Source organism: Diadema antillarum, unplaced genomic scaffold (assembly GCF_040938485.1).
Source record: "Diadema antillarum isolate AM-2024a unplaced genomic scaffold, OU_Dant_1.0 scf00000050, whole genome shotgun sequence".
Lineage (NCBI taxonomy): Eukaryota > Metazoa > Echinodermata > Echinoidea > Diadematoida > Diadematidae > Diadema > Diadema antillarum.
The window spans coordinates 380,387-441,334 of record NW_027270939.1 but is presented as its reverse complement, the minus strand read 5'-3'; the positions used below and the strand labels follow the sequence as shown (position 1 = coordinate 441,334).

Here is a 60,948-nt window from a genome sequence, read left to right as displayed (position 1 = left end):
GCCCGCCTCGGGCCACCAAAATCTTTTAAAAGTATGTCAATAAATTCGTAACTTTTTGCGCCGGAAATTAGCAGTTAAATTTGTTTAAAGGATGGATGAAAAGGACTGAATGAATGCCTGAAAGTGAGTGTTGCAAGTTTGTTGAAGTTTATTTATGAGTAGATATGTACAATTTCTAATTCTTACTCTCATAAAACTTAAATATTTGACTCATTAAAAAAAACAGGACTTTTAATGTTTTTATTGGGGTTTTTTTCCCATCGGGCCACCAAACAAAAAAGTTAGTGTCGAGCCATGTATAATGTCAGTTACTGCCTGCTCAATATATCCCCATATATGTACCTGGTGGTGTCATACAAATTCTGAGAAAGCACGGACATCATGGCTTTATAAATGTGTTTAATTCATCCCTGAAAAGATATTTTCTAGCCATTCACTGGCTATCTACGGCACTGATTGCATGAATAACCTGTACGCCTTTAATAGGCAGCACAGATTGCACGCATGCAACACACTGCTTTCGTCAACACAGACGTCTATATTTTTGCATGCTAGAAACGTAACAAGAGTATTCATTATAAACAGAGAAATGAACCTTCTTACTGGCCAGCTTGTAACAGGGAGCCAGCAGCTCCCTTGAAATAGGAATAAAGAAAGTATTCACAGCGACATAACTGTCCAGATGTTATATTTTGTTTCTTTGTTTTGTTTCATTTTTTTCTTCTTTCATTGGGGCATTGTAGGTGGATTTCACTTGTTTACAATATCACTGCTGACAGTATTTCTGTACATATTTTCATGTCTCGCAAAAATATTTGCATGTTTTTATTTGCACACTGGTTCAGTAGAGCGCAAAAATATCAACACTTCAAAGTATTCCACATTAACAGTATATTCTTCCTAGCTACATCCATAATGTTGGCATACACGACTGACCTGTTTCTTGGCAGCCAGTGACGTCAGAGAAGATATTGTGACAAGGTGTCTGAATACTGTTAAAATTTGAACAAGATTTGGTTAATATTACTTCCCTTTCACTATACAAAGCACTGCTATTTTTCAAAACTATTTCAGCTCCAATTGGAAATACTGAATTTACTGTTGAGAAGAGATAACAAAAAAAACTTACTTCATTACTTGATGTTGAACCATGTTTTTTTAATATAAATGCATAACATATGCATGCTTTTGAATTGTCCAAAAATGTTGCAGCCATACAAATTTGTGCATGCATACATGCATGCGCATGTCTGTCTGTCTGCGTGTGCACATGCTTATACATGAATGTTTAATCGCGTACACTGAGCATCATTGCAAGGTCACAGAACTGCTCAAACTGTATCATCATCGATTCTTGAGCAGTGGAAAAACTAGGATTGAAGCTTGTGCTGTGCATGAATCGTGTAGTTTTGTGTGTACAAAACTACGTGTGAGTATGTGGTTGGTTGGTTGTAATTGCAGGTGGTATGGGATTATAGCCTTCTCTTTTTCTATTGTGAATGCACGTAAAACCCTGACACTAAGCAACACACGACTTCTCAGCTGTGCACATCATGTTGTTTTCATACCATCAACTGTAGGGTGACATTTTATAACTCTGCAGACTCCACAACAAAAAGATGATGAAAATTGACAAAAAACTGATATTAGTAAAATATGTATGTGTGCAGTGTAATACCCACTCTGTAACATGCTCCTTCACAAAGATTTCACAAAGCCTACCACAGTATCCGGCACTATTCAAAATAAACATGGGAGAAACGGAGCTTGAATATTGTGTTGCAATGATAGTTCACTGTGTGCAGTTATCACACATAAGCCGGCTAATCTTTCTATATCTCCCCAAATCCAGTTACAATATTTGATGCTTATGCCTTATCTACTCATTTGTTTGTTCAACTGCCCTACACAAGGCTTTTTGTATTTCAAATTCAATAGACCTTATACAATAGTAGCTGCGTATTATTCATTGCAGAATATTAACCACAGACTTCACTACACCTACTATTCAGTGCATGTAGCAAGTATCTTGATCATCAGTTGTCTTTGGCGGGGATTTCTCCGGCGTGGCACATGAAAAGATTACCTGGATGGGCTCTGGCTAAGTTTAGTTTGTGCATATGATCTTTGTACATTAGTTTGTGGACAATCATACATCCATCTGTTGAGGCAAGTTCCATACACACATACGATTTGGACACCAGAATGCAAATGCAGCGATCTTTGCCGTAGGGTGCACAACAACTATGCATTTTTTTTTTTCTCTGCATTTGTTGCCATCATTTGTCACATGAAACGGACAGCTTTCAAAAAAAAAAAAAGAGACAAAAACGAGAACAAACAGAGGCATAAAAGACAATTTGCAGCCTATCTAACTAATGCCATGCACATCGCAGGTGCATTCACATGATGAAAACTTTCTCCAGTTCATCAAAGGAATACGTCTTCTTGGTCTTTGGACAGGTGACTTTGCCGTCGTTTTCAGCAGCTAGAGCCAGTAGAGACTGCCAAGGGGGAATAAAAACAGAGAGAGAGAGAGAGAGACAGCAGACATAAGAACAGTGACTGCTCCAATTAATCATACAAATGCATAGCAGTCTTGTCTAACAATAGGCCCATTTACACTTGCATGGAAAAATCGCGATTTTTCTAAAATCGCGACATTTGGGTGTAAGTTGCTAAGCAACTACACCCAAACGCCCTCGAAACATCGCCAGAAAAATCGCCAGCCGGAGTGCGATTTTTTGAAACATCGCGAAGTTTGAGGCGAAGTTAGCGAGTGTAAACCCAAGCTGCAAAAATATCGCGATTTTTCATCACGTGACTCTCGGTATCGGATTGCACTGGGAGTTTACGCGCGCTCCCGATCCCTCTTTGGAACGTGTAGAGAGCACGTCGGTCACTGGCCAGCAGGAGAGTACTGTACTAGTACACGGGAAAGACAGCTGTGTACAGCCACAGGTCTAAACGGCCGATTCTCGGTCGGCTCGTGGTCTCTCACCTCCCCCTCCCTGATGAAACTAGTACACTGTACGTGAAAACTACTACTGGTAGCAAACCTGAAGTTCTCCAAACACGTATCATCACCCCATGACAACTAAACAAAATAATGTTCTCCCAGAAATGCGTTGATTCAGATTGTGGGAGTGCCCGTACTGCTCTCGATATATATACGTTGTTTGTGGAATACAGGACTCAGGAGTACGTAACAAGTGTAAGTTCTTGCTGTCGCCTGATAAAATACCAGTCCTAACTTCCAAGTCTTACTTCCCACTTTCGTCATATCGGCGAAATTTCATGATCCTCCTGAATGCTGCTGTAGAAGAAGTTTTACACACCTACTACGTACGTGATCTAATATAGCAAGCTACATAGTTTTACCGTAAGTAAACAGTCTCGAGAAGCACAAATTTATGTGTGCATTGTACTGATGTGATAAAAAGCCCTGGCTCAACGTTCCAACCAGCCAGCTGTGATCAAAATATACTGCACTGCAGTGAAAACGAACAGAATAGCGCGCGCTTCCAATCAGCTACCGTGTTGAAAACAGGTAAATTACGCATGCGCACTACCGACCAAAAAATCGCGATGTTTCGTGAAGCTAAAACTTCGCGTGCTTTTGCGCAAGTGTAAACGGTGGACCAAAATATCGCGATTTTAAAAATCGCGATGTTAGTAAGTGTAAATGCGGCTATTGTCATTTTCATGTTGCACTAGCAAAAATCATACAGTGATAATCTCCATAAATCATTCTGACTGTTAGTCATCAATTTTGACTGAATTTCACTGGGTCTCTCTCACGTAAATTACCAAAACAGTTCACTTTCAGACGTTTAGTTTATCACTAATTTCTAACAGTTTTATATAAGGAGATCCATGTTGGATTTTATATGCTAAAGATGATGATGACGATGATGATGATGATGATGATGATGATGATGAAATAGCATTTATATAGCTGAGCCACTTATCTGTACAAACATTCCACAATGTGTCACTAATCATGATCATTCACAAAGTAGCTGGAAAACGGGTCTTCAGTTCAGATTTGAAGGTATTGAGGTTGTTACAATTCAGATGTAGGATTGGTAGAGAAGTCCACAGATGTGGTGCAACAGAAGGGAATAAATAGAAGATAGAAGTTAATGAATCAGATGAAGAAATTTGCAGTAGCAACAGCCAATCAGCTTTCAGGATTCTTGTTTATTGCCATTGTAGATTGTATTGTTGTCAGTTTATGCTATGGTTAGTCCTATCACAAGAACTTGTTGACCCCAATTTGATGAATTTCATGTAATGTCTCTTGAGATATTGGGTGAAGTGTGATATTCCATACTTTCTTAGAGTGCTGACCTTGAACCATTGACCTTTAAAGACAGCCAATCCCTTTTGCATGCAAATCTTTGACAAAATTGGTGAGAACACTTAGGTATTGAAGAAAACACTATTTGGAAACCTCCTGTATATTTTGAACTCAAGAGGGTCTTTATTTGTTTAGTTAAATTGACCGTTAAGATTTGAATAATTTTTGCGAACTTCGCAAAAATTGCAAATATAAATACTAGTCTAGTTTTACAGACCTGTGTGATGCACTGAGTTGTACATGTAGTTCATGTAAGTGGTGTGTTGTTATTTGCCATTGATAACAAAGTAAGAGAAGCTAGTGAATTCTTCTTTTCTGACAGCTTTAACGTGCATATCTGTTGTTCGAAGTATAAGTTTCATATTACAACCACAGGAGGATTAATGTATGCAGCTGTGCCTAGTACACAGAATACGTTACGATGAGCGTTTGGTGCATTATTTGAATTTTAACAGCTAAAAACCTTCAAATATCACAGAAATGTTATAGATTTACAATAGTCTTGTCATTCTGGTGGAATATATCATGTTCTGTGCTATTCGGGAAGGAATCCAAAAGGGAAGGGCCATCTTTAAATTCCCCCCACTCCAATAAGTTCATAAACTGAGATAGCACTGTTCCCACTTACTTTTTCTCCATAAACATAACCATTGGGTAACATCATCGGTGGGTTGTGTTCATTCATGACGTGCCCTGCAAAGGAAATATTAAAAGGGTTAGGACTATTGAAACTCATGTGCAACAAGAAATATTGTGAGGTTCATGATGGTGACCAAAATATAAATTTGTTGCCTGCAGTTGCGGCACAAACTGTAGACAGAGCAGGGTCCTTTCTAATTCAAGTGAACTCATATAACACACATGAAAGCACTGTATTTACTCCTTATGCACCACAGCGTAAGCCCCTGTGTGCCACACATTTCTGAGACTGCCACATAGGCATGCTTTGGGAAAACATTATGTTTTCAGGTCCAAGTAACTTTGTATAGATTTTTGTCACACTGGACATGCAATGAGTAAAGTTGTAGACAAAATTTGCTATGATGTATAAAATTTTATGACAAATCTATGGTTATTTCTCTTTCAAATGATCAGTAGCTACTATATTGTCCTTAAGCATGACTTTTGTACACAAAAACAGTGGCAGAAACTTTGAATTTATTTGCAAATCCAATTGGGAACACAGCCTGATATTAAAGGTGCTGTTTACCTTTGGGAACAGTGATTTAAAAATTTTTCAAGATATGACATTTAATGCACATGTGTAGGTCTGTTGTACCACAAAAAATCCTATCATACAAAATTTTCGCAATAAAGCCTAAAATAAAAGGAGATATCTGTATTTTTCTCTATAAACCGTAACTGTAGACGGTTAAGTCTGGAAAAATTTTTATTAAACTATTGTTCACATTTTGTATATTCAACAATACCTAACATCGATTTTACCGATTCAAATTTTTACAGTGGTTGTTTCTATCCCTTTCTCACATTTTAGAACTATTTTAAAGCACTAATGCTGGGTTTTTGTTTCATCTGCAAATGGTAAATTATGCCTTTAAATCACCACATAATGCAAGCTACATGTGACAGGAATGCCATCACGAGTAAAGCTTTCATTGTACTGCATCATTTGGTGATTTATCGATCAGTTTGGGTGGGCTTGTGCATGGGAGCAAAATATGTAAACTTGGCACACGCCATTGACTGAGTCGTCGTGTGTGTGAACATGGCACATAAAGAGTTAACTGATTTCAATGTATAACGCCCACTCACACATAAAGCCAATGGTGAAGGTGAGCCGGTGTTCAAACATGGCAGAGAACCTTGTATCTAAAAAGTGAAGACTGAACTGCAGTCCAAATATCAATACTTCTTGCCAAAAACCAGACAAGCAAATAGAGCAACTTATTTGTTGAGGTTGAGATTGCTAGTCGCTGCCTGTCACACAAGAATGCATGTCCACTGACCTGACCATGACCCCCCCCCCTGCTCAAGTGTGTGGAAAAAATTTATACACATGTGTGCGCTGTGGCAATGCATGATGGGGTGGGATTTAAAAAAAAAAAAATTAATGTTGTGACTCCATTTGGTGCTCACACAACAGCTTACTGCTAATCAGCATAATTCCATCCAAAAAAAAAAGCAAATTCATATACTTGCTCCTATTTTATGTGAGATTTGGATCAATATCGAATTCTCACTGCTGAACATGATTTTTTTTTTGGTTCACACATTTCACACATGTATGACATCTGTGTGAAAGATCACAATCAAACTCTCAGATTTTGAGGAGAGGTTGATTAGGCTTGCTGTCTACTTTCCACACCCACCTGATATAGAGCAGACTAGCCTAGACTGGGCGCAGTGGGCGAAGGGTAGTGTCTTGGCTAGCTCATTCAGATTTTTGCTGCATACTGGGCAATCGGCATTCTTGGCGTGATCGGCGTAGCATTGTCTGAACATTACAAGTGTGTGGGTGGCATGGTCAAGAAAAAATATGCACTCATAATCATATAAGACTTTACAAACCTGATAAATCTCTACATTTATCATCGAGTGCAGGATAGTGACCTCTCACTCAAGGTATTTCAAGTTTTCTTGCACACCTAGATATAGGTGTGGATGTTTCTGAGGTCTGTAAACAGTTAATGTAATCATGCTTCTCGCTTCTTTCTTCACAAAATTAACTGATTTATGGTGTTTGAAATCACTTTGTTAGGAAACGGTTCAATCTATATCTTGACTAGTCCCACATATGGCTTTTCTACTGATCATCAAACGTTCCCTGTACTCCATAACAATTAACCAAGACTGGAACAAACAATGAGCAGATGATAACAATAACCACAAAGGATACGGAGTCTTCATGGCGGCCAGACCAGCCTCTAGCGTCAGTGTTAGTACTGGGGTCGTGTTGAACTGGAAGAGCTTGTAGTTCTCCTCGCGAAATTGACTCACTAGTTTGTGCCATCGTAAATCGTCCAGCAGGTCCTGTCATCAAGAGTGAGTCAAAGGGGATGATAAATTAACCCGTTGGGGACGGACTGATTTTGCTACAACACACATTTCCCATAGACACTTGCCCGAGTGTACTAGGGACTCGTCCTCAACGGGTTAATGGCGGCAAAAAGATTTAACGTCGGTCTATCATATTAAGCATGCAACTTCCTATTTCTAAAACAAATCACAATTTTGTGCAAGTATATTCAGAAATCAATGATCGATTGTGCATGAAGTTCACTGAAAGATAATTTGTTAATGGCTGAAGTCACATCACATTATTGACACAAGTTGTACTGATTAGCTCAGTATCAGTCACGAATCATAAACTGCATGCATCATATAATATTTCGCAGTGTTGTTATTTTTCAGTGAATTTTGGGAGTTGAATAATGAAAATATCAAGAACATGTGAGAATACTGCCTCCTGTAACACAATACAATATCTATCACATCCAAGGTGACAAATTGTTTAACTTTCAGCATGAAAAGGGATGATGCATATATGTCTTAATTCCATCGCTCTGTTTTTCTATTGTGAAATCAACCATTCACAAAATTGTCTTACAAGTCCCGATTCACAAATATTTAGCATTGTTACATATAGGTATATAAACAAACATATTCAATGATTAGGTGAGTAGAAAACAATATTTTAAACAAAACACTCTTTGCTAATATAGACTAATGACAGCAGAAAATAAATGAATGAATGAATGAATGAATGAATGAATGAATGAATGAATCAATCAATCAATCAACTGATATGAAGTGCAGCTTCAAACTTAGCTTACTTTGTATGACTGAATGTCTGTGCTGGATGGGAATGCTAGAAGGCCCATAATCTTCTGGACCTCGGCAAACTGTTCTCCATCAAGGGACCCAAAGTACCTCCTGGCGTGCCTGACTGCCTCAAGGCGATGCTCCGACCTGATCATCTCTATGAACTCCTGTGTCCTCAGGTTGAATTCTAGCGTGCTCTGAACAAGAGATTGATGACGGGGAGACAAGGTACTGACTTCTGAGAGGATACAATAATTTACATCTCTGCCACCAAGTCAATAATCTTGAACTCACTTAATATTCAAACTATTGGTAAATATCAGAAATTTGTTGTTGACATTTGCTTTGATACTTATAAAAATACACTCTTTTTTTTTACTGAAGAAGTGTCTGTATCAATGTTGGAATCAACAAATAGGCACAACAAAGGCATATCACTTATCAAGAATCAAGTTTTAACAACATCTTCATCACCATGTCCATAATTGCTGTGTTCATATTTGTCTCTTGGTCCAGAAGGCAGTGCAGGAGAAGCTCTTATTTTTTTCCACAGCCACCTGTTATAATACTTTCACCCCTCTCTCCCCCACAGGTAGGGGGGACAGTTCACTCATGACTGTTGGACCAGGGAGGTGTCAACGAGTTGGACTGTCAGTCTATAATACAGAACAAAATGGTAGTTTACATTGGGTCTACTGGGGAAGTAACAGGTACTTCTCGCCTCCCTATTGCGTGCTAGTGCACATGTGGTATTCATTGCCTAAGGCGTCACTCTCTTTTCAGATTTTTCCCCAAACCACACAAGTCTGGCACGAACAGGGGAGGCTTTTTGGCCTCTTGCATGATCACATGAGAATTCACAAGAAAACACCCCTCCTTGTAAAGTTGTCTTCCTGACTCAGATGTGAGTTTGAATGCATGGACAGTTCCCAATCTATTTCTGACACTTACTGGTATATCCAAATAAAAGTTAGGGCTGGAAAATGACATAAGCACTTAAATTTTGGTGACCTTTGACCGTTCAACACTCTCAGTTATGGCAATTAATTATGTATTACTTTCTATCCTTCTTATTACCACATACTGGCCATTCCTAGTAATGACTAAAATTACGGCTGGACAATAGCATTCTTAACCAAAGTACATTATGACACTTGACCTAGACCTTTGAACTATAACCACTATCATGTTCAGGCTAGTAATTGTGCATTTTTTTTACCCATTCCTTCCCAGATCACAGTCTGAGTAGGACAGACAAACGGACAACCCACAGACATCACGCCTTCAGCAACCTTTTGGGCAGAGACATAAACCATTTCCTGAAAGCCTTGCATTGAAGGACATCACTTCACACATCAATGCTGGTATGTTCCATAAAGGAGTCTTAATCATGGTTGAATGTACTTTAATCTTGCTTTGTTTTATTTTACTCTCGACAACATAAGAGATAAAGTGTATCAGGGTCTACTGTCCATGCCCAGTGAATGGCACAGGGTGTAACTAAAATTGTACAATATCAGAGGAGCACTCACAGCTACTGGTATGTGTAATCCCCACCCACGAAGTTTGCTACAAAAGAATTCCCTGTAGCCAGAGAAAATATTCTGATGAATTGTTGAAGTTATTAGATCAGTCATTGTTGTTGCTGCTGTTACATATCCCTTTCTTCCTCTCTCCTGCATTTCTCTGTGTCCTTTTTTTTTTCTCAGTGAGGGTCAGGGAGAGATGACCAATTAGCAATCAAAGGCCAGAGTGGAAGGTCACAATCTTGTCATTTGCTTAATAATTACCTTCAATGATGAAAGTGCCATGTGATAGCAGCAGCATGAGGCAACATGGTTATTACGTACAGTGTACATGGACAACTTTTCCTTCCTTTTTTTCTGGTCGAAAAACTGGGTCACTGATACCTTCTAGGTAATTAACACATTTCTCCCCCATGGACCCGCTTACTATCGATTCAGTATTAAAGTTGGTTTTTCTACCATGCATCGTCAAATTTAAGGCTACTTTCCTTATTTTCCCCCTGAGGATATGGCAACACACTGTTTCATACACCCTCACATAAGCCAGTGGTGGATCTGCAGGGTGGTGCACCGGGCGTGCATTCCCCTTTAATTTTTCTTAAAATAAAAGAAAACAAAATTGAAAGGTGGCGCATGTGCCCCCCTCCCTTTAATTTTTCATTGCAGTGGCACCAAAAATTGCTCTGAAGCCCTTTTTTTTTTTGCTTGTCTGCTGATCAAACCCAGAAGTGGCCCCAGAAATAATTTTTGCCCCTCCCCCCCTTCACAGAATTCTTGGATCCGCCCCTGTAAGCTGCATTTTCATTTTCACTTTGTTTTGTTTCTCTAATCATAGTAATGAAATCATTATGACAATCACCAACATTCACATAAAAATACAAATATCATACTTCAGTACTTAGAAGAAATGATTACATGAATACAGGAACATACATTTAATCATGTCTTAAGGTACAGGTGGATGAGACTGTTATCGATTAGCAGTTTGCTTGACTGGGATAACTGCCTCTTGTGATAAGGTATCTTGTAATTCTCTCTTATTTTTAACTGAAGGAACAAAACACACAGACACAAAGTAAATAACTCGAACCTTGAATTCTTTCAATAGTATTTAGCCGAGGATGACAACACATTGGGAATGTCAGAAAAGAGCGATAAATATGAGAGGGCATAGATGGGGGAAACACCATACCTGAATGATACTGTAAAACACTATATATTCGCGAATTGGAGCCGACAGCCTTTTTAGCGGCATGAAATTTTTGCGAATTGCCACTGGCATTCAATGCATATAGTGTAGACAAGAACTTTCGTGTGCATTTTAATTTCGCGAATTTTGGCGCTCACAAAATTAAAATGTACGCGAACATTCCGCGTTTTAGAGTAGACAGACATTGAGAGAAGAGAAGAGATTGTAACTACAGCGTTAAGAAGTTTGAAGCAATATACATAATGATTACATCATTACAAAAAAATGACTTAAACCTAGGAATTTGAGTTTCAAGCTTATAAAAGCAAGGAATTATCCAGTAGGCAAATAGTCATGATTAGTAATATGAGAGAAAGAGTGAGCAAGATAACTTTAATTTGAATGAAACAGTGCACTAACATTTTTATACGATGATTTATAGCATGGAAGGGAAGGAGTGTGTCTAAGATCAGCAGACAATGAGTTCCACATATCAGGTCCATGGTGTCTTATAGATTTTTGTGCTAAAGTTCAGGATTTTCTTTTATGATAGTCTGTTACGTGACAGGTAGGATATAAATGGATGCTAAAGTCTGAAATGAAAGTATCTTTGAACATTACATGTTACAATTATTGCAATGAAATACGGAAGAACACATACAGAGTACACATTAACAGATTATATATGCTTTAAAAATGAGCTTTACGTATAATAATAGTCATTTTATTTGTTCAAGTTCACCACTCTTTGTGCAAATTTGGGCGTTTGCAATTTTTGATCTTGTCAAATTGAATGTTGTTGTTTGTTTTTTTATGTTTAAATATTATCAAAATCTGATGCCTGAAGTATTCAACAATATTTTTCAGATGAATTCCTCATTCCACTCATATCCCATCCAGGAATGCTATAATTTTCGCAAACCTTTGACATATTCAACTCTAAGATTGCAATCTATTCATTTCACTGGAGTCAAGGGATGGAATTCTATTGATGGTGACCTTAAATCTAGCAGCACACTTTCCAGGTTTAAAGTTCTATACAAACAGCATATTTAGACAGATGGTATCCATGACTGACTAGACTTCCTTTCTTCCTCTACAGTGCCGACCGCGGGAAACGTCACGAAAACCCCTAGGGCAAATGCGGGAAGCCCTTTCGTCCGGGCGTACTAGGTAATACGCGGGCGTTTGGACGCGTACAGACGAGGGAAGTCGCCCGCACTTTCACGCTCGTCTAAACACCCGCATTTGCCCGAGCGCTCCAGCGCGGAATTAATGATATGAAAATCAAACTCTCCCGTCAACCATCGGCTACATGAAGGAAATTAGCTGAAATCGATCCGCGAAAATCTTTTGAAAAGTATCAGTAATTTGCCGGATGTTTGCTTTTACGTTCGAAAGTAAAATAATAACCATAACATTCAGCTCCCGAATATGCTAAAGCAAATGTCGAATGATCCCTTTGACGTTTGGAAATGAATAACAATAATACTCCGTACGATGATTAAATAAATGTCGGATGTTTGCTTTTACTTTCGGAAGTAAATAGCAATAACATTCATCTCCGGAAGATGCTAAAATAAATGTCGGATCTTTGCTTTGACGTTCGGAAATGAATAACAATAATATTCAACTCTGTACGATGATAAAAATAAATGCCGGATGTTTGCTTTTACGTTCAAAAGTAAATAACAATAACATTCAGCTCCGGAAGATGCTAAAATAAATGTCGGATCTTTGCTTTGACGTTCGGAAATGAATAACAATAATATTCAACTCTGTACGATGATAAAAATAAATGCCGGATGTTTGCTTTTACGTTCAAAAGTAAATAACAATAACATTCAGCTCCGGAAGATGCTAAAATAAATGTCGGATCTTTGCTTTGACGTTCGGAAATGAATAACAATAATATTCAACTCTGTACGATGATAAAAATAAATGCCGGATGTTTGCTTTTACGTTCAAAAGTAAATAACAATAACATTCAGCTCCGGAAGATGCTAAAATAAATGTCGAATGATCCCTTTGATGTTCGGAAATTAATAACACTAATATTCAACTCCGTATGATGATTAAACAGATGTCGGGTGTTTGCTTTTACTTTCGAAAGTAAATAGCAATAACATTTGGCTCCGGAAGATGCCCAGAAAATGGCAGATGATTGCTTTTTACGTCTGGAGGTGAATAGCAGTAACAGTCTGCTCCATATAATAAAATAAATGTCGGATATTTGCTATTACATTTCGAAATGAAGAACAGTAACATACAGCTGCGTTTGATGGTAAAGTAAATGTCTGATGTCTGCCTTGACGTTCAAAATGAAAAAACAGTAACATTCGGCTCCGTACGATGCTAAAATGATTGTCGGATGTTTGCTTTTAAATTTGGAAATGAATAACGGTAATGTTCTGCTCCGAACGATGCTAAAATAAATAACAGATTGTTGCTTTTACATTTGGAACTGATTAACGGTATCAATCGGCTCAGTTAGATGCTAAAATAAATAGCGGATGTTTGCTTTCACGTTTGGAAATGAAAAAGGATAACATTCAGCTCCGTAAGATGCTAAAATGAATGTCGGTTGTTTGCTTTAACATTTGAAAATGATTAACGGTAACATTCGGCTCCGTAAGGTGTCAAAATACTAGTAAATGTTGGATGATTGCTTTTGCGATCAGAAATGAATAACGGTAACTTTAGCCTCTTTACAATGCTAAAACAAATGTCGGATAAATCAGATAATTTTGCTTAACATTCGACGTCGTGCGATACCAAGTTGATTGCATAAACCTTCGACACTTCGTTGCTGCTCAATTTTATTTGATCTCGACATTATGGACGCTATACCTATTTGATTTAATTGTCCTTATTTTATCAACTTTCGACATCAGCCGCTACTTTATAGTTTTCTCGATCACTAACGTCGGACGGTATGACCTAATCAACTTTGGACATTGGTCGCTATTTAATAATTTCATCAACCTTACACATCGGTAGCTATTATTCCGATGTTCGTTATTCCGAAGGCTCTCTAGTCCGAAGATTCGTTATTCAGAAGGTATATTGTTCCGTTAATTTCATTTTCGGATTCATGAATCTTCAGAATAACGAACCTTCGGAATAACGCCACAAACGTTCGAATTAACGAACCTGTAGGTTTAGGGAATTTGTGTGTTTCGAATTTAACGACCCTTCGGAATTACGAACCTTCGGAATATTACGAACAGCACCCATCCGATTATCAACCTTCGACATCGATCGCTGCTTACTGATTTTATCAACCTTCGACGTCGACCGTAAATAACGTATTTGATTGACACTTTCGACGTCGATCGCTGCACATTAGATTGGCAAACCGTCGAAGTGTCGATCGCTGCCTATTTATTTACTGGTTCCCCAATTTCTGACTTAGTTACTGATTTAATCTACCTTCAACATCGGTCGGTCATTATATTGTAAGTGGCCACTTATTGTCTCGAGCTTGATATTTCCCAATGGCGTCCACGTCTACACACACACACATAAAAAGAAAGAAAAAGATCTGAGTCTTAAAGGTCTAACGAGGCGTGAAAGTCCTTGTGTGATGCTTTTAATTGTGTCATTCACAATAGTGTCACGGTCCCTAAGATGGATGAAAGAGGCGCAGATCTTAAGAAGCCACTTGAGTTGAAGTTTAACACCGTCTGTCTATTCTTAAAGTACACGATTTGTAGGGGGAAAAAAAGACAAAGAGAGGGAGAAAACAAAGAAAACGTAGGAGAGAGAGAAGGGTATGGCGAAACCACCAGAGTGGCATTATGTAATCAACAAAGCTGCGTTTAACTTCACTCGAGTCCCCGAGAAGTGGTACTACACGTGCATGCATAATGTTTATCTTGGATACATGTACTGTAGGTACCCTTCTCTCCTTTCATGATAAATTGTTTATACGTATCACATAACTATGTCAATGCATGTTTACGTCGCAATTTGTCCAATCGGGGTTTTCCCTCTTTAAGGAGTGCTTGCTTTCCAAGAAAAAAAAAGAAGGATGAAATTAATGATTATGAGCAAAACTGAATGCATTTAAGCAGCGGAATCGCGCTACATCAATAGCACTCCAAAATCTTCGAGTGATCCCGGAGGTCACTCCGAGTGAAAATGAACATTTTCACTCAAAATTCACTCCAATTTCACTCTAAATTGACTCCGTTTTAAATGTATCCACCCCTTCAAGTGTGAATGTTTTCATTTTTTTTTTTTTTTTTTAGAAAGAGAGAGAGAGAGAGAGAGTAGGCCTACTGTGCATTGGAATACGAATCTCTGCTGTGCAGCGATATTATGATCGCTATAAAAACGATCAGTTCGATGAGCAAAGCACGTGCTTGCCCTGCCAGCAGTGAGTGCGCCATGTGGTTCCAACATACTCATCTTGTGTGCCCAGCGTGTTTTTATCACAGAACTCTTGTGTGTAGAGTTCTGTCGTTTTTACGTTATGGTCAATTCATGACGTGTGAGTGCTTCGACTTGACGCCTGTGAGATTGACAGGTGCCGTTTACGAGAATAAAAACTGTCAGTAGTGACTATCAATCCCAAAATCAGTTGCTATATAATAATCAGACTAATTACTTAAATGTAGAGTTACATGTAGTTACATGTATTTCGAATGACAATGCGCACATCCCCTTTATCATCACACTTTTGATACGGCGGACAGAAGGCCGTTAAATTTCATTTCAATGATTCGATACAATCATAGCTTTTAAAAGGTCCAATTAAACAAATTGGATATGAAATCACGGTTACAGCTCGTTATTCCGAAGGTTCGTTAGTAAGGTTCTTTAGTCCGAAGGTTTGTTAATCCGAAAATGAAATAAGGTTCGTTATTCCGAAGGTTCGTTAATCCGAAAATGAAACAAAGCTCGACTTACTTCGAAGGTTCGTTACGGACCCTATATCATTTCGGATCCTATATCATTTCGGATCAACGAACCTTCGAGATAACGAACCCTATTTCATTTTCGGATTAACGAACCTTCGGAATGACGAACCCTATGTCATTTTTGGATTAACGAACCTTCGAAATAACGCCGCAAATGTTCGAATTAACGAACCTTTTTTCGTTTTCGGATTAACGAACCTCTATGGTTTAGGGAATTTATGTGTTTCGGATAAACGAACCTTCGGAATAACGAACCTTCGGAATAACGAACAGCACCCGAAATCACAACGTCTTTATCTTGTTAAGATATAAGACAAAAAAAAAAAAGGTCCCTCAGTTCATGAACTTGCAATGTTTCTTTATTGCGTGTGTTTCTAGCTTGTATTTGGCACTCACGGAATGAATGCGCGTACAGTATATGGTAGGCTACATACTCGTGCTCTTGTTGTTGCTGAACATTTCCCCTTCACAGTGATTGTGTGGCATGATCGTTCAGTATGTTCAGATGGTGTTAGTGCGTTGATTAAAATGTTACCACAATAGATGCACGTGTGCTATAACAACGATCTGAGGTCTTTGCTACGCGCTGCTTTCTTGTTTACAAACATTGAATCTTGGTGAACTTAATTCACTATCGTCCCCATGCTAACATGCAAAAGAAGAAAACGCTTTTGTTCTTGTTTATGTGTACCATGCAGTGAACAGAAGGTAGACCTGTAAACTGTGCCGCTAGGCCCTAGCTGTAGTTTGCACTTTGACGGATTGTCACTGCTCGTCTACTATTCGAAGCGAAATGAAAATCAAACTAGAGATCTCGTGCTGTATACTTTCTCGTACTGTGTACTATATACCATATTTAAAATGCAATTTGTGGTAGTACTTGTCAACGCTGTGTTTTTGGCTCAAACTTTTCTCTCTCAAACTTACTTGGTTACGCAGGGGCGGATCCAGGGAGGACCGCAACCGGCGCCCGCCCCCCCCCCCCTTTATTTTTTTTTTGTTGTTGTTGTTGAAACAAAAGAAATGTAAAAAAAAAAAAAAATGGGGGAGGGGTGCGTGCGCCCCCCTTTAATTTTGTAAACGCGCCCCCACTTTACGGAATTCCTGGATCCGCCCCTGTTACGGGATAATACCTATCAGAATTGTGATTTTGGTGCAAGCTGCATGGCAGTATTGATTTTGAGACACTTCTATGGTCCGTCAGCACCTGATTCTCTTTATGTGACGATGTGCACGTGAAAAGCATTCAAACTTTCCCATGTTTTTGCTCTTGCGTTAAAGGCGTATTAATTCACCACGTACATGAAACAAAACCCCCATAGTTCTGAAATGTGAGTTATAGGGATAGAAACAACCGCTGGAAAAAAAAAAAAATTGAATCCGTATGATCGAAAATACAGTACACTATGTGAACGGTTACAGTTTGCTATTCCGAAGGTTCGTTAATCCGAAAATATGAGGTTTGTAACTTGTTATTCCAAAGGTTCATTTATCAAAAAATGAAATAAGGTTCGTTATGCCGAAGGTTCGTTAATCCGAAAATGAAACAAAGGTCCTAATTCCGAAGGTTCTTTACAATCTATAAGAGAAATACTGATATCTCCTTATATTCTAGGCTTTATTACAAAAAATTATGTAGGATGCTTTGCACAACGGACCTATTATGCATCACATGTGATATCTAAAACATCTTTTAAATCACTGCTCCCAAAGGTAAACATATGACCTTTGTGTATCTACTCGTTTGTGTGTATGTGTGTGCGTGTGTGTGTGTGGGGGGGGGGGGGGGAATAGTTTCCTCCTTCTTCTTCTTTTTTGTTAGAGTTTATCTTAGTTGATCTTGATACAGTGTACCTCTTTCGGTGCGCCCTTTCTCTTGTTATGTCACTTCATCTGTTTCTACATTTTGAAGCAAAGTAATTTGTTCAAGCATTGTGTATGTCCTCGTAACCGTAATGTGTCATTTTGCTGCGATGAGTTGGTTCTAGTAGGCCCTATTATCGCTGTGAGATGTAATTTTTGTAATAACGTGTTGAGAATAACAGATTTTTGTTTCTGAACGAAAGGAAAATGACGGAATTGTTTTGATAACCAATGTGGATGACGTGTTGAGAATTCTGATTCCTGTTTCTGAACGAAAGGAAAATGACGGAATTATTATTTTGATAACCAATGTGGATGACTACCTTCTATAAGTGATTTTGGTGTGAAAAGAGAGTTTGCTCAAAGAAACGCTTCTCATGAATGGTCAACGAAACAAAATACATCATACAATGCAACGTGACTCGCGTGCATTTAGCAAACGAAATGTCTAGACCTTTAAGTTCAAGTAAAATGCATAAAACACAGAATAAGAAAGCAGACAAACTAACAAATATGGAATTAATGACCGCAGACGTAACGTAGGAAAACCTGACACCTATGCTTGAAGAAATTCCCACAAAAGCAGAGCGCAAGATAAAAGAATACATGTGCGTAGTCCATACAGGTCGTGATGCGCTCGGTCGAAATGCGTATGTCGCAGTAAACGAAATTTTAGGCATGTCTACACATGTATATATAAATACTTGAATTCTACATACATTGTATAGTTTTATCTTTACAATAATATATAAAACAACCCCTTTCCGCATCCCTAGAAGTCATAAAAGAAAAAAAAAAAAAGAAAATCGCCCTTAAAGTTCAGGTTATGTTCAAGCTCACAACCCGTTCCCCCCCCCCCCCCCCCCATGATGCAACAGTCCTGCTTAGCGACGGCGTTAACGCTTCATCGCACACACATAAATGGCGACAGCTTGGGTGTGTGAGAAAATTCATTCTTAAATGGATGCACCCCCATGGCACTCAGGATTATCACTGACCCTCCTATGCCTTTTGTCTATCCACCCTCCTGCTTTAATCCCCCTCCCTTCACCTGTTGGCCTCCTTGCCCATGACCTCCCATCCTCTCCTTTTGTTTTCTTTGTTCCGTGTCCCTAGCCTGTCCCTGACTGTTCGTGTTGTGTGAACTTCTTTATAATGTGATTGCTTTCCCTGCCTGATTATCATTTTGCCTCTGACGAAGATTCTTCTGGAATCAAAAGCTCAGGCCCCTTTAGAGTATAGACTCCATTTTACTCCTTTGGCACGCCACTGATATTCGATAAGCAGTTTTCAGCATTTTTGTGTTTGTTTGTTTTGTTTTTGTTTTGTTTTGTTTTGTTTTGTTTTTGCTACAGATAATTAGCCAATCACAAGACAGATATAATTCGATTCTAACCAATACCAAAATACGGTTGCCTGAATGTAAACTTTGGTGTGTTTGTGTTGTGTGTCGGCTGCAGTGTAGTTTGAAACAACAGAAACAGAAAAAAAGAAAGAGGCACGCAATGTGTGCTATATACGAAAAGCCTCATTTACCGAGAAAGTTGATCGCTTCCATTCTCCTCCCATGGCATGTTGTTGTCAATGGAAGCTAAAGAGAATGCTTTTAGCAAGTATACCAGTACCTAAAGAGGACCTGAGGAACCCGTTGTTTTGAATGCTGTGCTCGGTACGAGTTCAAAACGCAGTCGAAGTTATCAGAATGCCATTATAATAGAACTGATAGCTCTATAGAAAACTTGTTTAGGTCAGTAAAGGTTGCTGTAATGCAATCTTTGTGGAATTGACTCATTACATCTGAGCATTTTGAAAAACGTGTAGAGTACTTTCGTTTTGCATATAAATGTTAAGAAATAGTTTGAACTATGAAAATAAAAAAGTATGGTTACTTCAACGATGTTGAATAGTTCGATTAGCCGTGATGCATAAAGTGAATTCATGAATTCATCTGACTAATCCTTACCGATTGATGATCACTTCTATAAGCCAACAGTTAAGCTGAACTGCTTTGGAGTGATAAGACAGGTAAACGATGAAAACTTGGTACATGTTGTATGCTATTATAATTATTATAAAATCCTGTAGCCAGAACTGATTTTACGATCATCTTTAACCTTTCAGAAAGTTCCAGTTTTCAACTTAAATAGTAGCGATAGCTTGTAAGAGTAAATTAGCATCCCTCTGACTATTTTTGGTCAATATGCATACTCTTAACCCTATTCTAACTGGGTGGGGGGGGGGGGGTCAAATGGGTCAAATTGACCCCCCCCCCCCACGTTTCGCGTCACGATTCTGCAACGCGCAAAGATTTTGCCGCGTCGTTTCACAACTTTTTTCATTGAAGTCTTCCGCATATTTTGAGACCAAATTTGCGACGTCTGAGTACACCGTTCTGAAGTTACGTAATGTTATGCAAATGCATGTCAACCGGAAAACAGCTCAAATTCATGATATCGTGTGCAAATTGAATGTAAATTGTGTTTTTGGGGTTAAATTGATATAAATTATAGTATTTCATCTTTGAACCATTGAAATTAATCAATTCTATATAGTGTAGATAAGCCTGAAAAAGTGCCTGCAACAAATTTTGAAAAACAACAGAAAACACAAGGTCGAACAATCAATAAAATACATAAGAAATTAACAAAACAATAAAAAACAAAAGAAATTGGTTTTGACTGTGCTTTATTTTTAAATGAAAATTGGTTTATATGTCTTGAGGAATTTTGACACAAAAATTTAGCAATACTTCAGTCTTTTTTATGGAGTTATAGGTGAAAATATGATTTCATGCACAACTTTGCATAATCAATTTATTAAAAATAGAAAGGCAATATTTTTCTATTGTATGACCATGTAATCTTGTAGTTGACATCCAGCTCTATCTTCAGGAAAAATTTCGCAGCGATCGCGCGATCGGTGGCCGAGATCTGGGCCGGCTTGTTCGGTTTCAGTGTTGTTTATTTCCCCCTTTTAAAAACGAAGGTTCCTTAGTCCAGCCATTGTTTTCGCTTCCTGCTCAAGACATTGAACAGTTCAGCAAAGCTGAAGTTTAGATCACTAAACGGCGACATGAACTCATGATGATAATAGGACTTAGATCACAGCCGAAAGTGCGCTCCTTCATTACTCTAGAATGAGAAAGAATACCCTGTCTGTGTTCAAAGTTGGGTTACGGACGATGAAAAAAAAAAAAAAGGTTTGAATCATGAATTGTCGGATGACGTCGGCAGATTGATGATATAAATATTAGCGTATCATGGGAAAGATTAAGTAATGATGAGCCCAATGATATCGCAGGGCTCCAAACTAATTTTTATTTTTGACCACCAAAATCATTGATTTCTATTTTTTTTTTTGGTGGCCAAAAAAATCAAGAAAAACATAGGAAAAACTAAATCGGTCCTACTAAAAACAATTATTAAGCATTACTGACGTGACAGGTACCCATGTCTAAAATAAATGAATACAAAAGTAGATCATCTCAATCACCATTATTCTGAATTCTAAGATTTAGCAAATAGGCTTATAGATAATTATAAAAGTTGATGCCTATGCTATTAGGTGGTCATAGCTTACTTTTGGGATGAGAAAGTGGGAGCATTTCCAGATTGTTTGTTTTAGCATTGTAAAGAGCCGAAAGTTACCGCTATTCATTTCTGATTGTAAAAGCAATCATCCAACATTTACTATAGTATGTTAGAACCTTACGGAGCCGAATATTACCGTTAATCATTTTCAAATACACTGTATAAAAGCAAACAACCGACATTCATTTTAGCATCTTATGGAGCTGAATGTTACCCTTATTGATTTCCGAATGTGAAGCAAACATCCTCTATTTATTTAAGCATCATACTGAGCCTATGTATACCATTAATCATTTTCAAATGTGAAAGCAATAATCTGTTATTTATGTTAGCATTGTACCAGAGCTGCCAACCGTTCCGAAAAATTCGTATACGAAAAATCGAAGGGAATACGACAATATGAAAACGTCCTTAGAAAGTACGAATGCACAGTGGGGCAAAATAATGGGTAAAAATATAGCAAACGCACGTCGCATGTGCCATGTTATCTGTATTCAGCTGGGATATCGATGCAACGCGTACGCACCGTATGTGGAAAGCGCTGAATAGAAAAATGTGCGCACACGCATATCGCTGCTTGCGTACTGTGTACACCGAACAGAACTTCGCGCGCGTGAATCCCTGTCGCCTACGGACCCTGGATGTTTACATGGATCGCCGTGGTATCCCAATTAGCCAGCTGCCACTACAGTACCGTATGAGGCGGGGTGAAAGCGTCCCGTTGTGCAATGTCTGCTTCTTTTTCTCTTCTTTTCATCCTCTTGTCCCTTGCCTCCCAAGTACGAAATGATTTTTAGAGTGTTGTCTGTTTTTTTTTTTATAACGCTATTGCATCATTTTCTGCGAGGAAGTTGTAGAGGTGAGTTTCTGTTCGTGTATTGATGACTGATGTGCACTGCCCTCTGCAGTATATGTGCAGGTGAAAAGCGTTCGAACTTTCTTTCCAGAGTATCGTGGAAACTCGATTATTTCTAGGCCTATTAAAGGAGATCTCATATAACAGAATACTTATAACAAACTATTTTCCCGTCAAAATGAATCAATTTCCTTTGTTTTGTATCGTTTATTGACTTGATCCCATAGGATCTCGTCGCAATACCGAGTTTTATATGTGTGTTTATTTTCGCGTAGCTTTCGGTGCTGCAAAACTTTTGCTAGGGCCTAAGCTTACTACTAAACTTCGTTTCATTTCCGTCGTTTCTCACACCTCGTTTAGTACGATTTCTTACATTTTATATCACTTTATCTGTTCCCTTTATACTTTGAAGTATTTAAACGTAATTCTCTTAGTGTCTCGCACTGTTATTTTCGTAACGGCGATTTCTCCGCTTCGCTGCAATCGAAGCGACGGAGTTTGATCCCAGTCGCTTCGATGTGCTATTTGCTGTCTTTTCTAAATGTTTGTGTTGTTGGGAGGTGTTGATACTTTGTATTTATTATTGAGTTTCCTAGGTATTTATCTCGAGGGGTTATGCGTGTTTCTTAATGTTGATCATAGGAAAAGGCTAAAATGATCTTGAGTGATGTCTGATAGTGATGATAACTATGCTGGTGACTGGTGTAAAAAGACGGCTTCCTGTGAATGCTCAGCGTACGTGACGTTTGTTTTATTTCCCTTTCCCTCTAGTCTTCTTTCCCCCTTACTCTTCTTTCCCCTCTCAAGAATGATTTAAAAAAAAGAAATTACGTACACCTCACAACAAAACGAACCATGTGCTATAGCAACTTTCGTAAAGTTAAATCTAAATGTTCAATATCAGCAAAGAATAAGGCGAAAACACGAATGACAATAAATAAAAGCGAAGAGATTGTGTATGCAGTCTCTTCGGCTCGAAGAAACTTGACACCCCACCCCTCTCCCTTGTGGAAATTTCCACAAAAGCAGGTGCCACACCCAGGTGCGTGCCAGACGAAAGAATGCGCGCATTGGAATAAACAGCGTGTAAGTATCCTGGAAATATCGATCGAAGAACCAGCTCATTAGTTGAATTAAAGGAAAAATTCCAAAGATATCATGGTTCTATGTCTATAGCCTTTCTTTTGGCGCATAGTAGGGAACATCGAAGAGTCGATTATAGTGTACTTGATCGAATATCTAATGTTCCCTGAACAATAACAAAAGGATTGATTATTTAGTCAATTAAAAATGCAATCACAGAAATACATGAAAGGTCTCGTATGCCCAGACAAATTCACTACGAGAAGGTCCAATGAGATGCAGTCATCACCTGGTTAGACAGCAAAATACAACGTGTAATGACAATTAATTTCAGTTCACGCGCATCAAAACTGCTTATTACTTTTCAAAGTTTTGGCTATCAACATTCGTTCGTGGGTGTATTTTGTTTGTTTGTTTGTTTGTTTTGTGTGTTTTTCCCTCGTGAAAGACGTAATGATTTCTTCATATCGAACGTTAACTGCATGTTTACCGTAAACAAGCCATTCAGCTCAGCTAAGCTATGGCGCATTCGATCCATCGAACTTGCAGTAACCTCTTATAGGCAGGAGCATATGGCGCATTCATTTAAACTTGAAAATGAAGCCACGTGTTTGCACCACATCGGCGCTTCCACACACAGCGCGGCATTTTGCGATCATCGTTATAGCAGACTTTCCGATTCCAGTCAGGGGAAAAGGAATTGGAATACTTCGAAAAATACTGATGTTTAAAATCCAATAAAATGAAAAAAGCCTGAAAACAACGCATGATTATGTTTTGATAGTACATAATTGGAAACACAGAACAGAGTTTTGCATCCGCTCACACAGAAGCTCTCTTGAGAAGATCAAGCATTCCCCGTCCCCTGCTAGAAAATGGAAGCTTCCATAATCAGCCCAGAAAGATTTTGGAGGTACAAACTTGCACTTGTACACATTGCGAGAAAGCAATCAATCAACGCTGAACATTGCGTAGTTTAGAATCTTTATCGTGCTGGTGACCAGCTGGATGCTTCGGCATGTGTCATAACGTTATGTTTAGAGCCTGTAGGCCTCATAGCAAAAAGAGGGAGATTGAAAAACTACGAATTCTGGTGGAAAATACGAATTTTGGAGCTGCTGAGTACTAATTTGTGCTTCGAAAGGTTGGCAGCTCTGTCGTATACGGAGCAGAATTTAACAGTTAGTCATTTCCAAATATAAAAGCAAACATCCGACATCTATTTTATCATCGTACGGAGCCGAATGTCACTGTTGTCCACTTGCGAAAGTGAAATGAGTCATCTGACAATTATTTCATCATATCGTACGGGGCCGAATTTTGAACGTCAAGGCAGACATCAGACAGTTTTGTGTGTGTGTGTGTGTTTTGTTTTGTTTTGTTTTGTTTTTTACCATCAAACGCAGCCAAATGTTACTATTCATTTCGAAATGTAATACACATGTAGCAAATATCCGACATTTATTTTAGCATAGTACGGAACAGAATGTAACTGCTATTCACTTCCAAACGTAAAAGCAATCATGTGACATTAATCATTTTGGCATCTTCCGGAGCCGAATGTTATTGCTATTTATTTGCCAAAGTACATAGCAATATAAATCATAAGCAAGCATCCGACATTTATTTAAACATCGTACGGAGTTGAATATTATTATCATTCATTTCCGAAAGTCGAAGGGAGCTGATTGTTATTGTTATATTTCGAACGTAAAACCGAATATCAGACATTTATTTTATCATCGTATATACGGAGTTATTTTGGTTATTCATTTCCGAACGTCACAACAAACATGCGTTATTTATTTTAGCATCTTCCGGAGCTGAATGTTATTGCTATTTACTCTTGAACATAAAAGCAAACATCAGACATTTATGTTATCATATACACGGAGTTGAATATCATTGTGTTCATTTCCGAACCATCGAACGCAGCTGAATGTATACTGTTATTCATTTCGAAATTTAAAAGCGAACATCCGACAGTTATTTTAGCATCGTATGGAGCAGAACATTACTGCTATTCACTTCCGAACGCAAAATCGTATATACGGAGTTGAATATTTTTGTTATTAATTTCCGAACGTCACAGCAAACATTCGACATTTATTTTAGCATCTTCCGGAGCTGAATGTTATTGCCATTTACTCTTGAACATAAAGGCAAACATCAGACATTTATGTTATCATCGTATACACGGAGTTGAATATTATTGTGTTCATTTCCGAACCATCGAACGCAGGTGAATGTTACTGTTATTCATTTCGAAATTTAAAAGCGAACATCCGACAGTTATTTTAGCATCGTATGGAGCAGAATATTACTGCTATTCACTTCCGAACGTAAAAGCAATCATCTGACATCTATTTTGTCATCTTCCGGAGCCGAATGCTATTGCTATTTACTTTCGAAAGTACAGGCAATCATCCGTCATTCATTTTATTATCGTAAGAAGTTGAATATTTTTGTTATTTATTTCCGAACGTCAAAGGGATCATTCGACATTTACTTTAGCATCTTCGGGAGCTGAATGTTATTGCTATTTACTTCCGAACGTAAAAGCAAACATCAGATATACATTGTATATTTTATAAACGTATATACGGAGTTGAATGTCATTGTTATTCATTTCCGAACATCAAAGCAATCATTGAACATTAATTTTACCACCGAACGCACCTGAATGTTACTGTTATTCATTTCGAAATCTAAAAGCAAACATCCAACAGTTATTTTAGCATCGTATGGAGCAGAATATTACTGCTATTCACTTCCGAACGTAAAAGCAATCATCTGACATTTATGTTAGCATTTTCCGAAGCCGAATGTTATTGCTATTTATTTTCGAAAGTAAAAGCAAATATCCGTCTTTTATTTTATCATCGTACGGAGTTGAATATTTTTGTTATTCATTTCCGAACGTCAAAGGGATCATTCGACATATAGCCTACTCAAGCATCTTCCGGAGCTGAATGTTATTGCTATTTACTTTCGAACGTAAGAGCAAACATCCGGCATTTATCTTATCGTCTTACGGAGTTGAATATTATCATTCACTTCCGAACGCCAAAGCAAACATTCGGTATTTATTCCAGTATCATACGGAGTCAAATGTCACCGTGATTCATTTCTAAAATCAAAAGTAAACATGCGACATTCATTTTTGCGTCTTACGGAGCCGACTGTTACCGCTGTTCATTTTCAAAAGTAAAGGCAAACATCCGACTTTTTTTGTAGCCCGATTGGGCCACCGAATTTTCAGCAATGAAATTTTGGTGGCGCAGGTCGTTAAAAGTCGTGAATAGCGAGATGATCGTAACCGATGTCGATATGTTCTAATAATTATTGATACTTGAGTGATGAACGCATGTGCACAACTTCCGCAGGTGTACTTCTTTAGAAAGTAGCGAACAATCAAGGCAGTGGACATCAGAGTGTGATTAAATCGAAAAGAAGCCCCTGAAATCGGAATTTGATGAAAATGGGCAAAGTCGGAACTCCATGAAATGTATTTTGATTGAGCGGTCAAAATAAAGCTTAACGGGAATGTGCCCTTGAATACCCTCGTCCACCCTCGTCCACCCTCGTCCAACCCGCGTCAATCGAGACGCAAATTCCCGAGGATGGATTATCCGTGCGGGCGGATGGACTCGTCCACTGAACGCGTATACCCGCGGGTACCCGCGGGGATACGCGTCAGTGGCCTCGTCCAGATCTCGGAAAAGCGTGACGTTTCCCGCGGTCGGCACTGTACCTTTCTTTCTCTCATCTCTTATTCAGTGTGTATTTAGAATGGATGTGTGAGTGAGCGTGTGTGTGTGCCAACTATTAAATTTAGGTATATTTTTGTTTTTGTCAACTGACGAATTATGTACAAGTATTCCTTATTTCAATTTGGACTAATTTCGCGTATGCTATGGTCCATGTCGTAACAGGTGATGGTTGAAATCTATTTTACCTTTTTCGTTTAAAGGCTCCAGCTACAAGTTCTTACATTGCTTCTTACAGTATGAGTTCTGGCCTTGTTATATTTGCTTCTCTGTTATGACCGGTATTTTGTTTTACACTTTGCCAAATAAATGAATGAATAAATAAATGTAAAAGCACAGGGTGCAACTTTTTGTTGGTTTGTGAGGCACGGTCACATATTACAAAAGGTAGTATGAGGCACATTGTAGTATGAGTACACACTTGGAATCCAGTTTGTACACATTTGTGTCAATGTCGGTTAAGTGTCAGACAAGTGTTCTGGTTGTCGGGGGAAAAACCTCAGTTTTAACATAAAAAATGAAATGAGATTATATCACATCAATTGATGAGTTTACTTATACATCAAATCTTAAGCATATTTCATTTACAGAGGAAGCTCCTGAACAGCAGAAAGCTTGCCCCGAGGCTTGAAGGACATGACAAAAACTAATGCATGCAACAACCTAAATGCATTCCTAGCAGAAGTTATGGCTGCAAAATGATATTGTTAGGCAAAGTGCAGTGACCTTCGACCTTGACTTCATATCACAACCTTACCCATGAAAATAATTGTCTATTCATTATGACCTGGAGGGATTTTGCCTAAAATCTAATCAGTGCATCTGCAGCTCATGTAAAGTACCAGGGCCAGGTACCAAGGAAATAAATTGCGCAGTTTTTCTTCAAATTGTGGCTATGAGCTGTAGGATGGATGGACGGACAAACCGAAAATGGGAATGCCTCTGGCGCCCTCATGGTAGTCTAGGCACAAACAAAAACATACACTGGGTCCCGACTTCCTCACTGTACACATACCACATCTCCCCTGTCAACTTTTTCACAAGCAGTTGCTATCCAAGGATGTCATTTAAAAACAGTTACCACTTCATATCTCAAACTCCATAAAATCTCAAGATATATTGTAATCTTCATAAAATGTAGAAAGTCTTAAATACGAGCCAACATTTTATTTACACAGGGTTTGATATCTTCTTTTTTTCTGGGGGGGGGGGGGGGGAAGGGGACAAAAGAAAAACAACAACTGAATAATGCCATGGTGTCAAAGGTCAATTCTGAAGTAATCATCATACTGTCTCACCTTTATTCTCCTCAGCTTTGTTTTGTTGTTATGACACCACTGTAAACAAAGACTGGTCTCTCTTCTGACGAGTGACTCCTCCACTTCTTTGGATACCAGGAAGAGGTCTATATTTGTCAGATCCTGGAAGGGAGCAGAGAAGGGGAATTCCACAGTGGGGTCTGACGTAACACAGAAACATTATAGCTTTTAACAGACAAGGGGTCGAGACTAAAAAAATCAAAGTAGTTAATATTAACATTCTGCTCCGTAGTCAAGGTTCGACTGTTAACGTCGAGTAAGGAATCTACAACAAACATGACCACTGTAATTATCTCAAGGGCAACTAGAAGATTTCTTCTTTCATCAGCAATATACTGAACATGCCAGTAATTCTGATAATAAAGGAGGGAATCGAGCGACACATTTTAGTAGCTTACAAGATGAACAGAAGCACACAACAATAAACTGACTGACAGAGGAAAAAATTATACTAAAATATAAATATTGGTAAAGTAGATTTTCTCCACCATGTCAGACATCAATTCTTTTCTGCTGTGTTGAAAAATTCTATCATGTAGTCTCTACAATAGTGATAAAGAAATGTTCTCATTACTGGTTCTTTAAATCGGCAGCATATAAAAGCTGTGAGGTTGTCAACATTTGTTATATGGCCTTGCGGTTGACATCTGCACTGCATGTAAAGCCATACACTGGTGTATGGAAAATGGTGGTGGCATACATGTAAAAACACAGGGTGTGTGACATCAGAATGTCCACACTTACACAATTTACCATGCCTTGGTGTCTCTTCCCACCTCCCTGATATTTCCAATAAAAGGAATACTATTGACTGGATGTGTTTCTCCCTCTCCAGTTTACACACACACACACACACACACACACACACAAACACACACAAAGTCTAAGGAATGTTTATGATATCTATAAATTCCTGAAGCATGACAAATTCTCAGCCTCGGACGAATGTCATATGTACGCCCAGATTATTGCTCCTGATATGAGGAATTTTGTTTTGTTTTACGACACTCCTGAATAAAGAAGAAAAAAATGGACTTAAATTGACCAAAGCTGATATCAACCCCAATAAAGACTTTCTATATGAACAAAAACTCTGCCTCAAGCCCTCCTGATTGTTTTTGCTTTCTTTCATTTTGTTTTTTTCTTCTTTTTTTGGTGGGGGGGGGGGGGGGATGTGATGTTTGGTTCCTCTTCTGTTGTCTTTCAGTGATCACTGGCATTACAGAATCTAAGTCAACAAAGCAATAAGTAGCTCAAAGGGGGGCACCCCTTTCCACAGGATGACAAGTGGCAGGAATTCAAGTACAGACACGACATGAAACTCACAATTCATAAATATACAAATGACGCACAGGTCTGAGTGCATCAGTCGGAATTGTGTGCATAAGGTAACTATGGAATGCTTAACCCACGAGGCGAAGCCGAGTGGGTTTAGGCTAAATTCCATAGTTACCGCATGCACACTATATTCCGACTGACGCACGAAAAGACATGTGCGTCATCTGATTTATAGAATGGGTAATTTTCTTGTCAAAAACCCATTTTTCTATCGTGTTACCCGATGACAAAATTACTGGATGCATTTCCTTTTGGCTTGCCGTAAACAAGCATGCATCAGTTTTTACTGGACGCACGGCCAGCCATGCATCAGTATTTACTGGACGCATGGCCAACCTGAGTGCGCGAACGCTTGCTTAGTGCGCAAACCTTTGTTACAAGTACGCGTACTCTTGCTACAAGTGCGCGATAACATGTTTACCACACGGTGACTCAGCGTACGTAGCGTGCGGCCAGTAAAAATCAACACATAACTCTCGACCAATCAGATCACAGGATTCTCGCTACCCATTCTATAAAATGAAACTAACAGCCTGAAGAATGACTAGGTATGTAAGATTACCGTGTCCCGACAATGAATGCCACGATGGATCCGCATACCGGACACATAATTGTATGGACCAATACTCATTGTGCCATGACTGACACACACCTAAACTAGAAGTATCACTAAAGGTGATTAATGCCCCCGCTCCCGCAGCCCACGTTCCTATGAAAAAGAATTGAACCTGGGTTTGATAAAAGGTTATGTGTGTGTGTGTGTGTGTGTGTGTGTGTCTGTCTGTCTGTGTGTATGTGTGTAGCACCTTGTGAGTACCTGCTTCACAATTATGGAAGTAGTTCACTCCACAAGATTTGAAGAAAATATGCAGTTACTATGACAACACATTGTCAGGTACAAACACAAAGAGTACCTTGCATAACTACACCTATAGATCATTACAGGCCCTACATACTGAATTTGAAATAAATTGCTTAAACACCGTGGAAGTAGTTTGCTCCACAAGGTTTGGGGGAAATAGTGATTACCATGGCAATGCTTTCTCCGACAAACACACACAAAAAAAAAAACATGTCTTGCACATCTACACCTAAATGTCATTATATACACCAAATTTGAGATAAATTGCTTTAAAATTGTGGAAGTAGTTCACATCACAAGATTTTCAAGAAAAAAATTGTTACCATGGCAACACCTTGTCGTGTACAAACACAAAGTGTGTCTTGCATATTACACCTATAGATCATTATACATAACAAATTTGAAATAAACTGCTTGAATACTGTGGAAGTAGGTCACTCCACAGGGTTTCGGAAAATTGTGGTTACCATGGCAATACTTTCTCCGACAAACATTAAAAACATGTCCTGCACATCTATACCTCTATATCATCAAGTACACCAAATTTGAGTTCAATTACTTCAAAATTGTGGAAGCAGTTCACTCCACAAGATATTCACAAAAATATGCCATTACCATGACAATGCCTTGTCAGGTACAATCACAAAGTGTGTCTTGCATAACTACACCTATATTATACATACGAAATCTGAATTTAAATTGCTTAAATACTGTGGAAGTAGTTCACTCCACAAGGTTTTGGGAAAATTGTGGTTACCATGGCAACGCTTTCTCTGACAAACACAGAAAACCTGTCTCGCACATCTACACCTCAATGTCATCACGTAACCCAAATTTCATCAAAATTGCTTCAAAACTGTAGGAGGAGTTTGCAATGCAAGATTTGCAACAAACCCAGAGACTCCAACCCAAAGATTCTTCTGATCTGGAGATTCTCCGGCCTGAAAGCCCTAGCAAACGGGAGACTCCAACTTGATGTGTGCGAAGTTCCTAGGGTTCGAGATGCTCTCTGGTGCTATCTAAGGCTTATTTTTTCAACATACGATAGAAATAAGTAAGAAATCCTTTCCAAACGGGAGACAAAGAGCCAGGGCGGGAGAAATTAAATCTCAAGCAGGAAACAGGAGATTTTGCGAAAATGGGTTTTCGGCGGTAGATCTCCTGTCGAAAACGGGAGAGTTGGAGTCTCTACAAACCGCCCGACCGCTCGACTACTAACACTACTGCTTAACCCTTTCTGTGCCAGGGACTTTGGACAGTGTGCACAATGCTATGGGGTTTTCTGTGCCGATCAGAACTCAAAGCACACATAAGGTTATATTAAGAGAATACGGGGGGGTTGAACATCCCTCTGTGCTGACAACCGGACATTTCTTGCCTCAAGGAACATGTATGAACAGGAGGCAAAATGAAAGGTATTATATTATGAGACCAAAAAAAAAAAAATTGCGGGGGGGGGGGGGGGGGAGCCTACATGGCATGAACTCATCAAAGGGTGATGTATAAACTGGACATAATCTTCATAAACATATCCCTTCGTTATGGTGGTTGTGTCCCTACACTAGTCACTTTATCCTCATTGCTTGGTCTTTAAAAGGGGACTTCAGTTTGCCTGCAGCTTTCTAAGCACCCATGCAAACAAAAAGTTTTAAAAAAATAAAAAATAGCAATTGCATAGGTGTTACACATTGTGCATTTTATGAAAATGAATATATCTATTTCTCTCTCCTCTCATACATAAAAACAAACACAAACACACACACACACACACACACACACAAACACAAATCAAACATAGTCAAATGTAAAGTATATTTCTCATTAATGAGTTGGGCAACATCAGAACAGTCTGGTAACATTGCATGAATATGTACATGGTATTAAACCACTGGGCCATAAAAAGGCCCATATGAGCTGGGCAGTAATACTTTCAAAAACATGAAAACTTTGGCTAGACACCGAGACGTTCCTACCTCGATCCGCGAGTGGCGCGCCAACTTCACCGCTGTCTCGTAGTAGCCCGCCCTCAGGAAGTACTCCACAAGCATGCGGTCTATCCTCTTCTTCTTCCACTGCAAGAGGGCGCTGCCCGACGTCGTGTCATATTCCTTGAGGTGATCCAGACGCCTTTTACACGCCTTGGCACTCTCCTCTTCAAGAGCAATGGCCTCTGCCGCCTAGAATTTTTAGAGACAGGAATTTCAACTTTCAAGCTGATTCTTCTCTGGTAAAACTACGAAAAGATTTCCTAATCTCTTTAAATGTAGTCGTTTTTTTTTTTCCCCCTCTGGAATCACCAGTGTTTGGCTATAATCTAAATTTTGTGTCTTTGTCTTCTACTCTCTTCATATAAGATGTAATCCTTTTGCATACTGATATTCTTCGTCTTCTTCTCGTATGGCACAATGTATACATGCCTGGTTGATACCATTTGTTGACAATTGCTAGTCACCTCTGGCAAACCACGAGGGTCGGCGTCATTCACCAATTTTTCTTGCGTGGGCAAGTAGGTGGACCAGGTCACCGGTTTGGCACCCTGCTCTGCGTGATGAATGAATTGAGTGGGTTCTTTTAAATGTGCGTGAGTTGTGAATAAAATTCTCACACATGGGACCTCCATTTTTAATGTCCTATCCGAGGACAGAGTGTTTTTTGCCTTTTACTAGAGGGGCCATTATGATTAAACACATCATTATTCAGCTAGACTTGGGAATCAAACCTAGGTCCTTGGGATCCAGAGGCAGACACGCTGCTGACTATTAAGTCAAATCACCGCCCTTAAGCATGATATTGATAATAAACTACAGGCTAGAAGTACTGCTGCTTACATAGAATAGAATGAACAACTACCAGGTATCTCGTCTCTCAACTTGTACCTTCCAGAATTGTCATTTGCACAAAATACTTTGCAGCAACCTTGTTTCATTTCTAATCTGAAGAAAAGAGAAATATTTAGTAATTTTTACCTTTCTCTTGAGTACCGTCAGCTTGTCAACGACAGAATCTAGGAATGTGACGACAGACCCCACCATTGGTTCCTGACTGTCTAAACATTTTTCCAGCTCATTGGTGGCCTGACAGAGGAGAAAACATGCAATGATTACATCAGCGAAGTCAAGATCTTAAAGCTCTTACATTTGTATGTGCTAAGCGATATTTCTATAGAGTGCATAGAACTGCTTGTAACATCTCTATGCACCAACAGAAGTCATGAGAAAGAAGAAACTTAACTCCTCCCTCCCTCCAGAATGTCTTCAGCTGCTTTGCAACAGCCATGTCCTTCATCTTCATCTTTACAGGATTTTTAGCTCTGATGTTTCCTGCACATTTAGATACCATATTTGCAAGGATCAGACATACAAACTGACATCAGAGGATTACACTTACCAATAAATCATTCATCGAGACATGAACATTGAGTATTTGCTTGTGTGTTCCCCGAAGACAAAGCATATAATATCAAAATTATGCACTGTAAATACTTTCTTTTTTTTCCAACAAAAACAGAACAACCTATATTCTAGAATTTGGAACACTTCAATTATAGGTAAAGTGCCAATAATCAATTTGTTGCAGATTAAAGAGCTAGGTAAAGATTGCAACTCCATACATAATTTGCGATTTCCTTGATGTTAACTGATTCTGAGTTACATCACCTGCATCACGTGGGCGACCTCACGGTCGATCACCTTCTGGCAGTTTCGGAAATTCTTGTTGAGGTTCTCATAGGGAACCTGTTGAAGAAGGGAGGAAAATGAAAAGTCATTAAAAAAACAGATCTGGGGAAGAAATTCAATTCCCTCATGGCATTGCTCTGGTAGCTATTGGAGCTGCTGTTTTCGGAAATACAGAGGTAATCACCAATTCTGCTGAAAGAGGAGAAACACTTGAACATAACAAACCATGAGCATGACTTTCTTTTCCATTTTATGCATAATATCATTTACTGTAAAAGTGGACATTTTGGCAAATTTGGTAAGACCAGAAACAAGTGCAAAAGCAAAAGCATGTGAATATTTCCACTTGTTATATGTTCCAGTAATTAATATCTTGATTCTGCTGAAATGAAAATATACAAAATTCAATTTTCCCACTCGGGTGCAAATTTCATTTTTTTCCAAGGTTACTTTGTTCATGTGAATTGAAATTAGGTTTATGTTCTGGGCATATATTGAATGGCATGCCTTCTTTTATTTTTGTTTCATCAACAGATTGACTGATTTTCATTTATTTATTTTTTAATGGGGGGGGGGGGAGGGAGGGGAAGCATTAAAGGTTGGGAGAGGTATAAGTTGAAACAATCCCTTGAGCATGTCTCTGCATATAACTGGAGGTGAGACATTACAAGAATTCTGCACTTATTACAGAGGTTTGGTTCAAAGAAGTGTCAATATTTCTGTTGTTGCTGATTGGTGGCTTATTATGTGCATTAAAGTCATAATATCATTTGCAGGATGAAGAAATTGTATCTTAGGGAGCAACCTTTCTTTTCACACTGTCAGTCATTGCTAGGACACACTATCCAAGGACATAAGGGCTGCATGGTGACATTACCAGGCATTACAAACTACTTTACTGGTGGGCTTCACTTATTCTATTTTTAGTGCAATAACTGGACAAATCTGGCTGTGGTCAGGTGTACCATTACAGAGACACAACGTTTCAACACTAACATATTAAACCACGGGCGAAGTATAAAAACAGGAGGTCTACACATACGTTATTGGGTTCGATTTCTCCAAGACTATTCTAACACACGAGCAGTCTACTGTCAGGAAAAAATCACAGCTAGAGACTATCATATTTTGGATCAAAAATCAATCCTCTAGTGATTGGCTAAAAGAGCATCACGTGATTATACAATGTATTTTCAACTATTTCTGAATATCAATATGTCTACAGATTGACAGTCTGTCATTTTGTCTCTGAAGAATATTCTGCTAGGATCAAAAGCTCAGGTTCATGCTCAGGCTCAATGATGTCACAAGAAAATTTTGATATCACAAAGCAATTCTCACATCACGCCCTGCTTCATATGATCACTGTAGCAATGTAGGATCCCTCCACAACAACATCACATCCACCGTACAACTTCTTGCCTCACATTTTCCCCTTCTTTTGTTTAAATTTTTTATCCCAAATATATAACAAACATACTTTTGAATTCCTGGTTAAAACTATGTGGGCCTCGGTATCTCCAAAAGCATTACCGAGGTATTCACCGAGGAGCTGTTCCCCCTCAAGCTCAGTGAAAGTTTCGTCACCTCTGCCAATAGTTTTATTAAGAAATTCTCAAGGCAAAGTATATATTTCGGCACAGCTTTTAAAAAGGCAGTCGATCAATGACTAGAATGCAACTAGTGCCTACTGCTAGCTCTATTGCCTTTAGATCTGACGTTAGATTGTTGTAGGCACAAAACCATGTTGTGACCCCCTCCACACACACATACACACCTAATGTTAACATGTTCTACTACGTACTACTACCCTTCACTGAAGCTCTGGATAATGTTGAAGAGATTCTAGTACTAAGTAGACCTCTACTTGTTGACATGGTCTCAGCAGTATATAAACTTACAGTGCAGTATCTAGGCCTAGTAGTAGACTAATAGTACCAGTACACAGTAGTAGACAAGATCTAAAACCTACTAGAATCTAGATCTAGACACTCTATTAACAATCATAATCATTAAAAATCATTACAAGAAAAAAATATAGGAACCTAGAATCTATACGGTGAACGCTAACTCCCTAATTATTGTTGTCAACAATATCACTCAGTCAGCATGGTCAGAAGATTGACCGGGTCTCTGCAGATCGACAGTCTCAACAAAATATCCAACTCTGAAAGTTGAAAAAAAAAATCGGAAATCACCTAGTCTAGTCTAATCTAGTGTCTATGATTATAATATTCAATCGACTGTCTACTCCTCATAGTCATAGTCTCTAAGTTGAGCATACAAGCCCGCAAAACTGCGTGGAACAACCTTGACACACAGCTGACAAGCTATCTATTCGTCTACTTGGGTCTTGTCTACGCAGCGATGTTTACGCTCGACATGACAGTTTCCAGCAGAGCTAAGTGAAGCCGTGTCAGCAGACGTACACTAGCTACGAGCTGCTAGCTGCGCTGCACTGCTCCGCGAAATGTAGGGGTCGATTCGGGTCGATCGATGGGTGTGTTGACACAATCACCACTTCCAACGGTCTAGTACTACAACGTAGGCGTATTTCGAATGCATAATTTCACAATACACAACCATCAAATCTTCGCTAGAATTTCACCCCAATGAGTTTAAGGGTCCATACACTCATTGCACCACTCTTATTGTTATTTTTCATGACATAATCCGACAATTTTACTATTTTTACCTTCAATGTTGCGTGCTCCAACGTACAAATGTCAGCCATTTTCCTATCAGTAATACACGCCCTCTCCGACCTAGACATTGTTCAATTTTATTCTTGTCGTCGCCCTACGAAAAATATTTTGTCCCTGACATGATAGAGAAACTATTCGAAATTTTGATTATTTGCCTCTTTGCATCCTACGGAGGTTATTCAAAATATATTTCAACTGCAGATGGCTGTGAATTTTCACTGAGATAAATTCTCTGATTTCATCTTTATTACTGTATTTCCATACTGATATTGCTATGTACTGGCGCTGCCTGAAACTCGGCAACCAAAGACGCTTCGCGTCCCCTCGGTCTCTCGCGAGTGGTAGGCTCTCGAATCCGCGCGTTATAAGCAGATAAGGAGAGGAAAAAGGAAATATGTTTTCATGTCAGAGATCGAATCCGAACGTGTTTTCAGACGCTAAACTCATTTTGAGAGAAAAGCTTCTGGGTACTGCAATTCGCAGGTATCTCGTTATCTCATATTATGATTTTGCTTGTATTTCAAAAGCATAAACATGATCTACATCATATTTTTCGTTAAAAAGAAAATGAATAAAAAACAAAATCTTAGCCGACAAACATACTTGTACCTATTGTTGAATACACTCCTGAATTTTGTGTGTGTGTGTGTGCGTGATGTGTGTGTGTATGTGTGTGTGTGCGTGTGTGAATGATCGACTTGAATTTCAAAGATGGTTCATCAAAATGAAACTGTAAGGCCATGTTTCTTCTTTCCAAGTCGATATGATGATATGATTATGAGTATTGATTGTCTGTTCAAATTTGTTTTTCACTGGTCTATACATATACATATATATATATATATATATTACTAGTATTCAAATTTATGCAATCCCACAAGCCTAGGTATACGTACATTTGTATTAACATGCGTGCATACGCACGTGCTTAACTTTCATGAATTCTATACATGCACAAGAGACAAATTTTCTGATGTCTCTCGAAGAAAAAGAATTTGGATAATTACTTTTTTTTCCTCTGGAAAAAGAACCTAAATATACCTTGTGTCTTTACAATTATCATCTGTCATTATTATGTATCACTTTTTGTTTAATTGGGTATCTTATTTTGGGGGGCGGGCGGGGAGGGACTTGGTGATAAGTGCATTAATTTTGTACTCTTTTCGATTTCATTCATGAAGATTTTCCATTTTATGGACTATGAATGAATGAAATGAAATGAAATTTACGCATTTGTAATGAGTGTCGATAATCAAGCTGTGGAGAACTAGTGTATTTTTATGGCGTCACAAAGAATGATCATGTGTCTTACACACTAAGAAAAAAAGGTTCAATAAGGGAGCTAGAAGGGTTCGAAGTCGCGAAAATGGGTGCAAACTACACGATTTGAGAAAATGGTGGAACTTTGCTTCTTATATGGTTCATTTTGGGTTCGATCTTGCCACGGTCATTGACGGTGCAATATTACGCCCCAAACTAGTCTCAAAACAAAGGCCATCCTATGGTGTTGCTCGGCACTAAAATGCAATATTACATATCCTTGTGCTGATATTATGAACATATATTTTTTGATATCAGGAAACTTAAATTTCTTTCATATTCTATAATCATTCATCGAGAGTATATTTTCAAATTAAGTTGAGTCCATGATGAAAGGGGTCTACTGAAAAAAACAAAAGTAGAATACCTGATTGCTTGTCTGGTATTGACCAATCACATTGTACACATAACCTAGGAGGTTTAACAGATGAAGTTCCAACTGGATGTAATTATTCAAATAGTCGTCAGATTTCTATTGCTGTACAAAACAATTCCACAGGTGCATTTGTGCCTTCGCTGATCGGGATTCGATGCCGCCGTCTCACTGAGCAATCTGAAGATTCATTGTGGACGTTTACGTAATTTTGGCTATATTTTGCTTCAAATGAAATCCTATACTTTAAGATAAAAACATATAAAACAAATGTCAATGCTGAACAGAAATATTATTGTGCAAAAGTGTTAATCAGAGCTGTTTCATGTGAAAGTGTTTAAACTGTACCCTGGATAGCCGGTTTATTTTATCACTTTTCCTCATGATTCTGACAAAGCAAACTGATATGAATCTTCAAATAGAATTCTCTATCAATAGAAACATCAGATTACTGCCCAGGCATGCCTATTAGAATACTGTTCGTTTTATTTCATTTTTTTTGGAGCAATTTCTATTCGTGTATCCCCGTGTCTTTAACATTCACCTAACCTATCTCTTATTGGTTGGGATGTCGAAACGTAATTACCATTACAAAGACATATCTTCCTGTTTGTGGTTCATTCTTGCTAAGGTGCAATATTGAGCCCATAACAAGTCTCAAAGAAAGACCCATATGGTGTTGATCGACACTTGAATACAATATTGCATACCGTCGTGGTGCTACTATGTACATGTTTTTTTTTTAAAGACATCATAAACCTTGATGTTCTCCCATAATTTCATAATCATTCATCGGAGCATTTTTAGATGAAGTTGAGTCTTTGATAAAAGGGTTTGCGAACAAGCTAACGAAGAATACTTGACTGCTCGTCTGGTATTGACCAATCGAAATGGAATATGTCACAGCATTCCCTGCATGCTTACTATGCGATGATGGAATCAAACCCTACTACACGCTAAAGATTTTCGTTGCGACTCGATCTCGGGACAGAAAAAAAAAGTCAATATTTTTTCAAGGCCCTCAAATCTGGAATTCCATCCACTCTGATGTGAAATGTAAGAAAACGGTACAAAGTTTTAAGGAAGCTTTAAAACGTATTTTACTTGAAAGGTTTTCTGGAAGTTACCAATATCATTTTTCGAATTTATAAGAGACTAGCAAGATAGGGTGTGTTTGTGAAAATAACATCTTGTGTATTGCTAATATGCGCTGGTCCATGTTTTTGTCTGTGTATGCATGTGTGTGTATGTGTGAGTGTGTGTGTGTTTGTGTGTGTGTGTTTGCCAATGTTTTTCTCTGTATATACAATGTATTTACTTTTTCCGGGATTAGTTTTAAATAAGGCCAATTGCCTTCTCACTCACCCCTTCACTTGATATCTTTTGCTGTTTGTTTGCTTTGTTTGTTTGTTTGTTTGTCACATTGTCATTTTATTCATACCATTGTCACATTTTATGTATGCATGTTTTATTAAGTGAACGTAAAGGAAATGATAAACTAAAATTATTTAGAGAGCAAACTCGCGGATATATAAGGGTGCAAACTACACGATTTATTTGTAAGGGTTGATTTTTCCCCCTTTTTTTTCATGGATTCATGCACTGTAAAGCCTAAGGGTAAAATGCATGCACATGAAAAATGCAAGCACATGTTTCCGTGTGCTTGCAAACACTACATTTTAGAATGAATAAAGACTAGCTGTGATAGTGGAATTTCTCATTAATAAATAATAAAGCATTAAAACCCTGGCTATTGTTCAACACCATTGTCAGGGTGTTAACCACATACTCCCATACACACCCATTGACCCCTGTGCAAAGTGAAAATTTTGTAAAGAGGGTTGGAAATAGAGCAAAATCTGTAACCTAACTGTGAAATTGATCATGGATTTCATGAAACTGATTTGTGTTTTAAACCACCTCCAACGAAATTGTACACTATACAACTATCTCCCATATCAATGATAGTGTTATCTGATATATAGTTACTGAATTATTAAGAATCAAAAGTGGATTTTTTTTTAACGCCTATTAATCCATAGAATACATTCGATGCAAAATAATGACATGGATGTTTCCTAGAGTGTCAATTCACGGACCCAGTAGTTTGGTCACCTGGTGTGGGCATGTTCATTCTTTTCTTGAACATGATTTATGAATTCAATGAATTGTTGAGTCGTGCAAACTTACGTGCACATAAGTTGACTCCCAGATGGCTCATTGCACAGCTCGTTCATGCGTGTTTGAGCTGAGCATCTAGCGCAAATTCCATTTCCATAGCAGATGAGCTCTTCTGAGGCTTTTCGTAGCGGCTTACTGCAACTCTGACTTCAAAATTATTTTGTCCACTTCATAATATCAAGACCCCGCAGATTCCTACCACGTGGAAAATGGTGAGTTAAAACATCATCGTAAAGCATGATTTGAAATATCCACAATGTTCTCGACCAAGGCCTTACTCTCGATATTACCCTTCATTAAATTTCTTGTATCTGTTCTGTTTTTGGTTGTATAGCCATGTATTATAATGTAGGCTTGCAGGCAGTAATATTAAAATGTTCATTTTAGAGTTCTGTTAAAACTGGCTAGTTTTATGCGTGCTGTTTTCTGTTCTATTTTGTTTTGTTTCGTAACCATTCTGTGGAATTAGAGCAGCTTTAGCGATAAAATGTCTTGCTAAAGACGTCATGGCATTCCGATTTCAGATTTCAGATTCATTTATTGTTCATTTAGGAAATTCTTTTTGTTGGTACATGGGCGTGCACATAGGAATATCTACATACATGCATAAACTCACATATATTCATGTACATGTACACATTATAAATGATACAATTTTTACTACATACACAATTATACAAGCATAATTTATACTCACAATACGGTGAACACATACATAATTACAATTTTCAAGTAATTCTTTATATTTACCGATCAACAACAAAACAAAATAGTTAAGAAAACGTGGAATCGGATATTCCTATAGAAAGTGTATCCTTAATATAACCTTTACGCCACCTCCCCCCCCCCCACACACACACAAACACACATCCCCAAGGATAATACATCGCGTCGTGCCATACCACATTTGATTGATAACGAATAAAAGGGACGGAACTGAAGTTGATGAAGAATTGTTGATAAACTTATGGATAAATAGACTAGTGTACTAACTAAACTTATAATGGCAAACATTGCACGCTTATCTTTATGCTGGGATAATTCTCTGTAGTCAGGTATAGTGTTAGTGGTAGACTTAAGTTCACCCTGTATGCAGCAAGGCAGTGCATAAAAATTGAACTATACATTAAGCTGCCATGGAGAGAGTTATGTAGTCACATTTACATAAGTTAGCTCTTCTGCAAAATTATTACACACGCATGAACAGTGGCCTTGAACTCATGACACTTGATTTTCCTTTTCAGGTATTCAAGCAAGATACAATAATTTGCGCGCATTCTCCTGATCACGTAAACTGATATGCAATTCTGAAGGACAGAGTGATTCCTCAACAGAATATGTAAGTTTCATTAATGGATTAATACGTAATACATGTACACTTGTATATGTATTTTCAGGTTATTGATTCATCTAGATTTTCAGCATGTGATATCCGTGAAGTATATTATATTAAAGCGTATTGTTACACATGAACGCAGTTTTATCAGTTACTATAACGTAGCCACCGTTTAGTGGGTTGCGGAAAATTTGATACGACTACAGTGCAATTTTTGATACCATCTATAATCGAGAGATATGTTACTCAAGTGGACCATTGCGATCATTCATTCTTGCCTTTTCCGTTCTACGTCTTCTCAGTTTTTTTGGACTTTTTCCTGAAAACTCCATGATGGATTGTAACTCATACAGGCAGCATCTCTACCCCGCAAGAATCTTCATTTGTTTTTTCATTTGTTTTTATTTATTTATTTATATATTATTTATTTTATTTTATTTTATTTTATTTATTATTATTATTATTTATTTATTTTTTATCTTTTTTTTTTTTTTTTTTGGGGGGGGGGTAATCTTCTTTTCTGTAACCAGTATTATCAAAGTAAATCAAATCAATGTTATGAATAAGTAGAGGGGGCTATATTTTCTCTTTTTTGTGTGTGTGGTAGCAGGATTAGAGGTGTCAACCATAATGGGCGTCATTACACCCATTGCCATGGCCAGCACCCGGACCATCATCTGTGGCAAGCTCAGCAACGGCTGAATGGCTGAGGTCTATAAGTCTTACTCCTTTCCTAACTGTGTAAAATATACAGCAAACTGATGTTAAATTGGCATGTAATTTGATGTTGTCTTACTTTGTTATTTTATGTTATGAAGACTTTGAGTTGGTCAGGAAAAATGTGGGAATATTTGAATATGCCCTATGTCATAAATGTATGCAGGCCTACATAAAAGGTGTGTATTTTCATCTCATTCCAAATTCGCCACATTTTTCTTTTCAACATGACTTTACTCAGCCTATTCCACATTTATTCTTTTTTTTTCAGCTCTAACTTAGTGATGTCGGCATGCTGTCTCCTAATTCCCCGTCTGCCTGGAGAGGACATGCTGTATGTCTGTGACAAAGTAAGTGCTGCACTTTTATTTTTTTATGGGAGATTCCATCTGCTTTGTGACTAGAAATATAAGAGGAATATTTCTTTGCAACATTATCATGTTTTACTTATATGACAAAGAGCTGAAATAAATCTATCCGACCGGATTTGTTTAGAAACCAATATCAAAGCTTAAAGGGATGGTATAGTATTGGTGGAGGTGAGGATTTGGGCTTTTAACTTTTTGTGATATACCAAGAACCTACTTATGAAATAATAGAGAGTATGCCATTCTAAGAGGAATTCTAAAGATTATTTGATGAAAATTGGTTTTGAAATGGATGAGCCATCCAAAAACAAAATAAAACGCAGCGATCGTGATAAAAAGTGAGTCCTATATTATATTATTATTGCTCTGTTTTGGATATCGCAGCTATTTCAAAACCATTTCTCATTATTTCAGCAAAAGACGTTAGAAACCTGAAGTAGATCTATGCAATCAATTTAATTTTCCATTTTCTGGTCAATGGTCATAGTTGCAACCTGTTAGTTTATGTAAGCAACAAAACCGCCTATAGTGTAAACGACCTATTTCCTTCGAAATTTTATTCAGTCATTTCATTTCATTTCATTTCATTTATTTCATTTCCAACAACATTTTCATACACAAAATAACACAACATCAATACAATGTCGTAACAAAGAAAAATACATGAAGTTAACAATAATACGCTTGAAAAAAAGCAAGAGAATATTGAATCAAAACTAAAGTTGCAGGAAATGGAGGAGACATGCTAAAAAGCTAAGCTTGTATTTTGCAGTCTCCTCGTGGACAAAAAGACTAAATAACATCGAAAGGCAATTAGCTGGACATAAACGGTGCGGAACACATACAGTCCTATACAAATAAACAAACAACAAACAAACAAACAAACAGACGGACAAACAAACACAAGCAACCTCTCTTGTAAAGAGAAAGATAGAGAGAGAAAAACAAAACACAGTGAAGGAAAAGGAGGAGAAGAGGAAATTATTTTGAAGGAAGAAACAGAAAGAGACAAGAGGACAGGAAAAGGCGAGAAAGGAGAAGAGATGAAGGGTCTATACCAGCACACGCGAGGTACATGGTGCGATGGATCACCGAGGTATATGTACATAATCTAGGAAGGAATAGATTAAAGAAAAGAATGAGTATAACGAATAAAAAAGGAAGCTCAAAATTAAGGGTAACTAAGATATAACTCATTCAACTATAGGAATTTATGAACAACTTCTTCAATTTGAATGTAAATGTATTTAAACTTAGAACTTGTTTCATACTATCATCGAGAGAGTTCCAGAATTTGGGGCCAGTAAAAGAAAATATAGATTTAGCAAACATAGTTCTAGTTAATGGCAAATGAAGTGAGTTGGATTGCCGGGTAGGATACAGATGAACAGTTCTATTTTTAGTGAACATGGACTCAAACACAAATGGGAGAGAATTATTGATAAATTTGTACATGAATTGTCCGAGGTGTAGAAAATACAAATCCTTTACCTTTAAGATTTTGTTTTCTTGAAATAACACATCAGTGTGACTTCTCCACGATTCATTGCAAATAATACGAAGAGCTTTCTTCTGTAACAAAAGTAGTCTTTCCAAATGAGAAGAATGTGTGTTTCCCCAGGCGAGTATACCATAATTCAAATAAGGTAAAATCAAAGATGAATATAACATTAAAAGAGCGTTTTTGGGTAAATAAAATCTAACTTTATTTATAACACCTATATTTCTTGAAATAATACGGCTTATGGAATCAATATGTAAATTCCAAGTGAGTTTACGGTCAATAGTCAAGCCTAAAAATTTAATTGAAAAAACTTCTTCAATAACTGTGTCATTCAGATAAACATTCCTTGGCACATTTTCCAAAGAGTTACTAAAAATCATACATTTAGTTTTTTTGATATTTATTGACAATTTATTTGCTCTTATCCATTGAAGTAATTTATCCAATTCAACATTTAAAACATCAATTAACATATTAGGATCAGAATGTGATAAAAAAAACATTAGAATCATCAGCAAATAATAGAAAAGAAAGAATACTTGATGATTTCGGCATGTCGTTAATATAAAGGATAAATAAAAGAGGGCCAAGCAAACTTCCTTGAGGCACTCCACAATTGACATTTTGCATGACTGATGTATGTCCGTTAACATACACAAATTGCTTTCGGCTAGAAAGGTAACTCCTGAACCACTCCAAGAACTTTCCTCGGATACCATAATGTGATAACTTATAAAGGAGTATATTATGGTCAATGGTATCAAAGGCCTTGGAGTAGTCCAGGAAAACGCCGATTGTATGATGAAATTGATCAATAGCTTTTGAAACTTTATCTAGAAAGGTAAGTATTGCATGGGATGTATTGTGGTTTTGTCGAAAACCAAACTGATAATCAGAAATTATTTTATGAATATCCAAAAACTTTAATAATCTAGAATGAACAACTTTTTCAAGTAATTTCGATATAGAAGTCAACAAAGATATAGGTCGATAGTTACGAACATCTTCCCTATCCCCATTTTTATAAATGGGAATTACTTTAGAAATTTTCATATCCTCAGGGACAACTCCATTACACAAAGACAAATTAAAAACGTGTACCAATGGATCAACAATAAAATTGATAATATTTTTCAAAAGAACATTGTCAATACTGTCGTGCCCGGCACTTTTCTTGTTTTTCAAATTCTGAGCAATATCTAACAATTCATTTCTCTCTAAAGGAACAAAAAACAATGAGTTAGGATTTCGAGTTTGTAAAAAATCAGAAAAATTCTTTTGACTATCCGGAATATTGCGAGCAAGATTATTGCCAATTTGTGAGAAATACTGATTAAAAATGTTTGAAATGGATGTGGCATCATTAATAATCAAATTATTATGTTTGATTGTGGTAATACGTGGTTTCTCCGTATTTTTATTAATAGCTGTATTCATAGTTTTCCACGTATTTTGAATATCATGTTTAAACAAAGATAACTGATTAATAAAATATTTACGTTTCTCACACCGTATTACTTGCGTGAGAACATTCTTATATGAAGTATATTTATGATGAGATTGCTGGGTGCGTTTAATTTCATCAACATAACACAAGTTATTCTTACGGTTAATCGATCGCAACAAAGATTTAGATATCCAAGGCAACCTAGGATATTTTTTGTAATTGTTACATTTTTTTCTAATAATGGGAACATGCTTATCCAAAATAGAAATTAACGTTTGCATGAACAAATCATAAGCTACAGTGGGATCCTCATTATCATATACATCGGTCCAGTCCACTCTGTTTAACTCGTCTTGTAACCTAACTATATTGTCAGGTGTCATTTTCCGCAAACTTACCATAGGAGGCTTTAAAGAAATTCTACGGTTAATGGGAATACAAGAAAAGATGGGATAATGGTCAGATAAATCTGATAAAATAATTCCGGAGGCAGGTAAAGGGCTGATGTTACAGAATATATTGTCGATAAGTGTTGCAGAATGATTGGTAACACGAGTTGGTTTTGTTATAAGCGGTAAAAAAGACGAAGAAGTCATTATATCCAAAAAATTTTGGGCAGTGTTTAAAGTCTGAAACTTTAACAAATCAACATTAAAATCTCCCATAATAAAACAATCTTTATTATTAAAAGTTCGGTTTGATAATAAGGATTGTACATATTCAAAAAAATCATAAATATTAGAATTAGGAGGTCTATATAATACTGACACAATTATATTCTTTGAATAAGGGACCTTAATTTCAATAACAAGTGATTCAACAATTTCACACATACAATTCAATTCATCATGAATAACATAATCCAGATTTTGTTTTACATAAAAAGCAACGCCTCCGCCCATTCTCTGATTTCTGCTATTATGTATGAAATCATAACCTGGGAGTGAGAACATAGAAGTGGAACCCTGAGTGGTCCATGTTTCACTAAGACCTATTACATTGTAAAAGGATCCATGAGTGCCATCCATAAATAAGCGAAAATTATCAAAATTATGATTCAAACTCCTTATATTCAGATGCATTAAAGACAAATTATTGTCACAATCATTACCTTCAACGAAAGATTTGATATTGTTAATAGTGAAATATTCTGAACTTGGATATTGTTCATTGTTATTCTGACAAAAATTAACACTATCCTCATAAAAATTAAAAGGTAACTGATAATCTTTACTAGAGGGGTCATTATTTGCCTGTGTTTCCGTGTTATTACTGAACATTTCAAAGAACCCATCACTGTTTAATGAATGAAAGGCAAAGTCTTCGACTCGCATCATCTAGGAGTCAGAAAGAAATAGGACGTACTCGGTGCCATCGAGCGCCAATGTGCGTTCGAGCAATGCATGGCAGAGACCCCAGGAGGATGAGATAAGAGAGAGCATAAAAGAATGTAAGGGGACGAGAAGGAGGAGGAAGGAACAGAAAAAGTGGTAGAAGTAGAAATAAGAAAGAAAACGTAAATACCGGAGAATTACAAGAGAGCAAAGGACAAACAGTAGACAAAAACAAGACAAACACCACAAAAAACACATACCTATCGAATCATGACTAAGGTACATTTCCGAAAGGCTAAACCCAGACATTGCTCTCCCTGCCCCCCCCCCCCCCCCTCCTCCCCGAGAAAAGTATGTCAAAACTGGTCAGGCAAGATAGACTCCGAATAATGCATTTACAATTCTTTTTGTGAGTACAGTAAGTAAGAGCACTGGATGAAAGTTGCCAGTGAACCCACACTTGTTCGTATGGGATAGGCTGAGAGCCTCGTCGCTCCTCCGTCACCCAACACACAAACTTGACGAGAATGCGTTCACTGGTGCATGTATTGTAAACCTTCGGTATGTGACAGTTATTGTTCCATCTCAAACTGAACGACATCAGAGCGATTGTTACCATATCGTTATATTACAGTGCATCTGTGCAGGGGTTTACCGAACCACGCCCCTCTGTCATTTAAATGTCAGTTCACACATCAAATTAACAAAGTCTCATTACGAACACACACTATACAGAGACCTGTCCACTTGTTAATTTCTGAGTTCAATGCCTGTACCAGAGTAACAATGATATACATTTGTATTTCAGGGGCGGATCCAGAAATTTGCAATATTCAAATGGGGCGCACGCGCCCCTCCCCAGTTTTCTTTTAATTACTTTTGTTTTAACAGAAATTATAAGGGGGGGAGGTGGGGTGGCGTGCGCCTGGTGCAGTCTTCTCTGGATCCGCCATTGTATCCGGAAGTCATCTTGCCCGTGACATCTTGCCCGTGACATGAGTTGCCCAGTGCTCCTATGGAGCATAGTCAAATAAGATTACATTGTTAAAGAAGACAAGAACAAAATTGACAAGCTATTCTCAAGGACCTCGTAATACTTTGGAAGACTATTTTCCACAAATGTACATAACATTTTGGTAAAGATGTACAACTCGAAGCACAACCATCCGACACAACCGATTGAAATCAAACATTAACGAGTATTTTAAATTCAAATCCGCAGTTGTTTTATAACGTAAAAAGTTACTGAATATAACTTATTTATGTTCAAACTACCGAACAGTGTGTGAAAAAACAGCTTTCTCAAAAATCCTTTCAAAGCCTTACTGTAGGTCTAGCAATAACAATAATCAAAAAGAAAATCGAGTGCGCTGACATGTCAATCCTTACGTAATAATTCAGAATTAGATGTAGTATATATGCAATGAACGAGTAAAATGAACTGAACCAAGCCTGGAAGTCTCGAGCGCTTGGAGAAAGAATGCTCAGTCATTATTTATTCATGCCAAAATCTCTTTCAGAACCTGGCAGGACTAAATCCCACAATCTTCACTGTGAATGCTGCGCACTATTTGGCTGGATGGTTGTGAAATCTGCCCGAATTCCTGTATACAATCGTGTCTTCCTTCGCTACAATGTTTCCGGCCTTCTGTGCTCTGTGGCTTTCAGTATCCCAGACAAGGCAGAAACACCCGATGCATACTTCAGCAGTACATTGCAAGCCTTGATCTGAACAGGCAACTATCACGAAGAAAAACCTACGGCATTTCATTAACAATATTGTTCAATAATTGTCTTGATATAGTTTACCAGCCTAAAGTTTTCATAGTGTATACTTTTACAAGGAATTGTCACCAGAGAAATGATGTTGTTCAGCTTGTCCCTCCGTTCGTACATCAGTCTGTTATCGATTATGGCAACGTTGTATCACGAAGGGAAATGAAACGAAAAGTACAAGTGGACAAGTTAATGCAGGGAGATTACTTTAGCAGTTGAACACATCGTCACAAATTGAGGAATATCGGAAAATCCGTTGAAGAGCTATATATACACATATATTTAGAGTTTCAGTGCCGCCATTACGAGATGAGAAAGCTACATCTTTGACGTCAACCATGGAAAATTATATAAAGAAATGTAAAGAAAATAGGCATAGTTTCACGTTTCTAGCATTACAAAAGGAGCACTTGATTTACTTCTTCCAGAAGGGGGTGGGGGTAATATTACCCTTAACATTATGGCAACGACAAATAAGTTGAGGCAATTTGTACTTTTTATTTAGAATCAGATTTTATGGAATTCCCTTGATATTTTCTTCATATACGTTTCCATACATGGAAGTGACACTGAAACTTTAAAAAATGCATAACTTCCACTGGATCATACGATTTTCCATGTTCACTTATGTGTTCTTATGATATTGCTCCAATCCACGGGTACATTTGGGTTTCATTCCCCTTGAAGTACTGTTTGAGGTATCCAAATGAAACTTTGCATATGTATGTACGATTGGATGAAGTTACTTCTACCACCTTGTGGGTGCCAGCGTTCAAGGTCAAATATTGTAGGTCATTGTCAAATTCTACAATGTCATTTCGTGCTCTTTCTTTGTATCTCACCTTGTAAGCACTGTCGACATAGTATTGTGGTGTTCTTTTAATAACTTTCCACACTTTTGAGCTTTATGACCACCAAATTCACTCCCCAGAACATCTAAAGATGGCTGTCAAGTGTTGATATTGGTGAAGTCCGACTCCGTCAACAGTCAAAAAGTCAATGAGCTTACATTTGAAAATCAGTGTAATCACAAATTCGATATGTGGGCAAGACATCACTTCCCTTTTACCTTGTTAGATGGTGAATATTTGTGAAGCTTCCGTTTCTAATTCATACAGGATTAGCATACCTTATGTCTGAGAATAGTGGTAAAGAAGATTAGATACTTTGGCAACAGCGTGTAAAATTCGCAAAATTTTATTTTGTGCCTTATTTGCTGAACAAACGTCGTAGGAGGACTACAACCTGCCAGGCAGTATGGCGGAACAATTACTCTATTATTAGCGTCATAGAATAAATGACAATGATGTAGTTCTGAAGCACGCTATTCATTAGATACTTTTGCAATGACTCCATGTATACTTTTAATCGAACTAGGTATATAATCACCAATGTCTTGTACTTGAATAACGACAGAATGATTTCGGTGAGGAAAGTTTTCTGTCACGTCATTTAGGAATAAGGGAACGTGTCAATATTATGCTATTTGTTCCATAGTTATTTCTGAAGTGGTTAAATGTATTTTCCTTTAAAAAAATCATTTTATATATACCTACGTTGCATCCAGATGCCTATTCGTTGAAAAATATGGGCAATGTATTCAAAGGACAAAGATCATACACTAATGGGCCTAGGGTACCCAACATTTCACTCGTTGTTGTTGTTTTGCTTTGTTTTGTTTTGTGGGGTTTTTTTGGAGGGGGGAGGGGGGGGGGACACGGTTCAAAGTGTCCTGAAACCTTGTATAATACATGCATTTAGTCATGTATGATGCCAAACTGTTCCCGCTCATACAAATGCAGCCGTTTCAAGGAAATAACATAAGATTATTCTTATACTCCATGATTTGGTAATGCTTAAGTGGTTCATAAGAGTCCAGTGAAACTGTGTACAGAACAAAAAGTGGATTTGACAATGGTATACGATATCCGCAATTTACTCTTTGACGGGGTCTATCATCCGATTAATATGTATAAGCACGGTAGTCCCCTACTCAGGAAACTACAAGTTAGATAAGCTGCAAACATTTTGCACGCGACCATGGCGTTATAGCCAAAGGTGATCTGCAAATCCCTGTGTGCCTACAGAGGATTGGAAAACGTAACAACTTTCTATGTATAGAACAACGAAACAGAAACTGGTGTATGTATTATTCTCAGTCACTTTGTTAGTCATTATGATGATTTGCTCATTGCAGTTCCGGAATCTCAGCTCGAGGGACTCGAATTGATCACCCAAAACAAAATCTTAATACATAACCATGATAACTGCGATTCTGCCTATAGTCTCCATTGGTAGCCCATAAGGGCTGGTATCAAGTTCGATTTTCATATTATAATTATACCTTGTATTTAGATGTTTTCATCGAAATGCCCGTATACCTGAATATGGTATGCGTATGTCAGTTAAGTATCTAAACCATAATGAATTGTAGTCGTAATCTAAGTGCCAAGAATCTCATGATTTGAATAAGTGTGAACACCAAGACATGTCGTGATAAGGACTTTAAGACAATTGGCATCGTCATTATAAAACAAACTCCTAATTGTAAGACATGTTTTAAATTTTTAGATAAATTCATGTCTATGCTGGAAACATATCTTTTTGATGATTCATGATGACGTCACTGTTACATGAATATTGTACGCATGGAAATATGTAGGCCTATTTGTTTAAATGCATACAAACAACTTGTTAAATCCTCTTACATTTTTTTTTTTAGATATGGTGCATACTTTAGAAATGTACGTAGCATGCTTTTGTTTTTTGAGGCTTTGTGTACTGGCAAAAAGCATATCTTATTCTTATAGATTATGTGAATAAGTACGTATTCAAGTACGTTTTGAATAAAACGTATCCAGACAAATGTATATCATATTTTTACCTCTTCCTTCATGCAAATGTATGCTCTTGCGTACAGGGTTTGTTTGATAGATAGTGATAGTGCTCACCTCATTGGAAAGGTAATTGGGTAAATATTTGGTTTTAGTATGTCATTCAAACACAACTATAAGTTAACTTCTACATTAACATTTCAAAACTCACAAATTCCAAGCACACATTTCATGATACACAGGATCCAAATTACACCAATCTTATTTACTTTGCAGAGTGCAACAACAGCATAAGTTTGATATACTGAGCAAACAGGCTTGCATTAGTTCGCACTATTCAAGGTTTAAAGTAGTTAAGTAACCAAATTGTACCTTGTTATGTATATTAAGTATATTTACCTTATAGGTATAATGTTGCAAATATGTGGTGCTTATTTCATCCATAACTGCTGCAAAATTGCTTCTTTAAAGGAGCCAATCAGTGTCACTGCCTGTTCCTCTAGAGACGCAATATTGCCCAGTAATCTCAAGGTTCACTTGAGGTTATACTGGGCAACATTGCGCCTCTAAAGGCGTAGACAGTGACACTGACTGGCTCCTTTAAAGAAGCAATTTTGCTGCAGTCATGGATCAAATAAGCACCACATAGGTGCAACATTATACCTATATATATGGCACAAAATTGCACCCTCAAAAGAGGCTACAATCTTGGAACTTAGGGTGCTTCTTTGCACCCTCACGAAAGGTGTAAAGTTGCACCAAAAGTAGAGGCAAGAGAGGGTGCAAAGTTGCGCCGAAAATTAAAGGGAGAAAGATCGCACCCTCAAGAAAGGTGCATCTCAGCACCAATTAGTGTGGGTGGAAAGATGCACCCTCAAGAAAAGGGTGCAACTTAGCACCACTTAGTGTGGGTGGAAATATGCACCCAAGGGAACCACTTCGCACCCTCAAATGTTGCACCTTCTTTGGCGGTGCAAAGGTGCACCCACAGGTTGCAAGGTTATACCCTTGCGCAAGGTACCACTTTTGCACCCATTTCTCGAGGGTGCAAGATAACACCCATAGGGAGCCACCAGTGTGACATCACTTTGCACCCTTAAAAGGTGCAAGAATGAATCATTTTTTCTTAGTGTGTAGTGTGTGTGCTTAACAACAATAAAAAGGGCAATTTTGTATGTCTCTAGACTAAACTAATACCTTTCATACATTCGGTGTTCATTTTTTATGACAATGTTGTTTGAAAGAACATTGGAAGATTGTATGTATCAGTATACTTGTGTATGGGGGGGGGGGGAGGGCTCATCTGCCAAGGACACTCCTTGGCGATGACGACATTGCTGATCAATGCATGCCAGTTTGTTGACATCGAAGAACTAGACATTTACGAATTGAAATTGTTCAGAGACGCAAAGTTATGTTGATTATACTAGTGTGTGTATTTTCGTTTTGTAGAAACCACTTCAGTTAGAAGAGATCGTGGCTCAAACAAACGAGCAAATGCATGTATGAAAAAATGATCTTAAAAATTAGAAAATTACTGCAATGAGGAATAAATAAATACAGCTGTGCAAGACTGACGAAACAGATGGACTCGGGAATAATCAAGGAATATATTTTTTTCTGTAGATGATTGTTGTTGTTATTTCCCTAAAAGAGATATAGCTGACAAAAACACAAATGCAGAAAGAATAGATATTCTTTTGTGCACGATCAAAATTGTATTCTTTTACACATCACTATTGCCACTTGCGATAAGACGAACACAAATTTACCACGAAGACCATAATAAACATGAATCTGTTACATCTCTTTTTTTTTAGACTAAAAGTGCAATTCAACACCACAGGAAAAAAATGGCGGAGGTTTCACAAAAATTGGACATGAGAGAAGAAAGTTATGAAGTTTGATAGTATCAAACTATCCATCGAACAATGATAATCACATTATGCAAACAAGCTGAGATGATGCCAATATAACCTGTAAGATTTTTATTCATTTGTACAAAAGCAAAAATTGAAATAATCGTGATTTTATTGATAATTTAGCAATTACTCTTTACTTCTAAAAAAATCATAATTGCTAAATTATTGCAACACAGTGAAAATGTAAAGCGAAGGCTGAAGCTATATTCGTTTAAATGTCAAAAAGTAACTGTAGTGAAAGGTTGAGCGTAGGTCAAGTTAAAACTAAACTGAATGTTTGAGGATAGGTCAACTGGAAATTATGACAGGCCATTGTACCATCACCTCATCTTATCTGTACATGGTTACTACACTAATTTCTAATATGTTGTGAAACACATGACACTTTAAAATTCCATAGCCAGGATAACGTTGTTGTTTTAACAGTTCTAGATGGGATCATGATAAAACTTCTATTATTCTGGTTATAATAATAATTGATATTTTTACCGCGCTTAATACAAAGTTTCTAAGCGCCTTACATAACATATTGTTGATACATACCAAAACATATACAGATTATTATCTTACATTATTCAACAAAACTACAAACTCTACAAGGATTTACGTTACTCAATACACTTTAGCAATAGTTAAATGCTAAAATTAGCATTAGCTTAATTATGCACACACACACACACATAAACACACACACACACACACACACACACGCACACAAAAGCGTAACATATGAAACATAAGATAATATTAATTGCAACTTATATTACAGGGGCGGATCCAGGAATTTTGTAAAGGGGGGGGGGGGCGTGACTAATATTTCTGGTGCCACTTCCGAGTTTCATTTCACTGTTTTTGCAAGCGAGCCGCATCTTCCTCAAAATGGCACACAAGTTACCAAGATGCTGGTAAATGTCTGCACAATGTTAACTGTCAAATATGAATTTTTCGCTGAGTTCGGAAAAAGGCTGTTTCTGTTGCAGTGCTGTGTTATTTTAGTCACAGGCTCTTGCCAATAAAGTTTCAAAGGTACATAAAGGTAAATGCTAGCAAGATATGGTTGGAATTCCATCATCTTCTTCATCGTCAAAATCGTCAACAGACGAATCGTCAACAGACGATGGGAGGCTCATCACTGACGGCCCGGGCATCGTCATGCCAGAGGCAACCACTGAGACATATTGTGTCTCCGAATGAGATTTTGTTGACGTTGTGATTTTTATTCGCGTCTTTTCGCGTTCCCACCAATCTCCCACGTCGGTTGTCCACGCCTGCCTGGTCGGGGCGGACTGGCAGCGAGTCCCATGGTCTCTCTCCTCGTCTCCATCTTCTGAGAGCCTCCGGCGGTGGGCTAATTTTAGCCACGTGAAGGCGAACACGACGCCGACGACGAACAGACCGATGAGGACGCAGAACACGGACAAAGCAATGTCGAATGCTGCAGCAAAACAAACAAAAACAAATGAGAATTTACATGACTGAATTGATGCAATTTTGGTTCTATGGATAGCTCTGATAGAAACTGTTGTTGCAGCTGGGGGGCATTTCATGAAGGAACTTGTCGGATAAAATATCTGACAAGGCAATTATATCCGACAAGTTTTGAGAAATTCTTTAGTCTGATTGGCTGATTTCTCTGAACTTGTCGGATATAATTGACTTGTCGGACATTTTATCCAACAAGTTCCTTCATGAAACGCCCCCCTGAAGTGCACCAACAAACTAATCAAGAAAAACAAAAATATAATGACAACGTTTCTGTTACCACGGCTTCATCAATGTCAATGCTCCGTATACAACCGAAAAACATTAATCATTTCTTTTTTATTTAGTGACCGAAAATTAGTCAGCAGAAAAGATGGAAATGTATTATGTTGGTTGTACTTTTCCTCGTCCCCTTGTACATTACTTCTGAGCCTCCTGGGTGTGTTCCGCCCTTCACTGCGCTTGTGGTTATTAGTAAGACCAGGGGGTGTTTCATCAAGGTAGTCAGCGCTGACAAGTTGTCAGTCCCTGACAATCACCATGGTAACAGTCAATCAAAACCAAGGATTTTGCTGAAATTGTCAGCGCTGACTAAATTGATGAAACACCCCCCAGGGCAGACCATTGATTTTGATGAAGCCGTGGTAACGGTATATTTACATATGATTATATATCTATATATATATATATATATATATATATATATATATATATATATATATATATATATATATACATATACATACAGCCCAGCTGTTTACTCTCTCAAACTCTGCCACAATAATTCATAATTCTTCCTTCTCTAAAGACATTACGGGCGCGGTCAAAGCTGGCATTTTTTTATTCCAAATGCACTGCAACTGGTTACAGGATTTTTTTTTCTTGATTATTATTAACATTTTGCAAGAAATCTTTTGTTTGTCTGTTGATCAATGTGGCTGATAAGTCAGTAGCAGATTTCTTTTGATTACGGTATTGAAAAGAACCACCCTTCCATGCAGACCATGCTAACAAGACATTCAGAATCCAAAATCTTCGAAGGAATAATAATTGTGTTAGTGGAAGAATTCTTATAGCATTACATGTGATTATGCATTTTACTGATAGAAGTTAGATACACGGTAAACGTGTTTCTATTGCATCATGGTTTGCAGCGCTATTCACCTTTAACTTTGATCTCATATAGCTGCTGGTGTTGTATGCACTAAATGAAAATAGCAATAAATGGCTACCTATATTTTGATAGAGTGCACCTGCAGCACACAACATTACGCGGCGCCAGGCCAGGGCTCCGCGGATCGCTATAATCAAACCAAGGAGGTTTTATACATGGAGTTCCAACTGGCTGTAATTATTCAAACAGTTGTCAGATTTCTATTGATGTACAAATACGAGAATTCCACAGGTGCACTTGTGCCTTTGATGATCGATGTTCCAAGCCGCCGTCTTGCTGAGCAATCTGAAGATTCATTTTGAACGTTATCATAATGTTGGCCATATTTTGCTTATTTATTTATTGAATGAAATGAAATTTCACTTAATAATATAGCATGTAAAACAAAAGTCAATTCCGTTCACAAATTTGCGCAAAAGTGTAAATCAGAGCTGTATTATGTGAATATCTTTAAAACTGTACCATCCTGGAAAGCTGGTTTTATCACTTTTCGATTTAATTTCCCCAAATGAAACTAACATGTAATAATCTTCAAGTATAATTCTTTATTGATAGATATATCAGATTAGTGCCCGCGTATGCCCAGTCGAGTAATTTTCATCTTCATTTCAGCATTTTTTTCCTCAATTTCTGTTAGCGCATCCTCGTGTCTGTACCACCTAGCTTTTATAAGAAGGGATAGCGAAAAGTAATTACCATCACAAAGATATATCTTCCTTTGAAAGTGGCTGGTGATTATGCAATGAGAATGAGTCAATTGTCTTCTTATCGGCGCGGCAGATCCTGTTTGGCACATGCTTCAAATATTTTTGAGCGGCGGCTTCAAACATAGATCAAAGGGGATAACTCTGTTGTTACTCCATGGTCAAACCAAGTAAGCTGACCTCTCCCAGGACTCACCTGCCATCCGCATTTTGAAGCCTGAAGTATGCACTCTCAGCTGGGCTCGTAATAGACTCCCTTATCACTATGGAACGAAGAATGAAGAAAATGGAAATGTGTGAAGGTTTGACTTGAAAAGGCCGTAGAAGTTAACCTAGACATTCGCTAACCAAGATAACAAGGAACATGGATTAACCACAAAATCGACACAGTCAACTTAGAAGTTGATTGAATCCAGTCCATATGTGCTGATACGAGTTCGCTTCTGCAGGGCTTCACAAAATGCATTACTAGTATAGCAACAGAGACGAAAACTATAGTAAAGCACACATACACTCACTCGAACTGATGTCTTCAACATTTCAAGTTATGCCTTGCGCTATTTCATAACAGTTTCGTTATTTCCATCTATAGAGACGAAGGTTGATCATTGTTTCACGTGGATCCTACTCATTTTTTTTTTATTATACATTGAAATTAAAGTGTACATTAACTAGACACGCATACCCAACTGCCCATTTTCTTTTCCTACAATACACACGATACATTATTACAAATTTACTTTACAAAATGATACGATGACAAAGAGGCAAAATAAGCAGAAAAATAATTCATATATAGATGAAGATCTATAACGTGTCTATACATAGACGCAAACACGCACAAGCATACTCACGTAAATAGAAATTGTACATAGTCATATCCTATGGAAATCAGCTTTGCTGATAAGGATGTAGCACCCATTTAATTCAATTCATGATACATTCACCGGAAACGTTCGCATCTAAGTGCGTATTAAATCTGATTGATGCGCCACTGATACATATAAAAATAAAGAATACCTACGAACGTTACCGAAGTGCGTTGATTATAGGCGTAGATACAGCCAAGTCACCAGCGAAGAGACTTTCGCTTCTTCAGGGGCAGTCTGGACATTTTCCGCGCGCTACATGAACTTCTAGGACGACCCAACATAATGATTACTTGCTATTAGTTGAGTTTGAACACTTACCCCTGGATGTTCCATGTTGACCTTTGCACTTATGCAGTTCTCAGACATAGACAGTTATCCACCATGCTCAAGCACTGGGCGCCAGTCACGAGCGGATCTGTCGCACGCATGCGCGCTATAATCCTTGTTGGGGAAAAACACATTGATCTACGTTTCCTAATAGAGATCAGTGGAAAAGCATCATCTCTTGTCCATCTTTCAACGGTTGCGTTATATGTTTACTTTAATTTGTTTGCTAAGTTATAAAATCACGCGTCATTCACAAGAAGCAAAAAAGCAATTGAGTCAATGTTCTGTGCAATGAACAAAAGCAATATTGACATCTTTACCGATGTCCTATCAAGCCTATAATGAATCTGAGGAAATATTGTCCCGATGTTACTGATTGACAGACAGAAGAGAGAGAGAGAGAGAGAGAGAGAGAGAGGGGGGGTAGGGGAAGAAGATGGAGGGGGAAAAGACGGGGAGAGACAGGTGGATTGACGTCAGCGCTATATTTGAAGGTGATGCGTTCGCTCCCGTGCAGAACATGCAGAATGAGATAACATTGACTCCTTGGGGAAATGCACTGACTGCTATTTATTTTTTTCCCCTTTGCACTTATAGTGAATAATCATTTGTCTATTTGACAACAGTTGGCAAAGAGATGAATGTGTTAAAACACGGGATGTTTTAAATCCCCTTGGGGTTAGTTTTTGTCTGGTAAAAAAAAATGTTGACAGCTTGCAAACGTCATGTCATCTCAGCGATGCCTTGTGATATTGAATAAATTGATATTTGACTTTAGACATGTTAGATTTTCAAGTACGGTCATTTTGATCAGTAAATGCAAAAACCACGCAACAAATTAAGATTTTATTTTCTTCTGTATGCTAATTACGTTTTCAGTTATCCTACTGTGAGAGTCCACACTGTGTCACTATCGTGATATATGTCGCCGTTCCATTCAATTACCACGATTTTCAACAGTCGTGGTTATTGTAATTTCATCGCAATATTCTAGATCTAGTAGATTCTAGATTCTAAATCTGTATCTAGACTGTATATTTGAGAATCAATTTGAAATTCACTCTTCGCTAACGGTTCTCGTTTCACTGCTTGACATGAGGAATTTGCGATGGGGTGAGGGTTCATGGGCGGGACATGTAGTCTAGTTTAAAGGGTGTGTACAGTTCTGGTCGAGGTGAGGATTTAGCTTTTAACGTTTTGCGAGATATTCAGAAACCACTCTATGAGATGTCAAAGAGCATGCAATTCTAAGGGGTATCAAAAGTTTATTTGATGAAAATCGGTTTTGAAGTGGCCGAGATATCAAAAAACAAGGTGAAAAAAAAGAGATCCTAATAAAGTTGTGGCCTGTATTCTTTTATTATTATCACTTTTTTGGATATCTCAGCCATTTGAAGACCAATTTTCATCAAATAAATGTTGAATCCTTCTTAGAATTACATGCTCTTTCATATTTCATAAGAGGTTTCTCATTATCTCACTTAGGAATGTAAAAAACATGAATCCCCACCTCAACCAGTACTGTACAGCCCCTTTAAATGGAAGAAGAAACGGAACTTGTGATTATTTGCACTGCGCTCCTAAACAGTGACTATGATTGTACTGTAAATATCATAATGTAAATATTTCCGACCTGAAAATTCCGTGATACGCAAAACAAAACTTTATTTTCTAAAATACAGCTAACAAACTTGTTAAGCATTCGGCATTTAAGCTGGAGCTACAACTGAAAGCAATTATTATATCCTTGTATTCCTCTAGATTTTTTTTTTTTTATGCTGGCGGACGCGTGTAGTATCTAGTGGATTGCACGTTCTTATATTGAGTTAATTGAATAAACATGACATCATACTTTGATGACTATTTTTTATGCTGTCTATTCTAAATTGAAATGAAAGCAATGATGCCCTGCTGCCATTGGAATGTCCGTTCCAGATGAATGACGCAAGGCTTCTGGTACGGAAGTGGTATTTTTTAAACAATGCAGTCCGATCTTGATAAACGCAGCAAGCTCTAATTTGAAACTAAAATAATACTGTCTGTCTCTGTGAACTATAATGTAATTAATGGGTTAGTCGATTACCGGTTAGTGATTCGCTAAACACAGTCACTTGATGGAGGAACATTGGTTATGTTCGCCCATAGGAGAACATTTTTGTAATGTTCCCATGGGAAAAAAATTTTCACGTAACAAATGACAGAAGGACCCGCGCACAGTGAATTTGGCTCTGGTACGCGAGCGATCGAGTACGTTGTGCTGGTGGTTGACGTTGACGTATTTGACGTATTTGACTAACCCATATAATATAACAGATGTTGACTTTTGTTGTCGGGAACATGTACCAAACGTTCCACCCTCAGGGTGTGAAATGCTATTTCGGGAGGCTATAAGTCCCTCGACTTCGTCTCGGGACTCTAACCTCCCTCA

General features: G+C 37.8%; 1 protein-coding gene across 1 annotated transcript; it reads right to left on the bottom strand.

Moving 5' to 3' along the window:
- Positions 1 to 1,472: 1,472 nt before the first annotated feature.
- On the bottom strand, positions 1,473 to 36,883 carry LOC139715543 (E3 ubiquitin-protein transferase MAEA-like). Its single transcript, XM_071627108.1, has 10 exons — positions 36,840 to 36,883; positions 34,124 to 34,201; positions 33,434 to 33,541; positions 32,441 to 32,644; positions 28,247 to 28,369; positions 8,158 to 8,343; positions 7,221 to 7,354; positions 6,694 to 6,818; positions 4,992 to 5,056; positions 1,473 to 2,504 (listed from the first exon to the last, which is right to left on the bottom strand). Exons 1-10 carry the CDS (start codon positions 36,876 to 36,878, stop codon positions 2,403 to 2,405), a joined length of 1,164 nt encoding a protein of 387 aa, XP_071483209.1. The 5' UTR covers positions 36,879 to 36,883; the 3' UTR covers positions 1,473 to 2,402.
- Between the last annotated feature and the right edge of the window lie 24,065 nt (positions 36,884 to 60,948).

Excerpts from the sequence above, each read along its gene's own strand:
- LOC139715543 (XM_071627108.1), bottom strand. The coding sequence starts at position 36,878 with ATGGCTGACATTTGTACGTTGGAGCACGCAACATTGAAG. Across the intron at positions 28,370-32,440 it reads CGCGCCACTCGCGGATCGAG|GATCTGACAAATATAGACCT; the intron begins GTAGGAACGTCT and ends GCTCCCTTCCAG. Across the intron at positions 6,819-7,220 it reads CTGGCCGCCATGAAGACTCC|ACAATGCTACGCCGATCACG; the intron begins GTATCCTTTGTG and ends TGTAATGTTCAG.